General features: G+C 52.1%; 1 protein-coding gene across 2 annotated transcripts; it reads right to left on the minus strand.

The window, feature by feature from the left end:
• Window positions 1–4,786: 4,786 nt before the first annotated feature.
• On the minus strand, window positions 4,787–60,611 carry RAB3C (RAB3C, member RAS oncogene family). 2 transcript variants are annotated; one of them, XM_070411714.1, is made up of 5 exons: window positions 60,242–60,611; window positions 48,650–48,877; window positions 28,052–28,170; window positions 17,741–17,865; window positions 4,787–12,896 (listed from the first exon to the last, which is right to left on the minus strand). In XM_070411714.1, exons 1-5 carry the CDS (start codon window positions 60,257–60,259, stop codon window positions 12,709–12,711), a joined length of 678 nt encoding a protein of 225 aa, XP_070267815.1. In that variant the 5' UTR covers window positions 60,260–60,611; the 3' UTR covers window positions 4,787–12,708. The 2 variants fall into 2 exon arrangements, with proteins under 2 accessions (XP_070267815.1, XP_070267814.1); XM_070411713.1 differs by lacking the exon at window positions 60,242–60,611 and adding an exon at window positions 59,323–59,448.
• Between the last annotated feature and the right edge of the window lie 337 nt (window positions 60,612–60,948).

Here is a 60,948-nt window from a genome sequence, read left to right on the forward strand (position 1 = left end):
TAAGCAGCAAAGCAGCACCTTGGCCTGTGGCCTATACCTCCACACAGGTGGAATCAAGTCAGAATGTGCACAGCCAGGGCAGAGGATGCTCCCAGCATGGGACGCACAATCCTCCCAGGCAGCTCTGGGGAACACACCTTCAAAAGACTCAAACTTAATCCCATGGTCCCCAGTGGTTTCGCTATCAAAAGCAAAATTATCTCGACAGAGGGTTCATGAAGAAAGGCAGGGATATTAATGAGCATCTGTGAAAGCTCTCTCTTTCTCTCCCTCAAGCCTAAGGAAATAAGATATTCGAGTGTTAAGAGAGGGGTGCAAAGAGAGAGAGAGAGAGAGAGAGAGAAAGAGAGAGAGAGAGAGAGAGAGAGAGAGAGAGAGCTGGTAGGAACACCAGGAAAGAACTGCTTCCTTGCTCCCCCACGCTCTGCCCGGGCTCGCCAAGCTTCCCCGGCCGGGCTTGGTTAAATACTCGCTGGGTGATTGAGTGCTCCTGGTGTGGGATTAAGTAATTAAGCTGAGGAGGCTCTGGGAGCTGCCAGGTGCCCGCCCTCGGGGTGTTCGCAGAACCAGCTGGGCCAGAGCCTCTGCTCCTACCCAGGGATGAAGCTGGCAGCCTGGGCTCCTCGCAGGCCCCCCATGGCCAGGCCGCCCCCCTGACTCCAGGCTGCTGTAGTTGCCATGACAGGGGCACAGGGCCCGCCCTGCCTCTCCTGAACTCAATCACGGATGGCCGTGACGCCGTTGCCCCATTTTGCTTCCATTAAAAATGTCTGTGTATTTCCAATCCTCAGCCACCGGCTTCCGCCAGCGGAGGCAGCCTGCACCCTGGGCGAGGTCACCTCTGAGGAGACCAGGGGCCTGTGGCTGCCACAAAGGTGGTTGTGAGCACAGGGGCTGAGGTTGGGGCCACACCAAGGCTCCAGGGCAGCCGTGGGCAAACTACGGCCCGCAGGCCGGATTCGGCCCGTTTGAAATGAATAAAACTAAAAAAAAAAAAAGACCGTACCCTTTTATGTAATGATGTTTACTTTGAATTTATATTAGTTCACACAAACACTCCATCCATGCTTTTGTTCCGGCCTCCGGTCCAGTTTAAGAACCCATTGTGGCCCTCGAGTCAAAAAGTTTGCCCACCCCTGCTCCAGGGTCCTCACGGCCTGGTAGGCCGCCCACGGGACCCCGCTCAGAGGAGGGGGACGCCGGCCTGGGCGGGGAGGGGCCCGGTGCTGAGACGGCGCCCTAGGGTCGCCCTGGCTCAGCCTGACTCTCTCCCGCTGGCACCGGCAAAGCCCCCTGGGCCGCCGCATCTGACACCAAACAGGAGCAGATAAGCCGGCCTCTGCGGGTCTCTCGTGCTGTGCGCTTCCTCCTCCTCCAGAGGGAGCCACTGAGGCGGAGGGGAGGGCGGTGCGCGGTGCGGTCTCACCAGGCGCCTCCCAAAGCCGGTGCTGGGTGTTCGAGTGGATGTTGGCCGAGAGGTCCGGCTCATTCTTCCAAGAACACACAGTCCAGTGGCTCTTTGTCGTTCCCAACAACAGGAATGCAACTGAGACTAACACTCCATTTCTCACCCCACAGATGGGCACACCGTCCACAGGCCAGAGGCACTGGGCTGGGCTGGGAGCAGGTGCTGCATGCACCGGAGGTGAGTGTGGAAGCAGCAGCATTGGGGAGGGATCTGTCTTGTCCCCACAAGTAGGGAGACACAGGGACCTGACCCGCAGCCCCAGCTCGGCAACTCCGTCACACCGGCCACCTGCACAGCGACCTACATATACCATGGCTCCCGGGGCAGAGCCCGCAGGACAGAGGGTGGGAGGACCTGGGTTATTGCACCCGGGCTGCTGGGAACACCAGGCAGCTCTGAGCGAAAGCGAGAGCGAGAGCGAGGGTGAGCTGCTGTGAAGGTCATCAGAGCATGAGGCCAAGTGAGAAGCAAAATACAGACCTGCAGGGGTGGGGGGAGGAATGTGCCAGCGTGTGCTTTTATTTACATAAACGAACAAAAAATGATACAGCGGATGAGGGAACTGGGTGTGGCAGACATCTTTAAGATCATGCTGAGCTTTGAACTTCAAACTAACACCCGGCCGGCTGGTGTGGCTCAGTGGATTGAGCATCAATCTGTGAACCAAGAGGTCCCGGGTTTGATTCCCAGTCAGAGCACATGCCTGGGGTTTGGGCTCGATCCCCAGTGTGGGGCGTGCCGGAGGCAGCCAATCAATGAGTCTCTCTCATCATTGCTGTTTCTATCTCTCTTCCTCTCCCTTCCTCTCTGAAATCAATAAAAAAAATATATATTTTAAATCTATTGTAACCAGGTTGTTTTGGTATTTGAATTCTTCAAAGTTGAATAGTAGGAGCTCCTCAATGCCTCCATCAATCTTTTTCCCCTCTTTATAATCATTACTATTTTATTATTGCTTGGATTGCCTACTCTCCCAGAACTTGACATGAGACCAGAAACACCAATCCCAGCCAGAGAGGATATGAGGGCGAGGAGGCATTTGACCACCATACCAGGTATGTAAATAAACCAGAAAAGGCCTCTGTGGGCTCTGCTCTGACCCCTTCCTCAACCCTATGGCTCTCAGTTAACATCTGAGTTCTACTTTCCTTCCTGTTTCTCCAGCAGAGAAGGACAAGGCACTTTGCCAATCTGGTCTATTACGTCTGCCAGATCTGTCCAAAGAGCTGACCTTCCAACTGTCTAAGATTCTTCCTATCTCATATGGCCTTTATGTTTTCTCTTGCTGAGCACTATTCATTCCATGGGTCAATGATATTGCCCCAGAGAACTTCTGTGGCCATTTCCTGTTCCCTGTTGTCCTATCTTTCCTAGTTCTTCTAGCTACTGTGTTATTTGAAGTGGAGCGAAGGATGGGAAGGTAACATGTCTTTGGAGAAAATCATAATGACATATTTTCATTTTTGTGTGTATAGACTGACTTCTTGCTGTGAAAGATGAGTTTGTTGGCCCGGCCACACGGGCATGAACACGCAGTTCTGAAAATATTGAAGCCCTTCTGTACCAGTTAGTAAATAGACACTGGACTCTCCCCAGGGCTCCCCCTCTCTCCTGGCTGCCCCACCCCACTGCCAGGACCAACCCCAACCCCCATTTCCCTGGACCCAGAGCCACAGGGGAAAGGAGACTCTGGTCCCATCTCCCAGTCCCTTCAACACCCACCCCTTCGCCCCAAGCAGCTGAGTGTCCATCTGTTTTACATAACGGCCTCACATAGGCTTGGTTTGCAGAAAGTATTCAGTGTGAAAACAGTTTGAAACCCCTGCTCAAGGTCAGCCTTCAGGCTCTTGCAAGTTTGCACAGTCTGGGATTTCAGGATTTCCGAGAATGGAGGCCTTTCTCCCTAACACAGTAGCTCCTTATGAAGTCAAGTGCCCGTCTGCCTCCTGTCATTACCTCGCATCCAAATGGGCAGCAGACACAGCCTGTGGGTATGGAGATGACCCCTGAGCTGGCCACAAGGTGGGAGGGGAGGGGCCTCGGGCCGGGGGTCGGGGCAAGGGACGCTGGCATCATTGCAGGCCGGGCTGAGGGACCCCCCCCCCCCATGCACAAATTTTGTGCACCGGGACTCTAGTTTTTTAAATATTTTTATTGATTTCAGAGAGGAAGGGAGAGGAAGAGAGAGATGGAAACATCAATGATGACAGAGAATCATTGATGGGCTGCTTCCTGCACGCCCCCCGCCCCCACTGGGGATCGAGCCCACAACCAGGGCATGTGCCCTGATAGGGAATCGAACCCTGACTTCCTGGTTCATAGGTCAACACTCAACCACTGAGCCATGCCAGCTGGGCTGGTACTTTCATTTTTGACTCACATTATCTGTGATGAGTACCTGATGGGAGAAATTTTACTGAAGTAATTAATTCCAAATTTGGGCATTTTTGCTATTATCACCACACTAGAGGCCCAGTGCACAAAATTCATGCACTCGGGGGAGGGGTGTGTCCCTCAGCCTGGACTGTATGCTCTCGTAGTTTGGGAGCCCTTGGGGGATGTCAGTTGGGTATCCTTAGCGCTGCCATGGAGGCGAGAGAGGCTCCCGCCACTGCCGCTGCGCTGTCCAGCCATGAGCCCAGCTTCTGGCTGAGCAGCGCTCCCCCTGTGGGAGGGCACTGACCACCAGGGGGCAGCTCCTGTGTTGAGTGGGATTGGGCCGAAAGGGGCTCTCCGACATCCCCCAGGGGTCCCGGATTGTGAGAAGGTGCAGGCCAGGCCAAGGACCCCACCAATGCACGATCACCAGGCTGGGGAGGGACACGGGAGGTTGGCCAGCCAGGGAGGGACTGTGGGAGGGTTCCAGGGTGTGTCTGGTCCATCTCGCTCAGTCCCAATCTGCCAGACCCCAGCAGCAAGCTAACCTACCGGTCAGAGTGTCTGCCCCCTGGTGGTCAGTGCATGTCCTAGCAAGTGGTTGAGCAACCTTAGCATATCATTAGCATATTATGCTTTGATTGGTTGAACGGATGAACAGACAACCGTACACTTAGCATATTAGGCTTTTATTATATAGGACTAGGGGCCCGGTGCACAAAATTCTTGCGGGGGGGGGGGGGGGGGTCCCTCAGCCCAGCCTGCATCTCAAAGATGTTGACAACCCATAGCCCTAAATAAAAATGTATTCACACTCTGTCTCAGGTTTCTCAGCATTGTGCCTAGACGAGGAACGTCATGAGAAATGGAAATAGGCATCCTAAGATGAAAAATAATGCCAACTGAAGGGGTATATACAAATTATCAGACTAAGCCTGGAAATTCAGGAATATAATCTCTTAAGATATTTATTGTAATCTCCAAAAATTAAAACAAGATAAATCCAAAGAACCAAAACCACTTTCTATACAGAATTCACATACAAGTTTAATACCTAATAGAGCACATACCATTTTTACACAATTAATTTCGGTAGAGAGAACTGAAACTTCACAATGTGAATACACTTTATAGCTTTGAACCAGACAGGAGCCCCTGTGGACAGGTGGGGGCTGTGTGCTGAGTAGCAGTTTTCAACAAAACGCCACACCCACTGGGGGAAAGCACGGAGCTGTTGCTAATATTTGCTCAGGACATGCTCCACAGTGCCCCAAGGAGCCGGTGCCAGCACAGAGGGGGTTCGTCTGTGCACCCCAACACTCTGTGGCACAGGGAGCACAGGCACACCCCCGGGCGCCATGGCGCTGTCTGCGGGTGACAGTGAAGGGAACAAGCCTTGTGGTTTGGCACCTGGGAACGATGTCAATGTTTCTAACGTGTCTTCAGAACAATGCATGTCCGTGGCCATGTCTGGGGCTGCGCAGCACAGAGAGTGACGGTGCTGCAGCCTGTCTTCCTCGTGGGACAGAAATAGGTAACCGGGGTGGGGGTGGGGATGGGCTTCAGAGGCCCGTTTGGCTGCGAGACCAATGGCTGACAGCTGCCGGCTGTCGTCTTTCTGTTCATGAAGAACATCTGTCCCCGTCCTGCTGTGTGTTGGGCACAGTCTCCTCAGGTCAGATTCTCTCCGGGGTCACATCTGACGTCTTCAATGGGGTCGTTCCCTCCCTCCCGTCTGGCAGGCCCCACGCCCTGTGCTCCCTCCCACTCCTGCCCTAACTTCACATTTAGACAGCGTCCTGCACCCCCCGCCCCTCCCCCGTTCAGTCACTAAGCTGAGTGCTGGGCACAAGAGACTCAGCAGCTGTGCACTGACTGACTAAACATTAAAACACACTCTTAATTATGATTCCAGTGTTGGCTACCTGCTTTCATTTTTCCTTAATTTGGTACAGGGCCATCACTGACCACCAACTTCCTCAGTGGGTTTGAGAGCTGAGTACGTGTTTCCGGCTACCACAGGTGAGCCAGGGGCACATCCCAGTGGGCGCCCAGAGCCATCGGACATGACTGAAAGGTCCTCACGGGCGATGCACGGCCGAGGAAGGAGTGGAGGCCTTGCAGGAGGTGCCGATGACCACGCTGTCTAGACACCGCTCTTCATCCTTCTGAGTGAATAAGTCCTCACTGCTCGAGGTGTGGTGATGTCCTTTGCTGAGTGAATGAGAAGGCAAAGCACGATTTTAAGATGAATGCTGTGCCTAACAACTGGGATGGCAGAGAGGAGTTCAAGGTCATTGCCCTACTTTAACCATCACAAACCAACAGTCAGAACCAGCCACCAGGCCTCACGGCTGGACTCGCATCGCAGTGCGTTCTAGGCCATGGCTGTGGGGCGGACAGGGCTGAGGGTGCACGTGAGGCTTTGCAACACCAAAGTGATGTAGGGAACCTGGCTTTTCCGTCTCCACCTCCCTGGTGCGGACAATTGAGAATTGAACTGAAATAACTTTAGCTACAACCTAAACAGATACAAATATTTTAGCATTCCTGGTTGACAGTGTTAAATTTGAAAACAAAATACAAGATTGAGTTACAATAAATATACATACAAATACAAGAGTGAAAATTCTTAGTAGACAGAACATGTGATCAACATTTCTGAGAATAAAAACGACTTTTTCTTATGTGCATATATTTTCTTAGGTAGCTAAATTGGCCTCTTAAAAAAGGCTAAAGGAGAATTCTGAATTAACAAGAAAATTGCTATATAAAGTAAACTAACAACCATTCTGTCTTAAAAACAAAACCCACAATTCTAAAAGGCAAAACTGACATATTTGCAGGTACCAGACGTTTGGTCTTATAGGAAATAAAGAACTTTGAGGTAGCACAGAGGAGCTTCACACGACACAATAAGGTACTGACTGTATAAGCACACGCTAGACACACACACGGCTACGGGAGATCATTTGAGTAGGTCACACGCCACCCACAGCACTTCGCACATTCGCTGTAATTCACTTTCACTCGTTTATATACACTGAATAAGTCATTAAATATTGCACTTATTGGCCCATGAACCCTCAATTCTGAGGTGTTGAAAATAGAAAAAAAATCTATTTTTGTAACATATTTCATGCAACATTTAAGACATTTCAGTTCCACAAACACCATTAATAGCTGTACATGTGGACAGTCCAACGGCGTCACATCACATCTGACATTAACGACATATTCACAGGAACACGGAGAACTTCCATTCAGCACACACCCTAGGGGTGATGGGACAACGCTCAGAAAGCATCCTAACGGTGCAGAAAACCCGGACGGACGCAGGACACGCTCACCTCCCTGAAAGGCGGGGGCCTGCAGCTCACACACCACATGCCATTAGAAACACAGTCATGAGCCACAGCGACCCCGGCCACCAAAAACATGGATATGGAAAATTTTCATTAAGATATAAAGTCACAGCCAACTCTCAATTGTCCACAGTGAAGGGAAGTATGAACTCAGGCAAATGAAATACAAGGTACAGCCCCACCTCACTTCAGCCGGTGATGCCCAGGACAGCGCAGGGCGATGTGGATGGGAGGGAGGGGAACACAAATGTCACCTCCGACCTGCGCTGTAACACGTGCAGTGACACACACCCCGCAGAGTGGAGAGAGCTGTACACAGGAAGCTTGATTTGCCCACAGGCAGATGGTCTGGTCTCAACACGTGAGCTCTAACATAGTTTCAGAAATAATGTGTTTTGTCTAGAATGTTTGCAAAATGTATTTTCGCTCTATCCTCTTTTTAATGGGAATCAATTATGTGCACAGACACCCAAATCAGTGCGAAGAATCTATTTTATAGACCGATTTAAACAGTTGTGAGTGACAGCTGGAGTGTAGCAAAAGCTCCCTTTTTTCTGGCACTGAGAGTGCGCCGAATGCAGGCATTTCCCTTCATAAAAGGTGTGTCCTGTGTGTGCACGTGCCTCTACATGTGTCTGTGTGTGCATGTGCCCATGTGTGTGCATGTGGGAGAGGCAACACTGTTTGTGGCCCAAGTGCAAATATTTTCATCTACCAAAGGGAAATAGTATTTGACTGGAGTGTCAAGCATTTCTGTAAAGATTTTCGAGAGAAAACGACGTTTATTTATGAGACACCAACAACAATGGGTAGATATGTCTTAGTCACGTTTCCCAGACCTGGCTTTGCCCTAGGGGAGGCTATACTTCTGGCATCTGGAGCCTTTGGTGCACTGCAGGGATACTGATGCTTTTTTCTGGTCATCAACCTCATCTTTTATTCAATCTGTTTCACTTCATTCTAGAACATAAGACAGGCTCATGTCTTTGACTGGCTTTGGTCAAAATTCACCTAAAATAGAAAGAACTCTAACAAGCTGACCCTAACGGTCAGCTCAGCAGCAAGACTCCCCGCTGTCCTGGTGAGCTGTGGGGTGCAGGTGCTGTCCTGGTGATCTGTGGGGTACAGGTGCTGTCCTGGTGATCTGTGGGGTGCAGCTGCTGTCCTGGTGAGCTGTGGGGTGCAGCTGTTATCCTAGTGAGCTGTGGGGTGCAGCTGTTGTCCTGGTGAGCTGTGGGGTGCAGCTGCTGTCCTGGTGAGCTGTGGGGTGCAGCTGCTGTCCTAGTGAGCTGTGGGGTGCAGCTGCTGTGCACAGAGGGGCGAAGCTGCCACAGCTGTGGGGCTGCACCTTCCGGCCACTGGAAAGGCCCCAGCACGCTGAAAGAGCACAGGGAAGAGTCCTGGAACCACACATGCACTCACATAGGGCGGATTCCACAGAGACACAGGCCAGCTCCCAAGACACCTGATAGAGCATCTCAATACGATGTGAAAACTCTGAATAAACACTTTGGTCCAGAAGGGTTTTTAGTCATGACTTCAAAGTTATCTGCTTTCCACAGGCAGCTGCTCCCTCAGCTCTGAGACAGCCTGGTGGCGTCTGGACACATTTCTAATGGAGTCCCCAGGGCCTGCAGGAGGCACCAGGCAGCAGAGGGACGGACGCGTGGGGACCCTGAGGAGGAGCCTGGAGACTTTGAAAGGTCACGGAGAGGAGCTGCTGGCGGAGCGGCCGCATGAGGTCCTCCTGCCCGAGTGAGCCTTCTCAGGGGCCATGGGGGACGCCTGGAGCTTCCCACTTAGGACTTAACCCTCAGCGCCTTCCACACCCACCCACCATCCAGAGGCTGAGATGCGGATCTGCTCTGTGGACGACTATTTGATAAAACATCTTCAGTCCAATGTTTCTGTTACCTTAGGAACGAAGGCGACGTCCCCAAACCAGAGCACTCGGAAGTATTTCCTCAGATCCGTCAAGGTTTGTCTCTAAAAGTAATGGCGGGGTGGAGGGGGGGGGGGGGGGGGGGGGATAGGTGTCCAGAGGGAGAATAATCCAGTTGAAACACTAATTGAATAGCATCAAGGACAAAAGATGCATGCCTGGCATTCACAAGCTACATGGCATCTGTTTTAAGGTGTCTTCATCTTTTGAATACATTTAGCGAGGCCATTAGTAAAAATGACCTCTGGTTGTTTAAGCTGCTGGCAGATGGGGAGAAGGTAGGAGGTGTCATGTGCACACGCGTGTGCGTGTGTGTGCGCGCGTGTGCATGCGTGTGCGTGTGCGTGTGTGCGTGCATGCGTGCGCGTGCGTGTGCGCGCGTGCGTGTGTGTGCGCGTGCGTGTGCGTGCGTGTGTGCGCGTGTGTGCGCGTGCGTGTGCGTGTGTGTGCGTGTGCGTGCGTGTGTGTGGGGGCACACATGGCCAAAGGCTGAGAGCCCTTGGAACGACAGTGTGATAATTTATAAGTCATACAACTTGATGCCATACCCTGGGCTGGACCCTTTTTTGCCAAATTTGACTTTAGGAGGAGGATCCCTCGATGAGGTCAGAGTGGAGAATACTCTCCCCACGCGCATCACAGAAGACACACCGTGCCATTCACTCCAGCTCCGTGGGATCCTTCCTGCAAACTTCTCCCTCAGTGAAGCCCACACCAAGGCTCCCCTGCGGTGGGAAAGCGGAGTTTACAGGTGCTCCTTGGCAAGATGCTCGGCCGTGGTCCAGTCACCCCGATGATCCCTACGCAGCTCGCCCGTGGTCTCCGGCATCTGAGATGTGTCCTGTCCCTGCCCACCGCTGCCCAATACACGCCCACCAGTACTTTCACAGGAAGATTCTCTACTTTAGAAAAGTGGAAAAACATCTTTAACACGAGTCCCAAAACAGGGTGAGCCCACCTCAGGTGGCTGTCCTCCTACTTCGTGCCTTCGGCCTCCTGCTGTGGGCGCGCTGGGTGGGGACGGGCCACCCAATGCGTCAGAGCACCTGCTGGGGTGTGTGTTACCCACGGCATCTTGGGGTGTCAGGGGTGGGGTGGGGTGGCGGTGCTGACAGGGCCCTCCTTCCTCTCACGTTGCTGCTGGGTCCTGAGTGTCTCCCGGACTCTGAGCATCTGGTGACGGAAGCAGGGGTGAGGCTCACAGGTGGGGAGACGCTCGAGAAGGATGAACGGCTGATGGAAAAGGTGGAGAGGAAAGTGGTCTCTTTCCCCACCTGGGTCCATGGGGATGCTGTTCAGACGACTTCTGATCAGGGGAACGTGGGCATCGGGAGCTGTGCCCTGGGAGGAGGGCTCCAAGGAGCTTCAATCTGCGCCGGGTCTGAACCAGCAGGGCTGGTGCTGGTGCCTGTTATGGAGCTACCGTGTGCGATGGGACAGTTGTGTGTAATGGGGGTGGTGCATGTTATGGGGGGTAGTGCGTGTTATGGGGGTGATTGCATGTTATGGGGACTAGTGTATGTTATGGGGGTACTGTATGTTATGGGGGTAGTGTGTGTTATGGGGATAGTGTGTGTTATGGGGGTAGTGTGTGTTATGGGGGGTAGTGTGTGTTATGGGGATAGTGTGTGTTATGGGGGTAATGTGTGTTATGGGGGGTAGTGTGTGTTATGGGGTAGTGTGTGTTATGGGGGTAGTGTGTGTTATGGGGGGTAGTGTGTGTTATGGGGTAGTGTGTGTTATGGGGGTAGTGTGTGTTATGGGGGGTAGTGTGTGTTATGGGGTAGTGTGTGTTATGGGGGTAGTGTGTGTTATGGGGGTAGTGTGTGTTATGGGGTAGTGTGTGTTATGGGGATAGTGTGTGTTATGGGGGTAGTGTGTGTTATGGGGGGTAGTGTGTGTTATGGGGTAGTGTGTGTTATGGGGACTAGTGTATGTTATGGGGGGTAGTGTGTGTTATGGGGGTAGTGTGTGTTATGGGGGATAGTGTGTGTTATGGGGGATAGTGTGTGTTATGGGGTAGTGTATGTTATGGGGGTAGTGTGTGTTATGGGGATAGTGTGTGTTATGGGGGTAGTGTGTGTTATGGGGGGTAGTGTGTGTTATGGGGATAGTGTGTGTTACGGGGACTAGTGTATATTATGGGGGGTACTGTATGTTATGGGGGTAGTGTTATGGGGGTAGTGTGTGTTATGGGGGTAGTGTGTGTTATGGGGGGTAGTGTGTGTTATGGGGATAGTGTTATGGGGGTAGTGTGTGTTATGGGGGGTAGTGTGTGTTATGGGGTAGTGTATGTTATGGGGTAGTGTATGTTATGGGGTAGTGTGTGTTATGGGGGATAGTGTGTGTTATGGGGGTAGTGTGTGTTATGGGGGTAGTGTGTGTTATGGGGGGTAGTGTGTGTTATGGGGATAGTGTGTGTTACGGGGACTAGTGTATATTATGGGGGGTACTGTATGTTATGGGGATAGTGTTATGGGGGTAGTGTGTGTTATGGGGGTAGTGTGTGTTATGGGGGGTAGTGTGTGTTATGGGGATAGTGTTATGGGGGTAGTGTGTGTTATGGGGGGTAGTGTGTGTTATGGGGGGTAGTGTGTGTTATGGGGTAGTGTATGTTATGGGGTAGTGTATGTTATGGGGTAGTGTGTGTTATGGGGGATAGTGTGTGTTATGGGGTAGTGCATGTTATGGGGGGCTAGCTAGTGAAGTGATGGGGGAGCTCATTCTACAGTTACTCACTGTAGAATGCAATCACCCCCATAACATACACCCTTGCCGTCAGCACGCCTATTGCATAACCTCCAGTGGAATCCCCCGGCCGGCCGGCCGGCCGGCCAGTGCCCTCCAATGCCCAGCGTGTTGGGAAGCATCAGTGGAAAGAGCAGTCCTGGTGAGGGTGCCCCTCATTTAAACATCTGAGCTACGATCAGTTCAGACCAGTTCCAGGCAGGTGAATACCTGTCTCTTAGGAATCTTGCAAGGGCCTTAAACAATATTTCAATTTCTTTATAGTTGGTCTCCCAGTTATTAATAACACTGAAAACGAGACACGGTGACCTGCCTTGTACAGTAACCTGCCCTGAAAATGGGTAATTTACTCAGAAAATATGAGTCCTGTGCCCACTTGATTTTCAGTTAAAAGCAAACAAGATATCCTCAGATCTCCCATCTCCCCTCCCAACACAAGCAAGGCCTTGTTACCATCCCCTCCAGTGACCAGCGGAATTCGAACCCGTGGCACAAAAGTCAGCAGAAGTGCATTTATAGCCTGAGGTCCCAGCAGTAGCCCAGTCTGAGAAGAAATCTGAAACATAAAGACCCTAGAAGACACAGAACAAATCACATGCAAATACCAGATGTGGGTGGGTGGAGAGTCTCATGGATTTAAGATCACGTATTTGCCACATTTCCACTCAGGGAGTTGCCCAAGAATTCAGTGCGTAGAACAGCCATCGACACACAGCTCTCCCTCGTCTCCCTGCGGCAGTGAGTGCCGGCTGCCGGCCTTCCTTCCGTGGATGCTGCTGGCTGGTGCCAGGCCCGCTGCCCTTGAGGGGTTAGCAGCCACAGCCGGGCTGCGGCGGGGGAGGCGTCTCCTTGAGCCTCGCGCTCTGCTTCGCAGCGGTGGCGGCCTGCTCAGTGTCTAGACTCTCTGACATTTTGTCACAGATGACGTCCACCAGGCGCTCGAAGGTCTGCTTGACGTTAATGTTGTCCTTGGCGCTTGTTTCAAAAAACTCAAACCCTGCAAGGAACACAGGAAGCAGAGCCCGTCATTCTGCCAGAACGGAAGGGACTTGGGTGTGGTTAGGGCGGGGACGGTGGGACAGGGCGGGGGTCTGGGGGGAGGCATGCGTTGCCTTTTCCACAAACCCTGGGCTCGGTGATGCTCGGGCGCTTTTTCTCTCTGATTCACCTGTGCTCCCAGGGAGGCAGCACAGACTGAAGGAGCCCTCGGCCAGGTCAGGAGCCAATACTCAGGATCCTCAACACAGGGTTTATCTTTCCTTCCTCCCAACCCTGGCCACCGTGGAACCTGGTGAAATCTTTTCTAGCACTGATGTTATTTGGCATTTTCTTCTTTCCCCATTTTGGATCCTACCAAAATAATTAATTTTCATAGTTTTCCATTAATTCAAAGCTTAGATTTCCTGTGCAGAGTCTGCTGCACCAACTTGGTCCAGCTCTCAGTCTGTGTCCCCAATGGAGAGTTGGAGGGGGACTTGGTGAATGGCCACCAGGGGCGCCACCGTGTCACTGAGTTCCCTGGAGCTGCTGTGCCTCCTGCAGGAAAAGCTTGACTGGGATTAGCCTAACAGCCCTCCAGGGCTTTCAGCTCGGCCATCTATCGGCAGCAATATTCTTACACCTAGGGAACGACCCTGAGAAATTTCAAATGAGCTGCTAGATGGCAAGTATAAAAATGCAGCGAGTGTCACACTTCTAGGATGTGTGATGGCACCTGGGCCCAGGCGGCTTTGCATGCTGCTCCGGACACAAGCTAACCTCTCCATTCATGCCCGTCACCCCCCCTTCCGCCCTGAGCTTGCCAATTAGTTGCCATGGACTGCTCTGGTCCATTTGGGGGCACTGATCTGGGGTGTACTGGGTTGAACACAGAAACACTTTCCTAATCTAGTCTGCATTTTACCCTATAAATCCTTGGTGACATCTGGCCCCATCTCAGAGGAGCCACAGATTCAGAATGATTAAATCCCGTGGTTTCACCCCAGCTCCTTGGGCCAAGGACAAAGAATGGACTAACATTTTACATCCATGTCAAAATCCCTCTGGCGCCTCAGAACCACTTACTTCTTAAATAGTATCGAAGGGTAGAGAACAAAAAGCCATTCTCATGTGTTAGAACGTCTACCTTGGTGGTAATACTGTACAGTCAGATGGCTCATCTGAGCTTGAACCGCACTGGCTACTCCGTGTCCATGATTAACGTCCCTGTGACTAACGGCAGGACGTGAGCTGAAGAACCCTGAGCAGAGCCAGGGTCTGTGAGACAGGGGTGGACACCTCAAACCCTCCTTGGCTAGTGTTTCTCTTTACATTCTGCATTTCTTTACAGCGAGAGTGGGAAGAGTTCTCTTCTGTCTGTGCAGCCCACAGGGCCCGGTGGTCCACGTGTCAGGTGTAGAGATGGCAGGTGGACTGGCCTTCGTGGGGGTTCCCAGTGCTCACGGGGCTGCTTCCTGTCACAGTTGCCAGGACCCACTCAGGAAGCCAGAGTCCCTGCCTGAGACTTTGGAGAAAACGATCCCTCAACTCAGCTTAGCTGCTGGTCCAATTCTCTCATCTCTTCTGCCCACACGTCCTTTCTTATCGGCCTGACTCCAGAGGCACTGACCCCAGTGGCATCGGAAGGATTTGGCCATTAGGACAGCCCAACACCGCACAGTCTTAGTCCGATGTGACTGCTTTCATCTGCTGCAGGTGCACACTTTCAGGTCAACAAAAGGGTCCTTGGCCCACCAAGCAGAGCTCTCAGTGCCTTGACCTAATCTAACCTGGAACCCAGGTGGTGAGGAGGCGGTGTCCCAGGTGGAGACGCCCAGGTAGAGAATGCCGTGTGGTAACAGCCCTGCATGTATCCAGCCTGGCTGGAGGGGTCACCCCATGACACGGTCTGAGGGTTGGATTATCAGGCCTGTGCTGTTCGAAGGTCAACTGTAAAAAGCTCTGAAAAGCAGGCTTCCTCTCACTAACCAGAGATGCTATTTGTCATAAAATTGGATATTCAGGATAAAAACCAACACTACTGTTACTTCAGCTTGTAGTGAAACTGTGCAATAACTCCTCCTCCTCCAGGTGAAATCTGTGCCTCAGTCAATCCCCGTGTGTCAGGCCACTCACACCCACACCTGTGTGCCCGGGTGTTCCAGCTCCTGCACTAAATCAGAGCCACAGATGCAGACACCTCAGCCTCTCCTCTAAGTCACGTGATGGATGTTACCTCCCAATCCAATGGCCTTGTTCTTAGAAACCTGTAACTTCCCAGCCACATACGCCAGCATCATGGGAAACCAGCACTTCAGTCAATGATGATCAGGAAACAGAGACTTTTTTAAAATATATTTTTTTATTGATTTCAGAGAGGAAAGGAGAGGGGGAGAGAGATAGAAACATCAATGATGAGAGAATCATAGATCGGGTGCCTCCTGCACGCCCCCTACTGGGGACCGAGCCCACAACCCAGGCATGTGCCCTTGAGCGGAATCGAACCTGGGACCCTTCAGTCCGCAGGCCGACACTCTATCCACTGAGCCAAACCAGCTAGGGCCAGAGACTTTTCTATAAAACTTTGAAGAGCCCAGCTGGTGTGGCTCAGCTGGTTGAGCGTGGACCCGGGCACTAGGAGGTCGCTGGTTCTGTGCCGGATCAGGGCTACATGCTCGGGTTTCGGGCTCAATCCCCAGTAGGGGCCGTGCAGGAGGCAGCCAATCAATGTTTCTCTCATCAATGTTTCTATCTCTCTCTCCCTCTCCCTTCCTCTGTCTCTAAAAATCAATAAAAAACATTTGTAAAATCCATTGCATTTCTATACACCAACAATGAACTATCAGAAAGATAAATTAAGAAAACAACCCTATTTACTGTGGCATGAAGAAGAATAAACTACCTAGGAATAAATTTAACCAGGAGGTGAAAGACCTGTACACTGAAAAGTGTAAGATAACGCACTTAAAGAAGAAGATAACTCTTAAAGAAGATACAAATAAATGGAAAGAGATCTTATGCTCATGGATTAGAAGAATTAAAATGTCCATACTACTACCCAAAGCAATCTACAGATTTAATGCAATTCCTATTTTAAAAATGCAATGGCATTGTTCACAAAAATAGAACAAACGATCCTACAATTTGTACAGAACCACAAAAAGACCCTGAATCGCCAAAGCAACCCTGAGCAAGAACAACAAAGCTGGAAGCATCACACTCCATGAATTCACACTATTTTACAAAGCCATAGTCATCAAAATAGCATGATATTGGCATAAGAACAGACCCATAAATCAATGAAACAAAATAGAGAACCCAAAAATAAACCTCTTCCTACACAGTCCACTCCTTTATGACAAAGGAGCCAGGAATCACAGAACACGTCCCCCATAAGTGATGCTGGGGGAACGGGAGGCCATTCCAGAGAGTGGGACGGGAACGCTACCTTAGCCCACGAAGACAGGAGCTCAACATGGATGACATGACTGTGAGACCCACACCCTGACACCCTGGAGGGTAGTGTGTGTTATGGGGGTAGTGTGTGTTATGGGGGTAGTGTGTGTTATGGGGTAGTGTGTGTTATGGGGGGTAATGTGTGTTATCGGGTAGTGTGTGTTATGGGGTAGTGTGTGTTATGGGGGGTAGTGTGTGTTATGGGGATAGTGTGTGTTATGGGGTAGTGTGTGTTATGGGGTAGTGTGTGTTATGGGGGTAGTGTGTGTTATGGGGGGTAGTGTGTGTTATGGGGTAGTGTGTGTTATGGGGACTAGTGTATGTTATGGGGGGTAGTGTGTGTTATGGGGGTAGTGTGTGTTATGGGGTAGTGTGTGTTATGGGGGGTAGTGTGTGTTATGGGGTAGTGTGTGTTATGGGGGTAGTGTGTGTTATGGGGGGTAGTGTGTGTTATGGGGGTAGTGTGTGTTATGGGGTAGTGTGTGTTATGGGGGTAGTGTGTGTTATGGGGTAGTGTGTGTTATGGGGGGTAATGTGTGTTATGGGGGGTAATGTGAGTTATGGGGGTAGTGTGTGTTATGGGGTAGTGTGTGTTATGGGGGGTAGTGTGTGTTATGGGGGGTAGTGTGGGGAACCTCCTTGACATTGGCCTTGAAGATGATTGGGTTTGACACTAGAATGAAACGCAATAAAAGCAAGAACAAAAAACCAACAAAATCTAAACAGTAATAACAACAACAGAACAAGTGGGATGACATCAAACTAAATAGCTTCTGCACAGCAAGAGAAATAATAAAATGAAGAAGCAATCTACTGAATGGAGGCAATCATTTCCAAATATACCTGATAAGGGTTTAATGTTCAAAATATGTAAACAGCCCATACAACTCAATAGCAAAAATTCCAATTAAAAATGGACAGGGGATCTGAACAGACATGTTTCCAAAGAGGACACACAGCTAGGACCTCGTGGCGCAATGGTAGCGTGTCTGACTCCAAAGAGGACACAGAGATGGCCAGTAGGTCCAGGAAAGATGCTCAAAGCCACTGGTCACCGGGAAATGCAAGTCAAACCACAGGGGATGCTGCCTCACGGTCAGGACAGGCGGTGAGCACCACATAATGGACAAGTAGGAAGTGTCATGAGGATGTGGGGGACGGGAGCCCTTGTGCAGAGCCCGTTCCTCGTGGAGTAAGAACGGGGGCCCTGTCCTGGGTCACAGTTGGGCAGCCCAGTTTGCTTCTGTGAGGGGCTTGAATCCTCACGATGCCCGAGTGTGGGGGGACCCACTCGCCCTGGAGAGTGTGCGGGTTCCCACGGCCGGGCTGACCATCTCCCCCAGCCCATCCCCCCACGCAGCTGGCCTCGGGGGCTGCCGGCTCTCCTCCTCGTCCGGTGCCACTTACCAAGCTGTTCCCCCAAACGCCGGCCCCTCTCCACCGAGATGACACGCTCGTCCTCCATGTCACACTTGTTCCCCACCAGGATCACCTGGGCGTTATCCCAAGAGTAGGTTTTGATCTGAGTTGACCTAAAAGAAAAGGAACAGGCAAAAAAGTGATCAGAAGACAGTGGAACAGCACAAAATGAAGGAGGAGAAATATATCCCACACGTGATGGTAACAGCAAAAAAGGCCCAAATTTGGAATTACTTGGTCCAGTAAAATATCACCCATCAGTACTCGTCAGGGATAACAAGTCGAAAATGAAAGTACCAACCTGGCCAGCGTGGCTCAGTGGTTGAGCGTCGACCTATGAACCAGGAGGTCAGGGTTCAATTCCTGGTCAGGGCACATGCCCAGGTTTCGGGTTCAATCCCCAGTGGGGGGCGTGCAGGAGGCAACCCATCAATGATTCTCTCTCATTATTGATGGTTCTACTTCTCTCTCTCACTCTCCTCCTCTCTGAAATCAATAAAAATGTGTTTTTAAAAATGAAAGTACCAAAGGTGCTGTGTGAAGGATTCCTCTGCACTTGATGAGCTGACATTATGACGATTCCTCCCTTTTCCCACACCCACCTTCACAGCTGGAGTGCCCACTGGCCCCATGTGCCCAGACAGTCTCTGCTTTAGCAGAAAAAGTCGCATTTTCTGAGAAACCCCTCAGTTCCAGGAAATCCATCACACACAACCTGTCAACTGGGCCTAGGAATGGGGAGTTAATGGTAATTTTTTAAATGATTTATAAGAATAGTCATTTTTAAGATAAAAATGCCAGGTTGATCAATATCAAAATCAGAGTACAATGGGCTGGTGCTTTAACTGACTATAAACCGGGAAACCTAGAATTCAGAATAAATTTCCATGTGACCAACTTTCGATTTTAACTTGGATAATAATTACAACAGGCAATATTTGCAGGTGCTACTCTAACCGCTTATATTCGTCACATTATTTAACCCTTAGAGTAACTCAGGGGGAGAGGGTTCAACCCCCACTTCACAGCTGAGGAAAGTGAGTCCTGGGGCGGTGAACCATTTGTCCGCGATCACTCGGGTGAGAGGCAGGCCCGCAGCCCCAGACGCCCCGCACCGCTTGTCACAGGTGGGCAGGGGGTTCCACAGACCTTCAGAGCTCGGGGGTCACAGGAGCAGGTCTTCAATCGCCCTTTGTGAGGGCGGCGACCTTGTCAAGGACAAGACTCAGGTGGGAGACGTACCTCGCAGAGTGGTCAGGAGAGAGTGGACACGTCGAAAAGCAAAATACTTGATGAAAGTTTACAGGAAAAGATCTGCAAAGTGCGAAGAAGGGAAGCTCGCGTGTGTCCTTACCAGCAAGTTCCAGACCCTTCGGGATTATTACACGGAAAATAGCGATGAGCTCCCTCAACTTGCAAAGAGAAGAAAAGCAAACAGCTCGGGCAGCGGAGGGAGGCGCACCAGGAAGGGGCGCGCGGGGCGGGCAGGTGTGACTCAGGGCACTGGACCCAGCGCAGCTTTCAGATGAGATGGAACCGTCCGGTGAATGTGACCATGGCTCCATCTCAGGGGGCACCAGGTTTGATGAGGACAATCCGGGGACGTGAGCTTCCTAATTCTGGTGCCTGAGGTAACGCACCCCTTTAGCGACAGCGAGACGCAGCGCATGCCCATAACCAGGAGCAGAGGCAGCGATCTAAACGGTGCTTTCCTCTCGCCTCTGCTGTGCGGGTCTATGAAAACGGTGGGTTGCGGTGAACGAAGGTGTAAAATAGATCCCGCACACGGAGAGACCTGAACTGCAAGTGCTCACATCGTGTGGCCAGGGAATCCCACAGGTTCCTTCCAGGAGCTCAGACTGAAATGGGTGCCTCGGGGATGTTGAAGTCGCCCCCCTGCTCCCGTGTGTCTTCGGAGCACAGCCTGGCCTGGTGCAGGGGGGCCTGGGCATCCCCGATTCCCGGAGGTCACACAGCAGGGGCCACGGCCCGAGGGGCAGCCACCTGCGTGAGGAGGGGTGGCCAAGGTCAGGGAGGGGCTTTCCAGGTTGGAGGACCCGTGCTTGTGCGACCGGCCTCCTCTGACCTCGGCAAACCCAACCCACGCTGGTGTGTCGACGCAGCTCTCACCAGGGTCGTGGGGTGCTCACTTCTCAGCGCCTCGGGGTCTGGGCTCCACAGGACTGCCTAGCCCCTCACCCCGGGAAGGGGTGAAGACGTGCTCAGCCTGTGAGGAAACCAACGCGCAGCGATGGACGTCAGCCTGTGTTCCTCGGCCTCCGGGCTTCACAGCGAGGCTCCCACCAACCGGGGCTGCGGTGGGCTCAGGAGGTCACCCCGACTTCCTGACTTGCAAGCATCTCTTCACAAACAGAGTCTCAGTCCCAAACCAGCTCGACGCATCCTGACCCCTATCATCTCAATAACGATGCGTTTTTTCACTAGAGAATCTCAAACTTTGTCTCCCCTTCAGATCCTGAGACTGAAGTCCTTCCCAGGAAAATCTCTGCCCGGAGTGAACGGTGTGCCTGTTGGGGTGGGCGCGGGTCCTCCTCTCCTCGTGTTTCCACGTGTTCACTGTTTGGATCATTGCTGTATTTTGAAAAACGACCCTGCCTGTGTGGGGGGTGCTTTCTATCCCACTAGGGACCACCTTACTTCTTTGTTGGACACGGACACACGTGTACAGAACGTGGCTGCCACCACTTACTGTGCGTGTGAAACGATGATTTATTTCCCAGTCGCTGCAGCAGCTCCTTTGGGATTTACTTTAAACTCAACAAGATTAATGGGATCAGAAGCAAGATGCTGGTCACCATGGTTACTCGGCAAATGGCAATTAAGGCCGACCCTACCAGGACCGCTCACAGTCATTAAAAATCTGTTGTCATTTATCAAAATACAAAACCAAATCAACCCCCTCCATGTTTCCGTATTTTCTACGTTTGTGTGTTTTTTCTTTCTCCCTAAATACAGTCACACACACACACACACACACACACACGGTTTTTGTTGGTTGGGTTTGTTCTACATCGCGAGGCAGCAGGGGAGGAGTTTCCATGTTTGACATGGAGATGACTGCACAGAAGGCGATGATGTAAGTCCATTCCTCCTGTGCTGGGCAGCAGTCACTCCCAGGGGCCCAGCCTGTGCCCCTGAGCGCGTCCAGCTGGTCACGAGGCCCAACCCAGTGCCCACAACGGGCCTGGTGGCCAAGAACTGCTGGCCTCTAGGCATCTAATGGGGCCGCGTGCAGGACATGAGGCACCGGGAGCTGCCCTCCGGGCCCCACGAAGGGACAGGCCTCAGCGAGGCCGTCTGGTCCTGGGAGCTCACTGTCCACGCACCCACTTCCCTCGTTCTCCCAGCACCTGGCGGCTCACTGCTCCGTGGACTCCAGATTCGTGAGGGAGCTTCCCAGCCCCCTGCTGCTCGACACACAGGACTGGCCCCTCAAGTTACGTTTTCAAACATCCAATCAGTTACTTATTCAATGTTTCTTGGCCCTTCGAGAGCTCTGAACAATGACTCCCACTTAGAACATCCCCTCAGAACCCCCGGGACCTGATCCTAGGACTGGAAACAGTCCATGTGGTCTGCCTGTGCCCTGGCTCGGCCCCGGCACCTCTGCCCCTTCCAGGGGAGCCGCCCGTTTCTCACCCGGAGGAAGGAGCCCGGCGCAGAAGGCAGCTGGCTGGCGGTAGGTCCTGTCCTTGCTGCTGGGCCCAGGCTGTGGGCCCTGGGTCCCGCTGGCCCTGATACACACGCTGCGCCTCTACCTGAGCCACAGGATTCCTCAGCCAACGGGGGGACGATGTAGCACCAAGATCCGTCCAAAGTAAAAACACACGGGACCGAGTTGTTCGTCTTCACGGGCTGTTTGTACAGCTGGGTCATAGAGACTAGTCTGCAAAACCTAAACATGCAAACGGCCAAGAAGCTCCATGAGATACACTTCCCCAGAGGGCTAAGATTAATACATGAGAGTCCAGTTCGGTCCGACAAGACCAGAACTGCTGGGGTTAGAGCTCTCGTCGTCCTGAGCCGGGTCTCATCAGGATCCCAGGGTGATGGTTCCAGTCTTGGGGCCGGGGCCCAGGGACAGCGATTTGGACGTCAGGCGCTGCTGAGGTGCCCACGATGGAGACCTGCAGCCCGGCCTCATCCAGGGCAGGCCAGGCCTGTGTCTGCAGATGCCAGGCACACAGACCTCTCCGCTCCGCACAGCCACTTGGTCCGCAGGAATTCGCGCCCTTCTTACAGACAGTCAGGTGAGGCGAGCAGACACACAGACCTCTCCGCTCCGCACAGCCACCTGGTCCGCAGGAATTCGCGCCCTTCTTACAGTCAGGTGAGGCCAGCAGACACACAGACCTCTCCGCTCCGCACAGCCACCTGGTCCGCAGGAATCCGCTCCCTTCTTACAGACAGTCAGGTGAGGCCAGCAGACACACAGACCTCTCCGCTCCGCACAGCCACCTGGTCCGCAGGAATCCGCTCCCTTCTTACTGACAGTCAGGTGAGGCCAGCAGACAGGTGGAGTCCCCCAGGTGCCAGTCTGTGTGGGGCTTGCCTCACGCTGGGGTGAGGACCCTGTTGGGTTGTGAGGCCTCACAGCCCCACCAGCAGCAGGGCCAGCAGCCTCTCGCCCCTCAGAGGAGCTTCCCCACCATCCAGCCCTTCCTGCCTTTCTCCTCCCTCCCCGGGGCCCTGACTCCACTGGTTTCCACGTGAGGGAACTTTTTTTAAAGACAACCTTTCCTTCTGGCTTAAGGAAATTTTCCCTAAAATAAGCTGTTTTACCCAGCTATCTACATTCAGTCAGTGTTGGTACTTTTCACATCATAAGCTGATGGGCTATAAAATTCTGTGCTCTAGCAATTTAGAAAGGACTCAGCTCCGGATATAAACTGTGAAGACAAAGATTTACATAAATTACCATTTAATATACATATTTAAAGTTATCAGTTTATGAAGTATGGAAAGATAAGAAAATAATTTTAATTCTAGCAGAGCATCCATTTTTTCACGTTGCTTAACCCTTTGCGTGCCAACCAATATCCTAGGAACAATGCTAAAATTCCCAAGGCATTTTTGCTGATTTTACAGCAGTTTAGGAAAAAAATTATGATAGTGCTCCCAGCACTTTTGGCGAAAGACAGGAGGAGCATGATTGCGCACCCCAGCACTCTAGGGGTTAACTATTTGATATGCAATCAGGGAGTGCTGGGCTGGGGGCCACAGCTACACTGTCCTTCACTCCTGAACGCCAGGTAACAAATCTATTAAAGATGCCGCGTTCAGGACCAAGCCCAGAGAGACCCAGAGGCTGCAGGCTGAGGGGAGGCATTGGATGAGAGGTGGGCTTAGGGATGGAACCGGAGATAGAGATAGTTGTTGTTCTACGATTTGCTCATAAAAAGGAGTGTTTTGACATTTTGACATCAGCAGCTGATGGGCTATATCCACAGGACCCTGTCACGCTGGCCTTGTCACTATGTTTCACTTCAGAGCAACGAAGCTGATTTGAATATTTGGGAAGCCAACAGGTGTCGTCATGGCGGGTGTGGCCGTTAGGAACGTTTTCTACAACGTGCTCTTCCACAAGAAATACAATACAATATTATATTATTCAAAACTCTATTTATATTCAATCCATCATTTTAGCATCTAGTTTTCTGTGTTTTGTAATGTGCATTATAGATTGGCCCAATAGTATGTGCTTATTATTTATAAATAATAAAAGGCTAATATGCAAATCAACCAAACAACGGAACGACTGATAGCTATGACACGGACTGACCTCCAGGGGGCAGACGATCAATGCAGGAGCTGCCCCTGGGTTGTCAGTGTGCTCCCACAGGGGGAGCCCTGCTCAGCCAGAAGCCAGGCTCACGGCTGGTGAGCGCAGCTATGGTTGTGGGACTCAGACTATGAGAGGGTACAGGCTGGGCTGAGGGACCGCCCCCCCCCCCCCCCCCCAGTGCACGAATGTCGTGCACCAGGCCTCTAGTTATTTATAAATAAATAAAGGAATGCTTTATAATAAAGAATCTGGTCAGTCTTTGTCCCTAGTTCCTGGGAGGTAACCTCTAAACCAGTGGTTCTCAACCTTGGCTGCACATTAGAATCACCTGGGAATCTTCTTAAAATCCTGATTTCTGGGCCTCATCCTCCAGAAATTCTGTTTCTTTGTTACTGATGTTGTGGCCCCACCCCATAACAAAGAAACAGAATTTCCAGAGGATGAGGCCCAGAAATCAGGATTTTAAAAAGATTCCCAAGTGATTCTAATGTGCAGCCAAGGTTGAGAACCACTGCAAACCCTTACTATTTCCAAAGTGACTGGAGTGTCTGTTATTCATGATGGGTCTCCAAAGCACACCTGATGGTTTATGCTAATGATGACCCACCTGATGAATTAATGCTAATGAGATGGCTCACCTGATAGTTAATGCTAATAGTGACTCACCTGATAGTTAATGCTAATGGAATCAGAATTGGGGAGGGGTGGTCATGCCAGGAAGACCAACCATGTGACCAGACAGTTAGCACTCTGAGTCCCATGACGCCAGCTGCCTTCTCAGGAGGAGGTCAGCCAGGGGCAATGGTGCAACCAGTCAGCCTACGTAGTGACACCCCATGAAGGTTGGACATCAAACCTGGGGGAACCCCCTGGATGGCAACGTCTCCCCAAGGACCGCCGGGCCCCGACCTGGACCCTCCCGATCTCGCAGTCGCCATCGCTCCCTTTGGCTGGTTCTGAGTTGTATCCTTTTGTTATAATGAAACAAACCAGAATGGTAAGGGCAGCACTTTCCTGAATTCTGTAGGTCATCCTAGTGAATTGTCAAATCTAAAACGGCTCATGGGAAACCCTGCAGTTATAGCCAGGGGGTCAGGAATGAGGGGGCCCTGGGGACCCCCATGTATAACTCGTGTCTGAAGTGGGGGGTCAGGGCCAGCCGTGGAGGACTGCGCCTTTCGCCTCCGCTGGCTCTGGGCAGGCATGGACTTTGTGACCACTCACAGCTTGTAGCTGCTGTGAGGATGGGGGACATTTGGGAACCACGGAGCTGACCACTCAGGCCCTGCGGCCTCTCTTCCCTCACTGGCACCCCTGGTGGTTGCTCTGGGCAGGAAAAGTGTCCTAAAAATGTGTGATATTTATAGATCGAAATTAGGCCACAGGACACAATACACTGAGAGGGAGGCCGAGAGCTCGGGGACCGTGGCACTTCCGGGGCTGCGTGGAGTGCGTGACTCTTGCTCGGGGTTTGGAAACAGGTGGTACAGAAAGGGACAGCCAAGTGGCAACAGGACGGTTTTGTCTGAATCTAACAGAGTCCCACCCCGTACGCCATGACCATCTTCTCTGGCAACGAGAGGACCCTCCCGTGACAAATGTGCTATTTTCCAATTTCCTCTTTGGAATACTTTCCTTTCATGTCTATTTATTTATGTGGGAGGGGTGTGCAGGGGTGTGGTTTACGACTGGTCACTGGATAACTACCTTAATGAATGGAACTGCAAAGGTGCTGTCCCACCAGCGGGGAAGGCATCACAGGGCTCGGAGCCCCACCAGGGCCAGGACCCTACGCTGGGTGGGTGGTGTCTGGGACTGCACCGCATAGACCTGTGACTCCGCCTCTTCGCTCACTTTCCAGGGCGGCTGCAGAGCGCACCCCCTTGCTGCTCTACCGGGTATTAGAAGGTGGGCCCAGTGCCTGCGTGGGGACTGAGTGCGCTCACTGCAGGGCAGCAGCCTGGACGGAGATCCCCTGGACGACGACCTGACGCGCCGTGAGGCCAGGCAGCCGCAAGCAAGGGGCCCATTTCAAAGCCCAGGCTGCTCTCTACACTGGACCCTCCTTCCCACAGGTTCGCCTGATGCAACGGCACCACCAAGCCGCCCAGGAGCCACAAGGAGCACCAGGGCTTGAGAATGTGCTCTCTTCACAGTAAGTGTCATCGTTGTCCCTCAAGACCGATCCCCCCAAAGACAGGCAGCTAATTTAACAGGGAAGAAGGTCTCTTAAAGTGGAGAGACCCCAAGGGAGTCCTGGGAGAAAATGCCATTATTTCCAATAAATACTGTGACACAAACCGCACAGACCAAGTCTGTTTCAGAGAGCGGGTGACGCAGAACGAGCAGCAACACGTGTAGGAAATGCTTTCATCCGAGAGCCCAGGTCTGCCTCGGACCTTCGTGTTCCCCCACGGCCTCGTGAGGTCAGGCAGAGCCACAGGACGCACTTTCCGCCCTGGCTTCCTGCCTTCAGAGCTCGGCCAGACAGGAGGCACCCGCCCTGGGCTCCCCTCCACCAGTCTGCATGCCAACCCTAACACCCACCTCATGCTGTCTCCACGCCAAGAGCTGGCTTCTGGGTCATTCCCCCGCCCCCCAAGACGTCCCCGCGCCTGGGCTCATGTGTGGAGAAGACACGGAGGCACACAATGTGCTTGGGCTTTTATTTCCGTTTCTGAAAGGAGCCATGTATCTTCTAAATACAAAGGCGAGTTCAGGTTGGGCTGTCTGTACAGGGAGAGTGTCCCATACCCGTCAGAGCAGCCTAAGAAAGGTCATCCCTGCCTGGCAGGTGAGGCTCAGTGGTTGGAAACTAGAAAACAGCACCCAGATACCAAGAGGTCTGGGCGATCCCTGGTCGGGGCAAAGCCTGGGCTTTGGGCTCTATCCCGCTGAGGCTGTGCGGGAGGCAGCCAGTCAATGTTTCTCTCTCACTAGTGTTCCTCTCTCTCTCTCTCTCTCTCCCTCCCTCCCTCCCTCCCTCTCCCTCCCTCTCCCTCCCTTAAAAAAGAAAAAAGAAAAAAGAAAAGAAGAAATGTTACCGCTCAGATCCCGGGACAGGAGAGACTGCCCGTGCCCAGGTGGGAGGGGAATTGGGGTCGCCCTGTCACTGCCCCTCGGAGCTGCAGCATAACCAGACAGGGAGCTGAGAGGACCTTGGACCTTGACCAGGTCAGGAAACACTGAGCAAACACCCACTCCTCAGCGGCCCTCAAGCTACAGTCCTTTCCTGTCTGACAGGTCACCTGCGTTTCAGTGTGTTATTTACTCTGGAGAAAAAGGAGAGAAAAGGTGAAGGTGCGCATGTTTGAAGGTGAAGTTCTTCCTGGTTAAGGTGCCCTGAACGGCACAGAGTGAATTATTAAACCGGCAGGAAGATGGGCCAGACTGTTACCTTGGTCTGGTGGTTTCTAAACAACATCCATCTGCCCACCAGGTTTCCTGCCTGGGAACAGCCATCCTACCCATAGCTCTGCATCGTGCCATAAGGCGCGGCCTGTGGATGCTAAGGTGGGCATCCTCCGAGGTGGCCACGCTCTCAGGACGGGAGCTCGGGAGGGTCGGGCAAGCAGGGCTGAGGCGGGTGGAAATGCCCTCGGTGTGGGAGACCCCGAGTCCCGGTGGGCGAGAGGCACCTCTGATTCGGGACTCAGGGTGTTGACTCCGGCGGGCCCACTTGGTGTTAATGAACTCAGGGACCTCCTGATCCCCCAAAGCTGGAGCTAAACTGGTTCTTCTGTAGAGAACCCGCCCATCAGCCCTGAGGGCTGGACTCAGGGGCAGGGCCACCAGCTGCCTGTCCCTCCACCAGCTGCCCGTCCCTCCCCAGAGCTGGCGACCAGGTTGGGCCATCCAAGGCGGGAGCCCCGTGCGCATCACGTGGCCACACAGGGTTTCAGATGTGTGATGCGGCTGCGTCAGAACAGGCTCTGGGTTACCTTTCCCTTCGTCCCAGACTTTTGAAACCTTTCAATGGAAAGAAAACCTGCAACAGCGTGGCAGATCTGGGAAGGGGAGCGGCAAGCGTGGATGGGAGGGGCCTGATGGAAACCGCAGGTTCAGGGGCACGCGGTGCCCGGGCAGCAGCGAGCTGCCATGTAGGTCCCTCCCACGGAAGCCCACGAGCCCAGCTGCTCTAATACAGCTTTACTCGCAAAGCCAGTGGGGCCGGGCGGGGCATGGGCGCCCAGGCCCAGGAGGCTGAGGTTCAGGCTCCAGCCCCCACGGTAGACAGTGACCGCCCACCACACGCTGTGTTTTAGAATCAGTGACGGGCCCGGCCCCACAGGGCCAGGGGGACAGGACGACAGGCACTGAGGGACCACATACAGGACACCACCACAATCGGGCCCATTGGCCCCTACACGCCACTCGGGGCCCCGCTGGCCTGTGGCTGCCCGAGAGGACACGTGTGAGAACACGCTACCCCGTGGGCAGCCGCCAAGGGGGAGCTGCTGAGGAGGCCTCGCTGGGGGGCGCCAGCCACTCACCAGTCCTGCACGGCGTTGAAGGACTCCCCATTGGTGATGTCGTACATGAGGATGAAGCCCATGGCCCCGCGGTAGTAGGCCGTGGTGATGGTCCGGTACCGCTCCTGGCCCGCTGTGTCCTGGAAAGAACGGACAAGCTGAGAACCAGGCCATGCATCTCCTGGACGTGATGAATGACCCCCAACAGGCCCAACAGAGTCCAGCTGTACCAGCCACCACAGCTACAATCTACCTCAGTCATGTCTTTCCAAGTCATTTTCATGGGTTAAGCCTGCAAATTATGAAAAACTGTTTTTTGCAAAGATCCAGCTCAAACCACCTTGTACATGGTTCACTCCCACTGGCAGCAGGAAGTAAAGTGAGAAGGAAGATGGTGCGCATCACATTCCGTGTGCTCCAAGCAGTGAAGACGGAGTCGCGTTAGCCCGTCCTGGTGCCTCTCCCGTGTGATGCCAGTGCGTCATGTGGGCTACGCTTACGGGAAGGTCTCCGCGTGTACAAGCAAGTGCTGTTTATGCTGTAACGTGAGGTCAGACCCCTTCTCTGTGCGGATGTCCCTCGGTCGCGGGGACCTGCCCCGTGAGCCCAGCTGCTCCGAGGGTTAAGGACATGGAGCGCGTGGACCTGGCACACAGACAGTGGGAGGCAGACAGCCCACAGTCGCAGGGCCCAGGCCACAGGGGAGATGGCCTGGGAGAGCCGAGTCTGGGCATCAGCGGAATAGCCTGTGTGGGTCACAGGGACTGTGTCCTGTAGCTCGAGACACCACTGCCCACTCAGCAGCACACAGGGCCTGGGGCGCCGTGCTCCCCTCCACCCCCAGCCGGGCCCGGCTTCGAACCCAGTTTGCGGGGAAGTGTGATCTGCCTGCGGCCTTCTCCCCTTCTCCTTCATGCTCAGCGTGCTCCCCAGTTACCCCAACACTCAATAGGCCTGAAGGGAAAGCTAACGTGTCCAATGCCCCACAAATAGGGTCCTTATCATCAGAGCGAAGCCAGCACTTCCTGGTCTCCCTGTGGGGATGGCTGGCCTCTCCCCCTCCCGCGGGGACGCTACCCCGCCCTGGGCTAGCAGAGGGGTCTCAGGGCTGCTCACAACATCCCTGATTGGAGTGGTGCAGTCTGCTTGCCCCTGCGAGTTCAGAGAAGGTGGTCAAACCAGACTAAAGAAATGTGCACATGATTCGGGAGAGCCAGCAGGTATGAAACGGGAGCTGACGATCAGCTGAGGCCGTGGTGGACAGGGATCAGGCTGCCCTGATTAGAGGTGTTTATTCGATAATATTAGGGAAATAAGGCTCCAGAGGTCAGATGAACACAGAGCACAGAACCCAAAAGAGCAAAAATAAAGCAACCCTGTGTGGGGAGCTTTCAGAACCCACCAAGGGCAGGGAGACAAGCTCAGGTTCCATCACATGGAAATCTGGCAATTCCTCGATACAGAGAAGCCCTGTAAGTAAAATGGATCCAATCGAATGATAAGCTGAAAAAACATTCGCACCAGAGACCAAGGATAACAGCTTTAATATACTACGTGGTGTTAGAAATCATTACGGATTAGGTTAAATATTCTAATTTTAAATTTTTTTGTAAACAGGTACATAAATAGCTAGTTTTTTATAAAAGAGTTGAATCCCAAGTATAATAATAGAAAGGCAATACTGCATAGCTTCACACCTATATAGAAGCGACCTAGCCATTATTTAGCAAACATTTTTTGTACTTTTCTTGGTATTTTATAAATGAGAGAAAACATGGATATCATAAACTGCATGTAATTGGGACAAATACACACAATTATTCAGCAAAAAGGAGACAATCTTGAACAGATTTTCAAAGACTATGTTTGGGAAACAAGGTATAGTGGGAGACTGGGTGGTGTATTTTAGCTCATTAGGGAACAGAACAACTCATAACAACTCATTCTGTCTTAAAACTCCCACAGCGACGTGAGTCCAGATCCCCAGCTGTCTATCGATCCCTGTTTCTACTGTGAATTTACCTTCTTCTTCTCCAGGTGAAAGATCCTCTGGCAGCAATTGAGCAGCTTCCTCAGAGGCGAGGGCCCCGCCCCCCTCCCGCCCTCTGCACAGCATCCTCTCCCCATCCCATCGGAGAGACAGCCTCTCTCCCGTCAGGCACGTCCTCATCGGGGCCTAGAGTCCTGTGTACGGGACGATGACGTCACCTCTTCCTCCTGACCTCTTCCCTGTGGCTCCCCTCAAAGATGTTAATTTTATTTATTTTTATTTTTAAAAATATATTTTATTGATTTTTTACAGAGAGGAAGGGAGAGGGCATCGATCAGCTGCCTCCTGCACACCTCCCACTGGGGATGTGCCCATAACCAAGGTACATGCCCTTGACCGGAATCGAACCTGGGACCCTTCAGTCTGCAGGCCGACACTCTATCCACTGAGCCAAACCAGTTAGGGCAAAGACGTTAATTTTATTTTGACAGTAAAGAACCAGCCCCAGTGTCATAAACACACCAATTCCGCACAGAGCACACGGAGGTTTTGCAGGAAACCACAGGGCAGAGAGCCATCACGTGTCACAACTGAACACGAGAGGAGGACACAGGGTTCAGGAACAAACATCAAAGCTTTTAGAAGCTCTGGAGGCCCAGCAGGAGCAGGACCCTCATTTTGTCTTAAACCCGGAAACACCATCTAACTAACTGGAGCTGTTGTCACGGGAAAGCTCTCGGGGAGAATGGGAAACGCACCAGGCAGGGGAGTGAGTGAGAAATATGTACAGAGAATTCCCTCCAAGGGCAGGAGAGAGGACGACGAGGCTGAAGCTGGTAACAGACACGCTGGCCTGCAATGGTTTTGGTATTGAAACCATTTCAGGGTGACGGGCTCATTAGCTTTTCTCTCCTGTGACATCAGGGAGAAAATGAGGTCAGAAAGCGCTTCACTGCATCAGCCATTTACCGACGAGGGCGGAGGTGATATTAGAAAGAAAAGAACATTGCGCACTGGCAACTGCCCCTCCCGTAACCACACGTGGCAGCGGGAGGAGAGTGAACGGTCCCTCCCCTTCCTTTGCTGGGAAATGGCTCCAAGCCCTGGCTTTGGGCTGCTCCCTGCCCAGCTGATCCGAATAACTAGGCCACCTGCTGATTTTCCATGAAAACAGGCTCCTGCGATGGGAACCACCTGAACTCTCTTGCAGAGAAAACAAGGGACAAAAGTATGACCGAAACGAAAGCTTTCTCCCAGGAGCTGGTTTTCGCCTCCCTCCCTTTAAGAAAATAAATCCCTTCAGTTGCTTTAAATATTTTGATTCTCAATCAGGTTTTTAGAAAAATGTTTGGCTTTAATGACAGGTTTGATTAGCAAACACTTGACTATCTGTCAAGAAAAAGACTGAAATGGGAAACATTTGCAGCTTGAGACATAGTAGCTGGGAACATTTCAGTTTGAATTTTGGCATTTTTGTCTTTGTCTTGAATTTATTTCTCTGATACTACGTGTTTTTTCTTTTAAACTCTGTGTGCTGCATTTTCAATCCCCATGGAGGTCCTGCAGAGATAAGAGGCAGTTTTAATACTGAGGAAACAGCTTTCATTTGTAAGGTCTGGGCTATACTGTAATTTGGTTTTTGTCTTGGTGGTTACTTTTCTCTGTATTGGATTACATGGAAAATGGAAGTAACCATTAGTAAAGAAACATAAATACTATCACCATAATCAAAACACATTTATTGAATGTCCACACAGAGAAAAACAGATTGAAGGGCAGGCAATCCTGTACATGATGAAGGGGGTAATTTTCTAGTTGGAGAAACCAAACCAAAGCACATTGCTGCGACTGGTCAACAACAGTTACATGTGTTAAAGGAAAGGACATGCACCAACCAAAGAGAAAGGCCACTGACCGGAGGCTGAGGAGACGGCAGCATAGACAGAATGCGTCTTGAGCCAGTGAATGTCCAAATGCACAAGCGCGTGGGCATCAGCATTCAGGCAGGAGTGACGCCTTAACCTGGACTTTGCTACATTTTACCTGTAGAAATTACTCTGAATTATCAAAGGAAGATGAAACTATGCTCAGTATCCTGACTATATAATGACTCATTCATTCAGTCATTCATTCATTCAATAAACATTTAGTGAATGCCTATTACCAGTTAGGGACTGTGCCAGGTATATATGTTAAATTCCTTTTATCTATTCTAGATATATTTTTGCACATTTTAAAATTCTACACCTAAGAGCATTCATTAATCAGATGTCACATTCCCTACATGTCTATGAAAGACGAGGTAACTTGTGAAAACATCATTTCTGAAGAACCAGAGAGTATAGCAATGTAAAATGGCAACCGAGACCACACCGCCCACTCCGTGGTGAGCTGTCCCCTCATAGCACTGCCAGGGGTTCTATTAGGAAACGGACTGTGACCTCATTTGGAAATAGGGTCTTTGCAGGTGGAGACAAGTTGAGTTCTCAGGGAGGAGGGTGGCCCTGATCCTATGACACAGTCCCTTGAAGAAGAGAAAACAGACACAGGCCCACGGGGGCCACACGACAGCAGAGGCAGAGTCCAGTGATGCAGCCACAGCCACGGACACCAAGGCAAGGACTGGGGCAGCTGCCACAGCTTGACCGAGCCTGACAGACCTGGCCCTGCCGACACCTTCATAAAGGTTCGTGGCTTCAGAACCACAAATCCACAATGTCTTAAGCCACCCGTGGGGGCTTCATTACGGCAGCCCGGTTTGCAATCTTTATGATCAGGGCAAAGCAATATAAATGTCACAGCTTCCCAAACACACTCACTGCTTAACAGAAGGGAAAAGATAGAAAATTAGCAGTGACTTGTGAAGTAGTTGAACAGTTTCCCTGTGTGAATTCATGTAGTTATGCTAAAATGTATTAATATATTCCCTTTATGTAAAATAATTCTGGTCAGAAAAAGGTAAGGTGCTATATCTTATCGTCTTAAGACCCTGGCCGCTGTGGCTCAGTTGGCTGAGCATGGTCCCATACAGCCAAAGGCTGCCAGTTCAATTCCAGTCAGGGCACATGCCCAGGTTGTGGGCTTGATCCCCGGGTGGGGTGGGGGGTGCAGGAGGCAGCCGATTGATGTTCTGCTCTAACATTGATGTTTCTCTCTCCCTCTTCCTTCCTCTCTCTCTAAAAATCAATAAGAAAAGTAAAGAAGTAGATCTTCCCATCTCAGCACGTATGTGCAGATATTGGAGCAACACTGCTGCCTGTGGCAGAGGTTCCACCAGAGGCTGAGCCGCTGCCACAGGGACCCTCGGACGCTGGCCACGAGGCAAGGCCTCCACCAGAACCTGCAGAGCGCGGGCTGCACACGGCACTTCTTTTGTACGATGTTCCTTTCCCCGAAGCTGCATTTACTGTTTTCATTTCCATAAAAGAGGCAGGTACAGAGCAGCATGAACTAGAATCTTTAAAAATAGGGAGGGAAACAGGATGCTTAAATATTTTATGCTTTCCCATTGAACATTTATTTTTGGAATGAAATAAAAATGTTTTCCCCTTACCTCAGGCAGTTAATCTGTGAAAATTTACAAACCCTGCTTCCCTGCTGACCTTGTGCAAAGTCAGGTTGGATCCATTTACATGCTCTCAGACGCTCAGGCACCGGAAGCTAGCCTGCGCTTTAGAAAAGAGAGGAATACCGTCCCCGACGGGCTCTTCCCCCAGTGGTTCTAGCATCACATCTCCTCGTGTTTGGCTTTGAAATGCCCAGGTCTTCACTTGCAACAGCACCCGCTTCTGACTAAAACCTGCTAGACTGAGCCTGAGGCACAAGGATAGAACGTGACCTATTATTTCTGGCAGTGTTTCCATGGCAACTATCTTTCCTGGGGTGCGGGGGGGGGGGGGCTCTGACCACGGCGGCAAGACCCCCACAGCTGGTTCTGCTCAGGGAAGCTGGGGACCTTTTCAGTAAAATGACCTAAATCTCAGAGAACGCTTCCAGATCCGGATAAAATGTACAGCCAAACCGAGTAAAGGCGACTTCACTCACGAGCCTGCTTGGTGAGACGGTGACCACAAAGGCAGAGAGAGGCACCATTCTGCCATCTTTCTGGCTAATCTTTGGGACACACTCCCCCGTGGGGTTTCCATGGGCCTCAACGTTGTCAGAACCCGGAGAGCAGACACCTCAGCGCAGGCAGCTCAGAGCTTCCCTCAACGCTGGTGACTGTCTTCTCACGGGTGCAACTCAAGATGCTCCCTATCAGGTGCTCTGGTTAGAGGACAGGACTTTTACTGCTGCCCCAGAACAGGCAGCAAAGGCCCCAACCAGACACTCCCAAGGCTGGGTGGCTGCAGGGCTGACAGCCGGCGATGTCCCCCTGCGCTTGAGCAGGGGTGTCTGGGACCGGAGAGGTTGGGGTGGGGGGGGGGTGAGGGCGTTCCCGTTTCTTCAGAGCAGGATCCATCCCTGACACAGGAGAGGAAAATGCGATCCAGGGCCCAGCTGGTCGAGTGACTAAACCCTCCTGACCACCTTCCCGCTAAATAAGGACAATGTCTGCCTCCTCAAAGCTGTGGTAAGGACTAGGCTTCTTGCACACACTTGGGGAGCAATAAATGGGGCTTCCTGCTTTTTTCCTGTTTGTTTGTTTTCCTTTTCCAAAGCAGCCATGTGTGGGCGACAGCAGCTCCGAGACGCACATGCTGTGAGGCTTTAGAAATATCACCTAACCTCTCTGAGCATCAGTTTACAGATTTCCAAAAGGGAATCAATAGCTAATGCCCAGCTGAAGTGTAACTGCCAGTGAGAGAAGGTCTTTAAGCTACAAACTGCTGTAGGTCGTGCATTCTTATTGTGTTAATGACAGTAAAGAACTGCTCCTGGCAAGTCCCAAGAGGAAGTGGCTGTTACTCTGTAACTGGATGGCTCAGCAGAACATCGGTCCTTACTTCCCATCCCCAGGGAGGAGAGGGGTGAAGATGCCTGTCCTTCCGAACCACCAGTCACACCCTCTCCACAGCCCTCACTTACACCGCCTGACCCTGCCTCCTGGTTTCACATTCTTGCTTTTAAGTTTTTGTTGGAACCTCACGGAGGCAAAGGGCCTTCACGGTTCCACTGTTTCCAGGTTAAAGCCAGGATTCCCTCCCGGTAATGGAGGAAAATCATGTGACAGGGAGTGCTATGTCCACGCTCACAGGGGACGGGAAGTGAAAATGTGGAAGCAGGTGCTAGGGACAGGTTGCAGCACCTGCCACGTGCTCCGGGGCGGCGGGCTGTGCACCTGCCCGGGCGAGAGTGTAAGTGCTTCTCTGACCCTGGGGAGGCTGCAAGGCCTGGAAATGCAAGCATTTCTCTTTCAGGTGGTCTAAGCCTGTATTAGTTTCTAAATAAGTAGCCCTCATCTTAAATGATTTTTAAAATATACTGAGATAGTACAGGCAAATGGTCCATTTAAACATCGGAGGCAATCTGGGCTGCTGAGTACTGTCCCCGCTGAGTACTGTCAGTGGGAAACAGGAAGCCCACGGCCTGGCTCTCGGGAGCAGGGACACACGGCTGTCACAGCCTGCGGAGCCTCCACGGGTGACCCCGTGACCCCACATTTCTGCTGGACTTCACAGTGTTTCACAGAGTCGTCTAGGGCCTCCTCAGGGCAGCTCACTGCACACAGGCTCCAGAGCCCAGCCCAGCAGATGGCAGCCTGGCTGCTGCCTCCATTTTCTGGTTCTGCTGCACCACAGACCAATGGCTTCTGCTGCTGCAGCGATTCTCTTTGCCCAGGGCCCAGGGCCAGCTGATTGCTTTGCTGACTTACAAAACGAGAACTTAAACATTCCGTACGTGATGTGTAGTTATTTCATTCGTTTTTTTCTTTTTATCTAAAAGTACTTTGAGAGCAGAGATTCCCTGAAGAAATATCTTTTCACCCAACATGAGGTCCAGTAACCAGATAGAGAAACACTGAAGACAATGGGAAGCGTGAAGGATGTGATTGTAAAAATGATAGTTATGTTCTCCTCTGCACCGAACACGCTGGTCTTGAATATGACACTGCTGCTCGCTGGGCACAACCACCCATGAAACGGGCACAAGGAGACTCGATGGCTAACCCCTGGTTGAGTCTGACCTGGCACCATGGGAGCCTGTGGGCAATTGGCGAGCACAGCGCTGCTGACAGACGCACCTGCCTGGGCTGAGCAGGGGCCACACTCCTACTCGGACGGGACGGAGTGTCACCTGGAGAGGTTCTAGCCCGAGGGCGGGAGAGCCCCCTTAGACATCTGAGCCACACAGCCACTGACCCAGACAAAGTGAGGTCACTGTGCGCTCAGCATAGCTCCTCTGTGGCTGCAGCTCTGGGACGGGAGAGTCCAGCCGAGATCCCTCTCTCAGTTCACTGGGACACCCTTTGGTTTGTTTGTCCTTATCTAGTTCCTCAGGCGCTTGGTGTTTGTAATACGTGCTGTTGTGTAGGACCGCTGTGCTGTGCGTGAGATCCCAGAACCTACACATCTACCAGGGGCAGGCTCGTCCCTCACCCAGCTCTCTCACCCCCTCCCGCTCTTGGAAGCCACCATCTTGCCCTGTTTCTACCAGTTGGTTAGTTTAGGCCCACGAGTAGGTGACATCGCACCGTGTGCCCACACGGCTCCAGTGTCTTTACCGTGGAGCCTGGGCTCTCAGGACTCCGTGGTGGGTTATACTCAGCTGCTTGGATGACGAAGAAGAATGTCCTCCCTGGAGACAGAACACCCTGCCGGTTATCCTGGGGGAGCCCTTCCGTGGGGGCTGCTGCTTCATCTTATCTGAGAGCCCAGCAGGCAGGGGGGACGCGGGCACGAGCCGTTAGCAGAGATGGCAACGCTGGGCAGCTTTCTAATTACATTACAGCGCGTGTTCTTCTTTAAACAATAAAATGTGTTTTTATAAAGAGACTGCCTTCAGGATGTGCCATTAGAGAGTAAATGGCAAGGACTAACATGCCATCTGCTTGGTGAACCCGGGGCTCAAGTGAGCCCCTCCCCCAAGCATGCCCCAACCTGAGAAGGGGGGTGCACCTGCAGTCAGCGTTCTGCCAGGAACAGGGGAGGGGGTGCCCCGTCTTCCTCGGACTCACCAGCACCTCGGGGAGCTCCCTCATCTCCCCAGTTGCAGTGCCGAGACGGAATCGCACAACGTTAAGGTCTCTTTCAGGCGAAGCTTTCTGCAGAAGTTTATTTCTGGGGCAAAGTTACATTAACACACACTGCAGGCCCCAGATAGCTATCTGGTACATGGATTTTTTAAGAGTTTATGAATTTCAGTGCAGTGATTCTCAAACTTTTTTATGCAGCCAAACTAGTTGCAGTGGAAACTCCTGGCCCCCCCGCCCCACGTTAGGGATGAATCCGGGCACAGGGTGCAGAGCCCGCCAGCCCCTCACCAAGATGCGCTCCTGGCTCAGAAGAAACAGGGTGATTCCTTCAGATCCTGGCTTTAATCCCTGGAAAAAGTGCTCAGCTGGAAATTAAGACACAACCAGCTGAGAAAGACGTGCCCTCGGGAAACCGTGAAGAAAACACTCCATGTTGCTCACGGGGAGGCAGTTCTAGCTGCCGCAGGCAGGCTCTGCGTTCTCACCCGTCTCCTTTGCCTAAAGGCCCCTTACAGCACCCGCCCGCGGAAGCCACTGCACTTACAACAGGTGACATCTGGTTACCCGCACGGCTGCCCTGAGCCCCTGTGAGGCTCCTGCCTCCGACCTGCACTCACTGACCAGGTCAATGTCCAGACTGTTCCCAGCAGGTGACAGTGTTCTCCTGTCTGACCCTGGTCTTTAAGAACTAAGTGTGTAGCTCTAGAGATCAAAAGGTGATTAACTAAAAATGTATAAACATTCACAGTTACTAGTATCTCTGGAGGGTTGATTTACAGTGGGTTTATTTTCTGCTTATTCTCCTGTATTTTCATTTTTTTACAAAGGACTTTTATCTTTTATAATGTTTCCTTTTGCCCTGGCTGGTGTAGCTTAGTTGGTTGGGCATCGTCCTGTGCACCAAAAAGTCACCAGATTAATTCCCTGTCAGGGCACATGCCTGGGGTTGCAGGCTCCATCCCCAGTAGGGGGCGTGCAGGAGGCAGCCAATTGCTGTTTCTCTCTCACAGCAATGTGTGTTTCTCTCTCTCCCCATCTCCCTTCCTCTCTAAAATTAATAAAGATAAATAAATAAATAAAGCCTATAATGTTTCCTTTAGAAAGAAATAAAGAAAAGGAGGAAAGGAGGGAAAAGGAAGTGGATGGTGTGTGTGAGGAGAGGGAGAGAGAGCCGCCTGGCGAGTGCTATCACAGACGGCGGGGCTGGAATGCAGAGGTTCCAGCTGCCACGGGGTTGGGGCTGACTGCGTGGAGGACATCGAGGGAGGCTTCTAGGAGGCCATGCTGTGGGCTGAGCTGGCAGATGGGAGATCGTGAGCCACGCAGGAAGAGGCAGCCTCAGTGCAGAGGGCGGGGCAGGCCTGTTCTGTCCAGCGTCTGCAGGTCGTTTGCAGGACAAGCACACAGCCGCCGTGACAGTGACCGTAGAGCGTCACTGGGGCCAGAAGGTGCATGAAGGGGGCCGTGACCAGCAGCGTAAGGTTCAATAGGCGCCACAGGCGCATCCCACAGGGCCCTGAGTGCAGACTCCAGGGTGTCTGCAGGCGTGGGAACTGGGTCACGAGGGAAACGCATTCTGCACTGAGGGCTGTGGTCACAGAGCCTTTGAGCCCCGTGAGGACAATGGCAGAGCCTCACGCTCGGCAAAGCACCCCCGTTATCCTCGGGCACAGGTTTTCATATTGCTTTACACGTGTGTGATATGCAGCGCATGTAATTCCAAACAGTGTAACATCTATGACGGCCCTGGTGACAGCGGGGACCGTCTGTGGGGTTTACGCCCTTCCATCTGAATGGAACGTCACTGTCACCTCCACAGTGAAGACGGGAGAGCAAACGGAGCGTGTTTGCTGCCACCGCTGCTCCTTCACCGCCGTGTGTCCTTCACCGAGGTGGTGCCAAACCTCATGCTAAACCCAAAAGAAGTCCCAGCTGCGGGCGAGAGACAGCGCCACCGGAGCTTACACTCCGTCCCAAACATCACCTCAGCAGCTTCCTTTTCCCTGAACATTACTTTCTAACTAGAATATATTTTCTAAATACACACCCATTCCTGATAAATGGCACATCAATTCATTTTTTTTGACAAATACATTAGCTAAACATTTAAGCGCACATTAAATGTTCTACTATCTAAACTGGGAGCATAGAAAACACTGCAATAAGAAGGGAAAGGCCTGTTTGGGGATGTATGTACGTTGTGAACAACCGGACTCCCTCCTTACTGTGCTGCACACGCTTTGTGTTTTTAAGTGTCTCCCCCCCCCGCCCCCCGGAACTGTCTTCATGCTCTAACACAGTGGTTCTCAACCTTCTGGCCCTTTAAATACAGTTCCTCATGTTGTGACCCAACCATACAATTATTTTCGTTGCTACTTCATAACTGTCATGTTGCTACTGTTATGAATCGTCATGTAAATATCTGATATGCAGGATGGTCTTAGGCAACTCCTGTGAAAGGGTCGTTCGACCGCCAAAGGGGTCGCGACCCACAGGTTGAGAACCACTACTCTAACACATGACTATTTAGTGGGAACGGGGCAGGCCTGCTCGCCCTTGGTGCTCTGACCTTGAAAAGGTCACTGTTTGCATCGGGTAAGTCTAGTTAGACTGATCCCCCCAGCCCAAGAGCGCCTGCATCCATCAGCCTCAGAACACAACCTCATTGTGTGAAGAGAGGAGAGTGACTCATTTAGGCTACAGAACAAGACGGCCAGTTCCTCACACTAATCCAATCAGGGGCAAATCGGTTTATCTGATGTGTTTCTCCAGTGATTTCAGAGGTGAGCAGGGAGTAGAGAACATCTAGTTCAAAACAACATTAGGGAAAAATACAAATGCCCATTTTGGGATCGCACCTCAGCGTGTTAGTGTCACTGGGCTGTGTCCTGGGTGGGCCAAGAGTCCACCCTGTGACCTATCAATCTGTTTCCAAAGGAGAAGTATTGATAAGAGTCCTCTTCTCTTGCCCATTTGAAAAGGAGAGCTGCCCTAAGAATTAAACTACGTTTGTGTGTTGGGGAGTGGGTTGGGGATGGGGGTTGGGATGAGGAGGGAGGATGAGAATCAGAAACAAAACAAAGAAAAGAGACACAAACAGCCATAGAACTCACAGGTCGTCATAGGAGTAATTGCTGAAACTTCTGTTAAATGGCCCTAAAAAGGAGAACATTCAGGACACCTGCCGATGGTTACCAGTCTGTCTGTCAGTCACTGTGTGCACATACACATGCGATGTACATGCAGAGACGGCCAGACCAGAGGGCTGGGCAGCACCACAGTTCTTGCCTCACACAGTGACTGGCCTGGTTCCCTAGACCTTTCATGTCTAGATAGAAACCCCAGTGAATGAGTACTGAGGGTTAAGTCCTTCAGCAGAACCACCCAGGCACTGCCACCTCTAGGATGGAACCAGAAACGGAAATGAAGACACGCTGCGCGATTTGCTCAGTTCCAGCGAGTCACTGATCACCTGAAACCTGCCCAGCACCTCCTAGTCCAGAGGAGAGAGGACCAAACCCACCCGGCACTTAGGGACGCGCAGATGGGCGGCAGAGGGATGGCCTTTAGAGGGGGAACAAGTCCCCTGCATGACCTCACAGGAGCTGGTAGGTCCTGCTTCCTCCTCTTCCCTGGCCTTGTCCTGAGAAGTTCTTTAAACTTTTTTTTTTTTAATATACTTCAGAGAGGGAGAGAGAGATTGAAACATCAATGATGAGAGAGAATCATCGATTGGCTGCCTCTTGCACGTCCCCTACTGGGGATCGAGCCTGCAACCTGGGCATGTGCCGTGACCGGGAATCGAACCATGACCTCTCAGTGCACAAGAGGATGCCCAACCCACCGAGCCACACCGTCCAGGCCCCATTCACCCCCTTCCTTCTTCATTGATGCAGGTCCTCGGGTCCCTTTTCCTCCTTCCCTCTGACAGTTCCTCCCACACCTGCCACGTCCCAGCCACTTCCCTCCTTTCCCTTATCTCGACGGGGTGACTCTTGCAGCCCTGAGAGGCACTGTGATAAGGTGGTATGAGACCTGAAAACTGGAAAATCTAATTTGTAGTGTCAGCACTGCTGATAACATCTCTGTAGCCCCAGCCAGCCACCAACTCTGCCCACACCCTCACTCTGCCCACACCCTCTGGCCTCTGCCTGCTACAGATTGGGGTCCTAGACTCCTGCAGCCTGTGTGGGTCCTGCAGTTGGTGTGGGTCCCGCAGTTGGTGTGGGTCCTGCATCCTGTGTGGGTCCCGCAGGCAGGTGTGGGCTCAGGTGCTGCCCAGGTGAGGTTGGCCCACTCACCTTAGTTCTCAGTGCAGATGGGTTACTAGTGTGAAGCTGGCCCTGCTGACAGGGTTTCCCCAGGAAACCTCATGAATAACAGTTTTCCTTGAAACTCATGGGAAGAGCTAACTCATATTCTTAGGGTCATTGTTTCAATACAGTGGGGCCTTGACTTACGAGTTTAATTCGTTCTGAGACCGAGATCGTTAAGGAGCTCCTTAACTCAAATTACTCTATCAACTCAATGCAAAAAATCAGCCGAGAGACAGCTGGTATCTCAAAAAACTCGTTAGTCGGGACACTCGTAAGTCAAGGCCCCACTGTATTTTCAAAACTGAGATGGGGAAGAGAATCACTGTTTACGGTGTTTATGCTGTGAAACTTCTGGGACCTCCCCAACCAGCGCTGGGCTGGTCCTTGGGGAGTGTGGTGACTGAGAGCACAGGCCGCCAGGTTCCCATTCCGGCTCTGCCGGTCACCTGCAATCCGAGGAGCATGGCTGGAATCTGTGTCCCTGGGCACAGAATAAGCTACCTGTCCCTCAGCTCCCTCTACGAAATGGGAACAACACGGGAATGCTGAGTAACAGGGCTGTTGCTGAGCCATGTACCTGATCCAGCCAAACGTGCGTTTCCATGGCGATGTCTGTTATTCGGCCATTTGCTTGATGGGAAGCTCTGGCTGCCACCCTAGCACTAGCTCTACACATGCTGACCCGCTGAGCCTGCACCGTGACTAAGTCACAGATACCAGACCTCCAGGGGGCCCAGCATTCAGTCTCAGGCTCTAACTCGACGGAGCACAAGACAGCACTCACAGGCTGCACCCAGCAGTTCCAGGCTGCACCCAGCGGCTCCAGGCTGCACCCAGGGCTCCAGGCTGCACCCAGCGGCTCCAGGCAGGGCGTTCTACCTGCTGGGCTCCTGGCCCGTAGACTTCCCGACGCAGACTTGCCTCTTTTTAACTGAGTTTTAACTGCACTTCTCAGACTCACTCTGGTGGTTGCTTAAACCTAGTTAAGTCTAGTCACCAGCCACACTGTGCCCACGAGGGTACGATAAGCAGCCCCAGTCAAATTCAAGGCATGGCGACGAGCACAGCAGGCGCTGCTCCTGTGTCACACACCCTCCTGTGGAGGAAGCCCAGCTCTGCTCAGAGGGACGCTTACAGAGGAGCCCAGGAGTGCAGTGCATGGAGGTACCAGCATCCTCCACCCTCGTGGTGCTGTGCTCTTTACAACCAAGGACACGGTTCACGCCAGTACTTACTTCTTCATTGTTCTCGTCCTGTTTCCCCCAGGAAACTCGCTCTGGTGTCTGCAATGCCCCAGGGAGTAAAAACGAGCTGAACCACTAGAAGCTAATGAACCGAGAGGCAGGAAGCCTTTCAGGAGCCGGGTCACAAACGGGCGGTTTAAGGAGGGCATTTAGGGGGTCCCTGCAGAGCCTGGAAGGTGGAAAATCACTGCTTTCAATCCCGCATCCACCTGCAGCCCAATCAGGCACTTTAATGCATGTTTCTCCTGGGAACAATTTGCCTAAATTTGCAAACAGAAATGTGGCAGGTTGGCCAATGGTCTGTCTGAACAGCTAATTACCAATTACAGAGGAGCCCAGGAGAGCAGGGACCTACTGCCTGTCGAGCTGAAACCTCAGGTTCCCAGGTACGGGCAGGCTGGCCGAGGGTCCACCAGCAGGTGATGAAAGTCCTGCCTCGGAGACCATCGTGCTGTGAAACCCGTGTGACTCCCACACGGAAGCCCTTCCCGTGGCCTCAGGGTGCAGGACACGCCCCATTCGGTGCTCTCCGGCCAGCTTGGTCCTCTGCGGCTGCTGACACCTGTGGCTGTTTTTAGGGCCCAAGTAAAGTTTAATCTTTTTCTCTTTCCACCTTGTCTTCAGGAATTGTTCTTCTATTTGATTATTTCATAAAAATTGGAATGCACGTTGCATTGGCTACAATGTTACCAAATTATGAAGGCTGGATGCAGGTTATGAAGTTAATTAAAACAACCATCAATTGTCATCTACACCAAAGTGTTTCCACTGACAAAGCAAGACTGTAATTTCCCACAAATCAATGCTCTCCTAGGAAGTGATAAGCGTAGAAGAACAGGACGTATTGTGAGAAGCTGAGTCAGACAGTAGCTTCACGGCGTGGAGCGTATGATGTGTGACCTGGAGCCGAGCCTAGGGCCGAGTTGAGGGGGGGCAGTTGGCCTTCAGCACACGGAGAGGTGGAAGCTGAGCTCACAAGTCATTGGATGCAGTTGGAGCTACGTGAAGACTTTCCTGCCTGTCAGACTTTCTCACCTCCTTGCTCACTTATGTGAGGAAAATAGGATCAAGCCCTGCTAATTACAGTGCAAGTGAGCCCAGGAAACGCTATCGAGAAACAGGGATCTGTCTGGACAACACAAGAAAAGTGGGGGGGGGGGGGGAGCACCCTGACTGGTCTCACCTCGGTATCCACAGGTAGGGTTCCTGCAGCCCCAGGGACTGATCACCGATTTCCTCATCTACTTCACGCCGAAATTCCCAAAGAACTCCCCTACTTTTCTCTTACATGGAGTCTCAGTCTTAAGAATGGGCATTCTCATTCAGAATTTAGAACACACTTTCCTACTAAAAAATGTTATAAAGAATGTCAGTGAGCTACACAGCCAACATAATTCATAAGTTAGCAAAACTACTGTATTTTTTCTTAAAAGAGGAAGACAGACCTGTTGACTAAAATGAAATGACATGGTTTATATCTCCCCTAAAAGGCATCCCTCTCCCGCCTGCCTCTCAGTCTCTGACAAATGCAGTGATGGTGGCCGACCCCTGATAGGCCGTGCTGGGCAGACCCAGCCTCTGCTCTCCTCCCACACCCACGTCTCTGCCACCTGTCCAGTAAGTACCACAGATAGGAAGCTTCACCCACTGGGGTTCACTTCTCAAATGCAAACCCCCAATCCAGCACTCATGCCCCAGCCCCTCCCTCACCAGGCGCTCACCTCTGGCCCCGTCCACCTGCCCACATCACCCAGGGCAGCACCGTGCCCAGGGCCTGCTGAGACATGCAGCCAGCCAGTCCCAATCCTGCCCGCAGCCTCCCCACTCCTCCAGAAACTGCCACAGGGGCTCCTGCCACAGGCTGTCTCTCCCTCTGCTCCTGACCCTCCCAGGGATTGGCTTGGGATCCGTGAGTACAACACATCATGTGGGTGGCAGTTGTCTGCTGACCTGTCGGCCTGGCCACCCCTAAGTAATGCCAGAGCCTCTATTTTAAAACACCCTCTTCCCCTCGCTTCACGTCCACCTCCTGCACCTGACGGTGACACAGCTTCTGCGGGTCGTGTGGTTGGGGAGCACACGGTGGACAAGCAGACGGCATCTCTGGGACAACAGACCAGCACGGCTCAGCCCGGGCCCTTCGGGTGGCAGCCCTGGCCCTGACCACCTGAGGACACGCTTCCTATGAGCTCAGCCAGAGCTCAGGAGTGAAGGGAGGAAGGGTGCCGATGAGGAAAAGAGATCCAACAATGAGCAAATGCTCGTGATGACTCTTAAGGACACATAATCCTGCTGCCTACCTGCTCCATGCACTTCACCCTTTGAGCTCTAAGCCAGTCTCCCATAGTCAGAGCCAACACCGACTTCTGGACGTGAACAGTGCAGACCCGTGCTTTCCTGGGGAAAGGGAGCTACGCAGTGTGGTCACCTGCACAGTGTAGCCACCTGCACACAGTGTGGCCACCTGCACACAGCATGGCCGCCTGCACACAGTGTGGCTGCCGGCACACAGTGTAGCCAGATGCACACAGTGTGGTCACCTGCACAGTGTAGCCACCTGCACACAGCGTGGCCGCCTGCACACAGTGTAGCCACCTGCACACAGCGTGGCCGCCTGCACACATGGCTGCCCACACAGGACCGGGCAGGAATGGCCAGACTCTACTGCAGGCTTCTCTAAGCTCAGGGCTCCCATAGTGGTAACCCAGACGCTGACAATAAACACAGGAGAGGTGCTCAGTGTAGGATGCTGCATTACTTGTGATCTTCTCACTGGGGAGAAATCTCTACATGGCCATTCTTGAGGCCTACCTACTTTTTAAGTTAGAAGCAAAAGATTACAGGCCCCAGCTGTGAGATATTTCTCCATAATTAAAGTGAAAAACCACACTGAATCTGTCCCCAGTATATTGATAGCAGCATTAAATAAATACAAAGTAATAAAGGAACCAGCCTAAATACTTGGAGTCTCTGAGATCTTGACAATTTTGGAGTCTCATAAAAGTGACAGTGAAACGGAAGTGCGCAGGAACGCTAAGGCAGTGAAGACAGTGGGAGCCCACGTGCACTGACGGACACAGAGTCTGTGACTCGTGCAAGCGAACGGCGATGTTCTCTAGACAGGCTCGCTCCCAGGCGGTGATGGACGTCAGCAGGAAGGACACGTCCGAGAAGAAACCTCACATTTCTGTGGCTGTAGCCACGCTGTACTTGGCTGTGGGCTGTGGGCAACCAGCTGTCCAGGGTGTGGGTGAGGAGACCCCATGCAGCACACCAGGGAGCAGAAACAGGGAGCCCCCAGCTCTGCCTCCTGACAGAATCCCTCCTGAGGTCTGGCCTCGGGTTGGAGCTCCCGGGCGCTGTGTGCAGGCCCGACACAGCACAACTGCCCTGACTCAGCACTGGCCTTGCGGAACTGGCCGGTCAGCAGCAGAACGGCCGGCACCCGAGGACTGGACTTGAGACCCTGCTCTGCCTTGTCTCTTAGCCTCTCTACACCGTGGTTTCCTCTCCTGAAGGTAGCTCTCCTGTGGGCAGTTTAAAACCAGGAGAGTGAACAGAATTACATCGATATCTGCAGCCGTTTGGTGCATTGGACCAATCACGACGGTTTTTGTTTCTGTGAACCCACTTTGCGTCTCCCCTTTGAAACAGACGCGAGGCTGAGATATGGCCACAGAGTAAGAGACGTGGGTCTGCTCTCCTCCTGGCTCCTGGCGCAGGCTCCTGAGACCCTGGGGTCCATCGTTGGTGACTACTCACAACAGCCCTCCCTCCACGCAGGTCTTGCCCACAAGGGGACCCCTGGCGGCCCCTCCAAGGCCTCAGGACAAGGACTGTTTGCAGAAGAGCAAACCATGGGATCAAAGGACTAGGACGCCCCTCACCCGGCCTCCCCCACCTACTGGGGGACAGGTGCTGAGAACCAGGTTAATCAGCAATGGCCAGTGATGTTAATCCACTGGGGCCTGGAATGGAAGGTCCACACCCTGAGGAGGAAGCGTGTGCGCGTCCGGGGGAGAGTGCACCATCGTGCAGGTGCCACGCCCAGAGGGGACACAGAAGCAGCACCTCATCCCTCCCCACCCTCTGTCCTGTGCGCCTCTTCTCTCTTCTGCTCCTGAGCTGTGTCCTATGGGCAATAAGCCAACGACAGTGAGAAACCTGCTTCCTGCGTCTTGTGAGCTGTTCTAGCAGATTATCAACCATGACGGTGGGTGTGAGGGGGCAGGTGTGGGAGCAGCTGGTCTCTGAAGGGGAACCTGTGGAACTCAGTCATTACCTGTGAGTCCCTGCCACGCCTGGAGTGTCAGTGTCAGACAGCAGAGAGCAAAAGAATTGCTGGCGTGTCAGTCCCACACGTGCAGTATCAGTGTTGGGAGCAGGAGCGAGGGTACCACAGGCCAAGATGACCGCACATCTCGACAACGTGTTTGCATGTTGGGAGAAGTCCATGGAAATACCATGAACCGGGAAGAGCAGCCGGGCAGTGATGGAAATGCAATGAGACAGCACACCATCAACGTCAAACATATTCCCAAATAAATGATTTCCTGAAGCCGATAGACAGTAGGAACTGTGCAACCTCACTGCTTTCCCGGTGCTCACACTGCATCATCACGCAGACCCCAATTGTGGGAACAACACCAGGGCACTCCCTGTTACTCCTCATGCCTCCTCATGCCTCCGCTCACTGCTGCTCAAGCCCCTTCCAAGACACTTTCCTCCGTACCTGGGACACGCCCTGTAAGAGGGCCACCGCACAACCATGCACCGCCTGCGAGGAGACTTCTCATGACAAAGCCACAGCCACTCCCCCGCACTCTCCCCTGACTGCAGCTGGGCTGGGAAGACCCCAGTTAGACAAGTAGAAGAGCAGGAACCCACTGCAGACACCTGTGAGGACGCCAGCCTGTGCACTGAGAGCTGAGCTGTGGAAGGGCACCCAGTGTCACTGATATGTGCATAAGGGTGCTCTGCCCACAGCCTGTCTCTCAGCTCCTGCGAGCAGTAAGGCTCGCCCTGGGTCGGGGCCAGCCCGGCACCTGCACCAGGTGGTGTCAGAACCAGCTCAGGAGAAACCTCCCTCGTGGGAAAAGCCTGTGTGCAGCTCAAATCGACGTCAGCAGCCGAGGATCATGGACGGAAAAGGGGCCTGCACGCACGGACACGGCCGACCGGTGGCTACACTTCACCTCGTAGACGTGAACGCGTAGCAGTTCTCTCCTGTGCACCCACGTTCCTGGTCCCTCATCTCCCATCTGGCCGTGGCCCCACTGCCCGCCTGCATTCCTTCTGTCTCTCACTGGCCACTCTGATTTACCCCAGCAGTTTGGTGACAAATCCCTGGTCTATAGATGGAGGCAGGGAGGCCAGCTGGTCTCTAAGCTGATGGAGCAACTTGTGCTCAGGGAAACCATGTTTAAAATAAACGTTCTATTCCTCTTGCTTTGTTTTCTTTGTGTGGATAAACATACCTATTAGGGCTGAGGGCACGGAGTCTGTGAAGTGTACATCAACCTCGTCTGAGGTTGTAGCTGGGATTTTTGAAGGGACAGACTTCGCTTCCCTGCATTTGGCTGTTTGCCTGCGTCCTGTGGCATCAAAGGTGAGACCCACTTTGCTGGTCTGTGGGTTAGAAAGGCGGTGAGGAAGGCTTCATGGTGCTCAAGGTCACAGGGGTCATAAGGCCGAGCAGACCAACTGCTCCTCCCACCAACACAGTGGCCATACGTTTTCCTTTTTCTGGGCGCTCATAAGAAGCACGACTTGACAACAGGCAGTTTCCAAGCCTTAAAGAGGCTTCGCTCCCGCCCTAAAACAATGCCCCACAGCAAAGCGCTGCATCGGGACCGTGGCGCGGAGATGGGCAGGAGCCCTCCCCGCACACGTGTGCCCCACGCCCAGGACCGAGCACTCGGCACAGCCACTTACCCAGATCTGAAGCTTGATTCTCTTCTCGTTCTTGAACACAGTCTTCACTTTGAAGTCGATGCCCACGGTGCTGACAAAGGCGGACGTGAACGAGTCGTCCGCGTAGCGGAACAGGAAGGAGGTCTTGCCCACGCTGCTGTTGCCGATGATGAGCAGCTTGAACATGTAATCAAAGTTCTGGTCGGAGGAGTCTTTCTGGCCAGACCGGGCGTCCTGGGCGGCGGCCATCTGTGGGGGAACAAGGAGGGGTCAGCCCACCGTGAACAGCAGCAGCACCCACTCGCATGGGCTGTGAGCAGACGTCAGGCCCTGGGGACAGGCAGTGGCTCTGTCCCTGAGGCGTGTCCATGACCATTGGTCCCCTGCAAGGTGGGGGCAGGCCCACAGCTGCCCAGCTGCACTGACGCTGGCCCTGCACGGCATTCAGAGCCGACCAGAGCACCAAGGGGAAGTCCATGGGCGACATGAAAAGCAAAGATGTGAGGACGGGCTGGGCACGTGGGCTCCGACACACAACCCGGCAAAGGTAACACCACGGGTCCGAGCGGCAGGAGCTGCTTCCCGAGGGACCAATAACTAGAGGCTCCCGTCTCCGGGGCAAGCACACCCAGGCGTCTCTGTTTCATCTATTCCTATCGCATTACCACAGCGGCCGAACACACAACAGCTCTTTCAAATTGAGAACCATGACGATGGCAAGTACATATGGTTCACACAACGTGCCGGGAACCAGTCATTCCTTTAACCCTCATGACTGCCCAGGAGGCGGGTGCCTCATTATCTCCACATTAAAAGGAGAACACGGAGGCTTAGCAGCATGGAGCAGTGCTCAGTTTCAGTGACGCGTCCCAGAGGCGTGCGGGCAGGCCCTCCATCCTGTCTCCAGCAAGGACGGGATTGTCACCTGGGAAAGACCAAGGGGGAGGCTATGCTCTGGGAGGTTCATCGAAGAGGAACCCCACCTGGATCAGCCACACACCCCCGCCCACCACATGCTCCTGTTTGTTATTGTAAGTCTGCAGCTCACTTCCCTCTCACGTGAAATGGAAGAAACTGTGACCTCTCTTGGGACATGTGTGAAAGTAACGCTCGTAGAGCAGACGTGTAGAGCACCGGCCCAGCATGGAGAAGGCTGCTGTTAACCACACATGCTTTACTCAGCGGCTGTTGCTTCTCTTTCTCTTTTTTAAATGATCACCTAACATCACAGAGACCGAGCAGCCTCACTTCCAAGTGCCATCTGGCTCATGCAGAAGAGGCATGTGGAACATGGAGTCACATTCATCTTCCCACCCCTTTTCTGACGCGATGAATCTTCAGCGATAACCACTGGTCACGGGCACCTGTTCTACTTCATGACAATGGAATGAGATAAGCACCCAGAGCCTCCGCCACAGGTCACAGGCACCCACGGTCACTGCACTGGACAGGACGGGCCCCAGCACGGTCCTCAGGGCAGAGAGTCCTCATGGCAGAGCGAGGCCACACTGTCCTTCCCATTTCCCACAGAACTGGATGAACAATTACAGCTTCCTGGGGGGGGGGGGGGGACAAAGAGCAAGGCCAGCGGACAGGGGGACAGACGCTAGAAACAGAACAGAGTGCTCAGCCTCACCCACGCCAAGGTTGTTGAGGTCAGGTGTGCGTGCATGTGTGTGTGTGTGTGCATGTGCATATGTGCATGTGTGCACGTGTTTATAGACAGCGGAGGGCCATGGAGAAAGGGAGACGGTAAGATAACATATTCCCTTTCGACAAATACTTACTGCCAGTAAGAGAACACAACTGTGCGTGTAAGAATGAAGACAAAAGAAAGCCAGTCGATATTATAAAATGGTGAGTGCGCTCACACTTCCTCACTAAGTACATGCATAGGCATTTCTCTTTGTAAGTCAAGTAACGACACCGAGGCCTCCAGTCATTCCGACACGCACAGCACTGGCCAGAGGGAAGGCCTGGCCACTAAACGGCAGGTGTCCCCACTTCCCTTTCTGGCTCAGGGCAAACCCCCCACGAGTACCAGCCAGGACAGACCCAGGGACGTAACCCTGACGTCGGGTGAGCAATGAGGTCTGGCTCTGAGGCCGCTGGCACCCAGACCGCCTGGTGGCTGTGTTGCTGGGCACATTCCTGCCGACGTCGCCCTTTCAGCTCATGCAGCTGCCGAGCTCAGCCAGGCCTGCGAGTGCCTTTGTTGGGATCCTGTCACCATCTTTTATGGAAACCAGCCCAGATCCTGGTTCTGGGTTGGCCACGTTCAGTCAGGCACAGTGAGAACAGACAACACAGGCCCAGGCTGCTCACTGCTCAGCCTGACAGCGACCACTGAGGGGGGATGCTCCTGAGCCCCGTTCCCTCAAAAAAAACGTGGTAAATTCTCTGCTGCTGTTAATCCCAAATCTTATTCCAAAATTAGATGCTTCCAAACCTGCAGAAATAGAGACCTCCTCAATGTATAGACTTTGAATATAATTGTGGAGGTTTAGGTGGAGAAAATCGCAGTGCAGCTTTCCCCCAGACAGGAACTGAGTATATTCATCCTTGCGTCTGCTAATCCTCTGTGCTGGGAGCAGAGAGGAGGGTGGCACAGAGGGTGGGTGGGCACAGAGGGCTCAGGCGAGGGAGGCAGAGCTGCGGGGATGGGGACCCAAGCCTCTGAAGGGTTAAGGAGAGGAGTTTGCTAACTGCTATTCTGGAAGATTTTTGTTACTATTTCCTGATTTATATCCCCAATAAGACTCACAGAGAGCCAAGAAGCTGTGCTTGGGAATGCATGTGTATTATTAAACTTTAGAATAAAGTAAATCCTGGCTCAGAGGGTGGACAGAGAGCCGGGCGCCTTGCTGAGAACAGAGATGGGCAGTTCGACGGGAACGTAGAGGGAATCACAGGCATGCACTGAGCGAGTATACCGACACCCTACACACCAACTCATGTGGACATTTTCCACATTTTCATGGAAAAATAGAGCTAAAATCTGGAAACATGAATAGGCATGAAGTAACCTCCCACAGAGCAAACCCGATTTCAGAAAAGAGACAGAAAAAATAACTCTTTAAGTTCCATTCATCTTGAATTAATTTCCAACAAAAGCACCACACAGTAAAACGAGTCTTGAGGGCAGTGCCACCTCCCTTGACCCCGGCCCCCTTCCCATCACCCAGGCTCAGGGAGACTCTGCCCTGCCCTTCACACGAGGGGCCAGAGTGAGCCAGCTCTGAAGCAGCCTATGTCGCGGCTAAACAACTGCAATGGCCATACATTTTTTTCTTGGATTTCTGTGAAAATTCCCTCCTGTAGCTTCTGCCCATGTGTTCTAGATTCTGCCGGTGGGTCCTCTCCCATCAGAGGGACCAAGCACGGCCCCGAAGCGTCATCTGCTCCTCTGGGTGGTCCCAGCTGTGAGGCTCACACGGACATCTCTCCGGGGTCGGCACAGGGGAAAGTGTGCTGTTATGTCCAAACACACATGACTTATTGTAAAGACTCCTGGAAGGCTCAGCACTTTTTCACATTAATTGTCACACACACAGGTCTCCCCTATCCCGGCCCATCCTTGGGGAATTTATTTTTAATGGAAATGTCAATCTTTATATTGACCCTATTACATTTTCTTTTGTTTGCTTTGATCTGTCATTTAATTCAGATCTGATCGTTTTATGTCCTTTCATCAAAAATAGTAGTTATCCATTCCATATTTGTGTCATTTATAAGTTTGATCAATACGAATTTAATATATTCATTGAAGACCCTGATCAAAATGCAAATCAGATAGAAGACAAAAAAAATGAACTTGTTATGGTGTTGAATCTATACATCCATGCATGTGACCTCTACAGTAGAGGTCTTCTCTGAGGAATTGGACATTTTTTTAAAAAAATATATTTTATTGATTTTTCACAGAGAGGAAGGGAGAGAGATAGATAGTCAGAAACATCGATGGGAGAGAAATATCGATCAGCTGCCTCCTGCACATCTCCCACTGGGGATGTGCCCGCAACCCAGGTACATGCCCTTGACCGGAATCGAACCTGGGACCTTTCAGTCCGCAGGCCGATGCTCTATCCACTGAGCCAAACCGGTTTCGGCGGAATTGGACATTTTGGCGCAAATCATTCACCCTGGGCACTGAGCTTTGCAAAGGGTCTGCACACTGGATGCCGCTGCCCAGACAAGCTGAGTTCTGGAAACTCTCCCCCGCCCTTCCCCCCCCCCCCCCCCCCCCCCGCCCCCGGAGAGGCAGGGCCCTCTGTGGGCTCGGGCTGTGGTGTGACCTGTTGCAACTCCCTGTCAGACATGAGGAGGTCCACCCAGCAAGAAGAAGGCACTGTGTCCTTTTTTAAAAAAAATTGATTTCAGAGAGGAAGGAAGAGGGAGAGAGAGAAACATCAATGATGAGAGAGAATCATTGATCAGCTGTCTCCTGCACACCCCCTACTGGGGATCGAGTCTGTAACCTGGGCATGTGCCCTTGACTGGAATCGAACCCGGGACCCTTTAGTCCACAGGCTGAAGCTCTATCTGCTGAGCCAAACCAGCTAGGGCAGGCAGCGTATCTTCAGAGCAGAGCCGGGTCCTGCTCAGCTCAGCTGTGGAAGGTGGCCTTGACCTTCTCCATCATTCATTTTAAAAAATAACACAGCTGCCGAAACCGGTTTGGCTCAGTGGATAGAGCGTCGGCCTGCGGACTGAAAGGTCCCAGGTTCGATTCCGGTCAAGGGCATGTACCTGGGTTGCGGGCACATCCCCAGTAGGAGATGTGCAGGAGGCAGCTGATCGATGTCTCTCTCATCGATGTTTCTAACTCTCTATCTCTCTCCCTTCCTCTCTGTAAAAAATCAATAAAATATATAAAAAAATAAAATAAAATATTAAAAAAAAAAAAATAACACAGCTGTACTCTGCTTCCGTCACGCCATGAGAAAGCACCAAGAGCTGCAGGAGCTGCGTCCACACTGGAACCGCAAGATGAAGAATGTCTCTCGCAAGCGTGTGTCTTCCCGATAACAAAATAAGAACTAGACATAATGGACATACCCAGCACTATGCATACAAGGAAAAACCTCTCCAAAAATACCTAGTAAAATACTCTAACAGCTCCCATGGAGGGGAAACTAAATTTTAATATTAGTATATGTGTTTCCCAAGAAATAGTCATCATTAAATACTTAAAAATATTAAGTGTTATTTTAAAATATTTAAGCCCTCAATAAATGCCTCCAGAGATTTGCTATAAAGATTCCTTCCAAGATTTGACTCTGGGTGGTAAACTCATCCAAATATATTAAGAGTATGAATATCCAAGCTACACACTGGCAGAAAATATTTTAAATATACTTAAAGAATGAATTTCAAAATTATAAACTCTCCTGCAACTAAACAATAAAAAGACAGCCCTCAACATGGACAAAAGGCTAAACAGACACGTCACAAAGGGAGACATAGTGATGGCCAGGAAACAGATGGAAATATACAAAGCGTCACTTGTCATCAAGAAAATGCAAATTCATGTCACAGGGAGATACCACAAAACACCCATGAAAGGGGCCGACATTAGAAAGGCCACTGACGCCCTTGACACCGTCGAGGCTGTGGGGCCACCGGAATGTTCACACTGCTGGTGAGAAGGTCAAATGGGAAGGTCAAACGGTGAGATAAACAGGGCTCCAGGTTTCACTGTTCCTTATACAGTTGAACATGCACTTACCCTTGACACCAGCAATTCCACTTCTAGCCATTTACCCAAGAGATATAAAAACCTCATATTACAGAAAGACCAATACAATAAAGTTTATAGTCTTCATCATAATCGCCTCAAATGGGAAATTACCTCAAGTCCATCAACGGAATGGATTTAAAGAGTATGGCAGATTGATACAACCGTACAATACACATCAATGGAACGGAGTGAATTATTGATAAATGCAACAACATTGGATCCTCGAGACACTATTCTGAGCAAAATAAGCTGGACTTGAGAGTACCTGCTGTCTGTTGTGCAGTATGTTGATATAGAACTACATGAAGTTTTATAGAACTACATGAAGTTCTAGAATAGAACTGATTTAAGTGAAAAAAGTTAAGATTATTGTGTCAGTGGATTAACTGGAAAAAGAATATGAATGAAGAAAGTTTGGGGGTTGATTGGAGATGTTCTGTATTTTTATAGTGGTGTGTATTACAAAGGTGTATCTATTTACCAAAGTTCATCAAAGTGCTCACTAAAGATTTTTGCATTTCAATGTATATAAATATCTCAAAAAATATAAATGAACAAATGAGAAATGCTGACGATCTATATAATTCCAAATAAATCTAAAAAGTATAATCTTCACAGGTCACAGCATCCTTGGCAATAAATGGTGACCTACTACAATGGGGCCTCTAGCCCAGGAGTGGGGAACCTTTTTTTGCCAAGGGCCAATTGGATATTTATAACATCATTCACGGGCCATACAAAATTATCAACTTAAAAGTTAGCCTGCTATAGTTGGTCAAACATTTAATTAACTCACCCCTAATGCCTTGGCAGGGCCAGACCAAATGAGTTCACGGGCCTCATATGGCCTGCAGGCCGGACATTTCCCACCCCTGCTCTAGAACCTCGGAACCCAGTTAATGAATGAAAAGGGGAAAATGTTTAGCCCCTACGGCATTTATTTCAGGTGGCACGGCTGTTTGTACGCAGTAAGTTGAGTGTCCTTGGTGTCAGAACAATCTCAGGAAAACCCATCCCTAAGCATGAAAATATCATTGCTTCCTGGAATAGGATGGTGAGAAAAGGAATTTCTAATTCCAGTATAAGCTTAAAATGGCAGGGGAAATTGTGGTTACCCATGTAACAAATCCATACCTTCTTGGACTGAAATGTGGAACTGGAAAATCATTTTCACACCACGGAGGGTTATTTTTGCTATGGGTTAGCTCCCCTTTCTATGCTCACAGAGGAAAGGTGGGCACCTCAGAAATTTGCTCAAATGGAGGAGGAACGTTTCTCCAATGTCACCCAGGTTTTTCTCCATTTCTGTAAGGTACGGAACTAAATTTCCATTTCTTATAAAGATAAAGGGATCGTCATTGAGGCTGGACAGGGTCAGAAGTTCAACAGTAATGAACTGCAAGAGTGCCATGTACTTCTCATGGTCAAATGAAACCATGACACTTTGTTCATCAGTTTTTCTATACAGCATGGCTGTATTTAATAGTGAGTATGGCTTTTCACCTCAACTTCATCTTCAGCCTGCATCTATATTCTTTCTTCAATCCTCCTCATTTGTAGCCAAACCTCTTTTATTTTTATTTTGTTTTCACACTCAACTTCATCCATTGGGTAGATGTTTTCCTTTGAAATTTGCCAGTCAGGAGGCTCTGCATTGATGAGATGACCCAAAAAGCTTGTGGATAACAAAACTGAAGACTAAGCATTTGATGAGAGACAATGGATTCATCCCATTTGGTCCTGTGAGAGAGTAAGCACACCTGCAGGAAATTCAAATCCAGGAAGCAAAAAGCCGGCCATTTTTACAACAATGGCCCTTCCGAAATGTTTGGTTTACTTCACACAAGTTTGTTTTATAAAGAGAACATAGAGACAATTTTTCTTTCTTCTGAACCGAATGAAGGGATTAATCTACATCAATAGAGCCCTCACTCTGCACAATCCTCTTCCGTGTCTTCTTGGGGAGCCCAAAATCACAAAAGGAAGAACCTAGGCTTTCTAGACAGAGATCTGGCAGAGTCTCGAACCTGCCATGTTGGGATAGTTCCTTATTCTTAATAAGCTGCAGTATTGTGGCTGTAATGAGAAATGGTGACCTCTAGGACTGCCTTATATTTACATACACACACACACAGCGATCTGAATGCAAGGCACAGTGGTGCTTGGTGCAGACAAAGCACTAAATGAACTGGAATTTGTTCAGTCTGGCTCCTGAATGAAATGACAGTTTGCCCATCAGTCTTTGCCTCGTGTCATGAGCACTGCTCCTGCCCAGTTCACTTGGCCTCGGGATTGATGCAGGCACTGAATCAGAAGGCACACAGTGACCATCTCCTGCACTAACACGCTAGCCCATCACTTGGAACACTTACCCAATGCACACCTGGTTATTTAGTTATGAAGGAAATATAGATACCAAATGTTATCACTGTATATTATTTTAATAGTCACTATAAAAAGCAATTATTATCCATCACTTTGCATCAACTCAAAGGGCAATAGTTTAAAAAAAATGCCTATGTCAAAACAACTACCTTGACCAGAACACCTTTAAAAGACCTTATAGAATTTTCCAACGCTTCTTTTATTTAAGAAAATAAGCAAGTAAAATAGGAAATCAACAATTAAAGAGCTCATTTTGTTTCACATCAGTAAATGAACTAAATATTTTTAAGTGGTGAAAAGAATCTCTTAAGATAATGTAACTATTGGATGAGATTTTGCTTGTTACTCATTGTCTAGAAACTTAAGTAAAATTTGGGACTTATATTTAAAATAATGATGTAGTTCATTCAGTTTTAAATGAAAAGAAAGAGAAAAGTCAACTATTTATCTCATTGCATTTTCATAGATCAAATCTCCGGGATGGGATCGTGCGTCACAAGTATGGGTGCTGAGACATTATTGCCACTTAAGAAATATGAAGCATGTTTATAGGTTTTATTCTTTCTATCATTATGTTTGAAAACCTGATTATAATGAAGAGTGCGTCACCCAAACAACAATTTACTTGTTAAATTGAACCAATGAATGTGCTTTAAGTAAATATACTACAGAAAATTAGTTTTTGATTTCTTAAAATGTACATATTATTCATGATAGTTTGGGGCATTTAAATATTTCTAGTCCAATGAATAAAGTACACCATAAATATGAAAATAACTGCATTCATGAACAAATTTATTTCATCACCTATTTTTATATTAATTCTTCATTTAAGTGCCTACTATATAGTTATATGAAATAATTTAAAATATTTCCTAAGGCATTAATTTCATTTAATTTTGTAACATTTTAGTGACCCTCTAAAGATTCTAAGCAACTCTTGTACACAAATAAAAATCAAGATGCAGTGTGCTGACTTTTTTCATAATTTATTTTGATTTCAGTGAATATAGGGGGTTGACTTAACTACTATCCATCTACTTTCAAACTCAATGTTTACTTCTAATCAAATACAACTAATTGAGCCAGTTGGCTCCAGGCAGGCTCTCCAGCAATGGCAAATTATCATAAGCCAATAGATCTTGATTGCCACCGCCTGTACCTTTATTGTCTGTCCAGATTGTTTGCACGTCAGTTCATAATGAAAAGCCACGTCACACACAGAGGGACAGGAAACGCACCAGGGGGCTCCCCTCTCGGGAACAATCAGATTGTCAATAACCCACAAGGTAACCAGAGGGCTTCCATCCTGTAACCTTCAACAAAGAGATTCTACCGACTGGATTTTCATTAGCGGCCCAGCCAGCGTCCACCTTCAGGCGCACAGCACAGCCTATAACACAGATGAAAGGTAACCAGGCGTGCGCTCCAAGCCCTTGACTCAGGAAGAAAATCACTGGAAACGTTTAAGCGGGAATTACGGTCAGATACCGACACGGTTGCATTTGGCAGCAGAGGTGGGTTCTCGGGAGAGACTCCCGGCGCAAATGGGGGCCCACTCTCCTGCGAACCCCGCCCCCGGCGCCTTTCTGCTGGCGTGGCTCGGGAACAGGCTGATGTCCGGCGTTCACTCGTCTTCACTCGGAAACAAAATGTAATCACGATGCTCAGGCGCCCGAGTCCAGGGAAGCAAGCCCAGGGGGAGTGACGGCCGAGCGCACAGCTATGGCCCCAGCGCGGGGGGGTGGGGGGTGGGAGCAGGGTCTGGGGGGCAGGGGTGAGCCAGCCGGGGTCAGAGGTGAACCTGCCGGGGTCAGAGGTGAAGGGCAGGGGTGAGCCAGCTGGGGTCAGAGGTGAAGGGCAGGGGTGAACCTGCCGGGGTCAGAGGTGAAGGGCAGGGGTGAACCTGCCGGGGTCAGAGGTGAAGGGCAGGGGTGAGCCAGCCGGGGTCAGAGGTGAAGGGCAGGGGTGAGCCAGCTGGGGTCAGAGGTGAAGGGCAGGGGTGAGCCAGCTGGGGTCAGAGGTGAAGGGCAGGGGTGAGCCAGCTGGGGTCAGAGGTGAAGGGCAGGGGTGAGCCAGCCGGGGTCAGAGGTGAAGGGCAGGGGTGAGCCAGCTGGGGTCAGAGGTGAAGGGCAGGGGTGAGCCAGCCGGGGTCAGAGGGGAAGGGGCTCTCGGGTGCGCCGAGCCCTAAGCGCCCTTCCTCCCCGTGCTCGGACGCTGCGCCGGCCCTGACGGAGGACGGGCCGTGGGGACCTTCACACCGCCTCCCCTTCCCCTTCCCGCTCGTGGAGGCGACCCCAGGACCGCTGGACGCCCGCCGCTCCGACGCCCGTGCGCGCCCCGCGGCCACAGACCCGAGGAGACGAGGACACGCGCCCCCGCGCCCCGTACTGCGGTTCACCGGCTCAGGACGCGCTCAGGTCCCTGCGGAGCCCCTCACCCCGGCACAGCCCGCGGCGCGGGGACCGTCTGTCCACGGACCGAGTCGGAGCCGGCTCCGCGCGGTGGCCGCCTGGCCCGAGCACTCCCGTCAGTCCCTCCCGAGGCCGCCCGCTCCGCACAGACCCACCTGCACGGGAGCTTCGTGCCTCATTGTTCTCGGTCCTCGCTCGCGGGGACGACGGCGCTGGCCGGGCACGCGCTCCCCGCTCCGCTCCCGGTCCGCCGACCCGCCGGGGATCAGCACCGGCGCTGTCCCCTCTTGGGGCGCATGCGCGTTGCCGCCCGGCGCGCGCGCTCCTGGGAGTTGTAGTCTGAGCCCCGGACGCGTCTTGCGAGCCTGCGAGCCGGGAACTACAACTCCCGGCGATTCAACGGCCAGACCGCCGCCCCGACAGCCGCTCGGCCGGCTTCTTCAGCAGGGACCGCGCTCAGCCTCGCCGCCCGCCCCTCCCCCGGAGCGGGCGAACGTGACCCCAACTCGGCTCACTGCAGGTTTGTGGTCCCCACCTGTCACCTTGCGAAGCGACCCCGTGAGTCCCGGGTAGGAAGCGCTGCCCGGTGCTAAAGACCAACAGAAACGACCCCAGGACCGCTGGACGCCTGCGCGGGGTCCCACTCTCCACCCTGCACCTGCCGTGCCGACCCCAGAAAGTGTCTTCCACAGGCGAGGGGGCTGGTGTCACATTGTCACCCCGGAGCGCGGGGAGAAAACGACGGACAGCACACACACGAGCCAAGTGGGTTCCCGCACAATCGCGTTAGGCGCGCGCGCGCGCACACACACACCCGCTCACACGCACTCACACTGGCACACGCACGCGCTCTCACGCATTCACACTGGCACACGCACGCGCTCTCACGGACACACCCTCACACGCCGTACACTGACGCGCGCGTGCACACACAGGCACACAAACACGCGCGCTCGCACACAGCCACTCACACGCACACACGCGCGCGCACACTGTCACACACACACACACACACACACACACACACAGGTCCGGAGGCGCGGTCCCGCGGGACCCCAGGGCGCCCTCGCTCACCTTCCCGTACAGATCCATGGCGGGCGCGGCCCCTTCTATTCGGGTTCCTGCCACCGGAGGCGCGGTCTCCGCAGGAGGCGCAGATACACGCGCAGCACAAAAACGAGGTGGGGGAGAATGGCGGAGGGAGAGGGACGTGGGCGCCGGCTGACTCGGACAGAGGCTCGTTCCCCGGGAGGCGCGTGCAGTCCAGGCGCCACGCAGAGGACCGCTCCCAGGACTGCGCCGGGGCGCACGGAGCGGGCGGCCCCTCCCAGCCCCAGCCGGGCGCGCGGGGATGTTCACCCAAAGCCGGTCCTACAAAGGGAGCAGGCGCATCGCTGGAGCCAGAGCCGGCACCGAGGGCAGCCCGGTCCTTCCTCACGTGCAGTCACCCCTCCCACGGCTCACATGTTTCACTCTAGTGCAGCCACCTTTCCTCCTGGTTGGCTGACATGTGTGGCCGCGCATGTTCCCTGCACCGCCTACAGGCAGGTCTGTCCCATACCCAGAGGTCCGAGGGGATTGCTATTGGAGGTGGGGCGGGAAAGGATGAACGTGATGCAGTCCTTATTCTGGGTGAACAGGTGCCCAGGGAGTGGCAGGAATTCTGTCACAGAAGAAGGGGAGAATATTGGAAGGCAGCGTAGTCTCCGCCCCAGGCACAGGGGACTCTGACAAAGCTTTCCCCCTTTGCAATGTGAGGGAACTGGAAAAGCCTGCTTAGA

Source organism: Myotis yumanensis, unplaced genomic scaffold (genome assembly GCF_028538775.1).
Source record: "Myotis yumanensis isolate MYYU_CA2020_CCGP unplaced genomic scaffold, mMyoYum1.0.hap1 SCAF_4, whole genome shotgun sequence".
Taxonomy (NCBI): Eukaryota; Metazoa; Chordata; class Mammalia; order Chiroptera; family Vespertilionidae; genus Myotis; species Myotis yumanensis.

Coding starts and splice junctions, on each gene's coding strand:
- RAB3C (XM_070411713.1), bottom strand. CDS start 59,346: ATGAGGCACGAAGCTCCCGTGCAG. Junction 48,878..59,322: donor GGCACGAAGCTCCCGTGCAG/GTGGGTCTGTGC, acceptor GTTCCCCCACAG/ATGGCCGCCGCCCAGGACGC. Junction 17,866..28,051: donor TTCAACGCCGTGCAGGACTG/GTGAGTGGCTGG, acceptor CTTTTCTTTTAG/GTCAACTCAGATCAAAACCT.